The 71,324-nt window shown below is 51.2% G+C and overlaps 1 long non-coding RNA gene and 1 pseudogene across 1 annotated transcript; one reads left to right on the top strand and one right to left on the bottom strand.

Annotated features, from left to right (window-relative positions):
• Positions 1–9,523: 9,523 nt before the first annotated feature.
• On the top strand, positions 9,524–25,050 carry LOC114112877 (uncharacterized). Its single transcript, XR_003588028.3, has 4 exons — positions 9,524–10,166; positions 16,166–16,305; positions 17,024–21,020; positions 22,926–25,050. It is a non-coding gene; the product is annotated as an uncharacterized LOC114112877 (long non-coding RNA).
• A 10,992-nt stretch (positions 25,051–36,042) lies between these two features.
• Positions 36,043–38,835, bottom strand: LOC101119541 (T-complex protein 1 subunit zeta-like; annotated as a pseudogene).
• Between the last annotated feature and the right edge of the window lie 32,489 nt (positions 38,836–71,324).

The raw sequence follows: 71,324 nt of genomic DNA on the forward strand, positions 1-71,324 counted from the left end.
TTTTTTTTAACTTCAGGAAATGTACTAGCTCAGTGTTGACCTGCTCTGATGTAAGTATCCTGAAAGTCTCCAGGATCTCCCAAGCCTGGGTCATCCTGGGTTAAGGGAAGGTTAGTAAGTTTCTTCCCTGCAGGACTTGTCAGAGCCTTCATTGTATTATGTCCTCTGAGTGCTTTCAAGACAGGAGTGACACACTGTGTTTCCCCACTCAGCTGGACTAGGGGACTGTGTTAGCCTTGTGGAATCTCCATGGCCCAGAGATGCCCATGTCTCACCTTGGGAAATACTAGCCTTATGGCAGGTCCTGGGCTCAAACCCTTACCTTCTAGCCTGGGAGAAGCCGTACTGGGGCAAGGATCAGCTCTGTCATCAGGAGAAGATCTAATGGCTTGGAAAAGAGCAAGGAGTCAACAGAGTTTCCAACCAGGCATCAACACTGGGGAAAGACCAGTTTATAGGGGAAAAGGCGGAAAGAGCAGAAGGGTGCCACTTGCGAGAGTGTAAGCACACACGCACACACATGCGCACACACGGAGCTCTGTGTTTCCTGTGGACACACGTTCACATATAGAAAGAATGATGATAACCAACAAGGACCTACTGTGTAGCGCAGGGAACTCTACTCAATATCTTATACTAGCCTGTATGGGAAGTGAATCTGAAAAAGTATATATATGTACTTATAATGGGATCACTTTGCTGTACACCTAAAACTAACACAACATTGTAAATTAACTGTATTTCAAGAAAACTTTTTAAAAATAAAAAGAAAGGTTTAAAAAAAGAGTGAAAGAAGTCTGAATGACTCCACTTCCAATGCCTACAATTCTATCTGGGGCTAGGAGTTGAAGGGGCTCAGATGCGTTTGCTGTCTAAGGGGGTTATCTATGTCTAGTATGTAATCACAAGGAATGGACTCATAAATTTACTTGCAAAACATATAACTACAACGTAAAAAATATTAAAGAAAAAGGAAAGTTTCCAGAGTCTGGCAGGCAGAACCACTGCAATGACACATCAACCCCCGCCTTTAGGTCTAGAACATACAAACCCTTCCTGGGATCTGGTCCCTGCTAAGCCTGTGCCTAGCAAAACCTGGATAGTCCCAGGGCAGCAGAGGAGTTCTTCATGCAAATAGAGACTTTTCCTTTGATATGGGGGGAAAAACTGACTGCCCAGGGGAGGGGGAGGGGATGGCCAAGCCTGTTGGGGTGGTGGGAGGCATGGTTAAGGTTGGGAGGGAGAGTATCTAGTAATATATGGCTTTAGAGGAAACAGTGCTTGGGCCAGGTCCTGAAAGGTGAGCTGGAGTTATCCAGGTGAAGGAACAAAATTCTGAGTAGAGAGAACAGCAGAGACAAAGGCTTAGGAATGTTAATAATAATAAAAATAATAGCAAGTGCATATAGTGCTTACAAATGTCAGTCTCTGCTCCAAACTCTTTAAATAAACTTCAGAGCAGTATAATGTGGTAGGTCCTTTAGTGTCCCAATTTACGTATGAGAAAGCTGAAGCACAGAGAGGTTAGGCACTTTGCTGAAGGTCACACAGCAGGCAGTAAGATCTGAGTTCTTAATCACTGTGCTTCTTGTAAATAGTGGGACTTGTGTGAGAAGGTATGAGAGAGGTGCAGTTAGAATAGTGACAAAGGGCCCCAGCTGGGGCCAGAGGAGGGGACAGGCCCTCTAGCCCTGGAAGGGGAGATGTCCTTTCTCTGTGGGGGCTGTGTGTGCCCTATCTACAGGTACATTGTTCCCAGCTCAAAGTAGCCGGCAGGAGAGAGGGCCAGAAATGAGGGAGGTGTCAGAGGGGTGGGGGGAAGTAAAGCCTCCTGAAGTGGCATGTGAAGCAGCAGGAAGCAGAGTTCCCAGAAGACACCTGTGAGTCTGCGGGCCACGTGGGGCCATGAAGCAGAGAAAGGCCCAACTTGCCCAGTCAGAGCCCCCCGGATAGGGGGAAGCAGCCTCCTGGCACAGAGAGTATGGCAGTCTCGTGACCTTGCGTCCTACTGGGCTGGCATCATTGCCCAGGGCCAGGATGTCAAAGCAGAAAGCCCAGGGTCCTTCAGGCCCCCCAGGTGCCTGCTGGGAGAGGGAGGCAAATGTGGGTGGGCCCAGGCTTATTTGCTCACCTGTGAAAGGGGAAGAAAAACCTCCAGCAAATCCTCGTGCAGGGCTGCTGTGTAGCCAGCAGGGGCATGCCAGTGGCTGTGACCACACTTGGGAGCACAGGAGAGCCGGGATCCCTGCTCTCAGAGGCAGGGATCTGGGGCAGACAGACCCTGGGGCCCCCACAGGATGGGCAGTGGGGAGGCCCCTGCTTAGAAATCCTGTGCAGCTCTTCCACCGAGGTCAGGAGACAGCCAGCTCTGCACACTCGTCATGCTGTCCCACTGAATCCCCATAGCAACCCTACCAAAGTGGCCTTCTTGTCCGAAGCACTGAGGGGGTGTGACTTGCCTGTAGTCATCAGGCTTGGCGACTGGGCTTGGATCCTGGGGCTGGGAGACCACAGTGCCCCACGGGGGATGTCCCCTGGACTCCCCGGGAGGGATGGGGACGTCTCGGGGACATCCCACTCCTGTCCAGGAACTTCCTGGAAGTAGGACCCACCCACATTCCTGAGACTGAGGATGGGCTTGGGCTGATGTCCTTGTACTTTGGATGGCGTCATTCTCTTTGGCTGGGAGCTGGTTCCCCACCTAAGATGCCTACCCTCCAGGACCAACTATGGCAAGCTGAGAATTTGGACAGTGTGAGTGCCTGGGCCACTGCTTTGGGGGCATCTTCTCCTAAAGGGGATGTCCCTCAATGGTCCCCTCCCTGACTCAGCTCCCCGAGAAGAAATCACCCCCAAGTCCCTGGGCCCCTTGGGGAGTTGACAAGGTGGGGCTGCCCAGAGCCTGAGCAGGAGGCTGCACTGGCTGGCTGCCCACCCAGCCCCATCACCTCTGCGGATAACCCCTTATCACTGTTGTGTCTTGCTGTTGACCAGGGGCTTCTCTGCCTCCCACTGCTGCTGGGCACATGTCGGACATGACTAAAGCGACTTAGCACACACCTGCACAGGACCCTACAAAGTCTGGCTCACTGGTTGGGCCAGAGCTGTGAGGGGCAAGCAGGCCCCACAGGATGCTCCGCCCCCTCCCTGCCACCCTCCCCCCACCCCAGCTCAGGAGAGTCTGGCAGCTCCAGCCCTGCCCACACCCTCAGCAGTGCCTCCTGAGTATGTGGGGTGGATGTGCCACTCTGCGGACCTCCTCCCACTGCCCCCCATCCCCATCCTGCCCATGTGGTCCATGACCTTCTGCATCTGCATCCCTGCCCAGCCCAGTCCCCGGCCCCAGGAGTGGAGAACCCCTTGCATGAGCCCAGCCTTGGTGTTTGTTTGGCTCCAGCTGCCTTGAGAGTGGATGGGAAGAACCAAGTGTGGGGTGGGGGGCGGGGAGAGATGGGGGGCAGGAGTCCTTCACTCACTCTTCCCATACCCCACTTCACACCCCTCCATCCGCCTCCTCTCTTGCTGCAAGTGGGGAAGGGTCCGTCCTCTCCCAGTCAACCCCTCCTCTTGGATGCCAGGCCCCAGCTCCTCCTGCCTTTCAGGGAGCTTCATGCTTACATCGTCCCTCTCTTCTGGCCTATCCATCCCAGGACGTGATCTAGAAACCTCTAGCCAGGGCACTCCCCTCCTCTGTGCCACATCAAGGCCAAACTTTTCCACATGGACCCACATCCTCTCAAACCTGACTTTTGACCCCAGTTCCTCCACCCTCTCCATTAAGTCAGATGTCCCGCTGCAAGACTGCCAAGTCCAGCGGCTTCTTCTTTGTCCTCATCTTGCTACATGTCACTCCTCTGTGGCTCCTGTTCCCTTTTTCTAGCCTCCTCCAGGCAGGGTGGGCCCTGACCCTGGCCTTGGCATATAGGCAAGCAGCCTCCCGCAGCCCCACAACCCCTCCTCGCTGTCTCCCAGGCACCAAAACGCAACAGGAACCACACAGGTTTCTCCTTTGCCCCTCGACCTAGTCTTCCCTATCAATATTCCCCACCCCCTGCCTCCGCTGTCACTTGTGCCAAGAACCTGTGCCTCCCCTTGGCTCCCTTTGCCACCTGCCCCACACTTGGCCCACCAGCCAGGTCCACGGTTTCTGCCTCCAACCCCTGTCATGTCTGTGCTTGTCTGCTTCCCCCGGCTCCAGCTGGCACCTCGTTATGGCTACTGTCCTCAGTCCCTGGGGCCCCCTCACTGGGCTCCCTCGTTTCCTGGTCCCCTCCAGCCAGTGCTCCTCCCTGTGAATAGAGGGAAGCTGTAAACTGATGACTGAATCACAGCACTCAGCCTTCAGGGGCTCCCATCCAGCCAGACGCTGCCCCCTAGTCCCATCTGGTCACCCCAGACGGCTGATGTTCACTTCCTTCTGGCCCCAGGACCTTGGTGCCTGCCACTCCGTGCTCTCCACAGGGCACCTGGGGTTCTCCTGGCTGGCCTAACCTCACTTTTACTCTCTCATGTCTTAGAGTAGGGGTCCTCAAACTCTGGGATCTAATGCCTGATGATCTGATGTAATAATAAGAGAAATAAAGTGCACAATAAATGTAATGTGCTTGAATCATCCCGAAACCATCCCCCCATCCACCCTGGTCCGTGGAAAAACTGTCTTCCATGAAACCAGTCCTTGGTGCCAAACAGACTGGGGATTATTGGCTTACAGGGTCAGCTTCACCCCATTTATAGGCAGGACAACGGAGCCCCTGTGGCCAGAGAGAGCCTGTTCTTGTGTCCCTGTGGGGCTCCAGAGCCTGGGACAGCAGGGGTCATTCCACCGGGCAGAGCCAGAGGGCTCTGTGTTGAGCTGGGTGGTTTCCTTCAGCCTGTTTTCCTCACGGTCTCACTCTGCAGGGTAAATATCAAGACCACCCTCATTTGCTTTGGTTTGTCTCTGACTCTGCTGTCTCTGGCTGGGGACTCTTGTCCACTTACTCAAGCTCTCTGAACCTCAGTTTCCTTGTCTGTAGGATGGGCTCATAACTACTCACATGCAGGACTGTAAGGGTTAAGCAAGTCAGTTTTGTAAAGTACCTGACTCACAGTAGGCAGCAATAAACGATCATTTTCATTATGACTGTGGAGCCCTACGTCTGAGGAAACCAAGGCTCAGAGAGCTTAAGTGACTTGCCCCAGGTCATGAAGCTGCCCTCAGTTGTATACTCCAGATTAGAATCTGGAAAGCAACAGAAATGTGAGCAGATTTTCCAGCTGGGGAGGAGCATGAAGAAAGCAGCCTGAGGTGGGCAGAGGTGAGGGGGAAGATGGGCTGCAGGTGAGGGTTTGGAGAGCCTGCATGGGCTAAAGGGAAGGGATGGATGGAGGGTGTGGGAGTGGGGGAGAAGCCTGGCTTCTGCACCCCCTGAGGGTCAAGAAACTCTGACTGCTTGGCTTTCGGCACCACCAGCCCCAGCTGCATGTCCTGGGGCTCTGCTATTCCCTCCCCGCTCTCCTGCTCCCTGCTTGAAGCTGGGAGGTGCTGGGCTGCTCCTCGGGGCCCCAGGCTGCCTTCTGGCCCAGGCCCAGGGAATAAGGCCCAGGGCTGTGCACTGGTCTCCAGGCCTCCCACTTCTCAGCCTTTCTGGGGTGTGTGTCTGTCCTGCCATGGGCTGCGTGCAGCTGCATCCCCACCAAGGGGCCCCAGGAGACATCCACGTCTCAGGCAGTCCCCAAGTTCCCCACCAAGCTTGTCCCAGGGGTGCCTTCTGCCCTAGGAAGACCTGCGGTTTATTGAGCTTCGCCTAGGAGCTGGTTTGTAAACAGCATGGCCACGCAGGGCTGGTGGCTGCCCTGCCCCATCCAGACACAACACTGAATCTTCAAAGCACACGGGCACAAGGATGATGGCGTATGTACACCAGGAGGAAGGCTAGCATTTCAGAGCAGAGGCCAGGCCCAGGATCCCCGCTGACTTGGCAGCCCTGGGCATGGGGCAGCAAGGAGCTAGGGAGGGCAGGTACCCTCAAGTTTCCACCAGTGAAGCCACCAGTGAAACAAACAAGGCTGGATATGTCCAGCCTTGAGCCGGAGCCTCCCTGAGAAGCCACTAGGGATGCATATGGACACTTCGATGTCAAGGCTGGGAGAAGAAGGCACCCAAGGAGACATCTGTGGGGAGAACCTGCTGCCGGATATGTTCATATTTGCTACAGATGCTCACTGCGGGAAGCAGCCATTCATTCATTCCAGGAACTTTTACTAAGCACTGACTATATACCAGCGCATGCCCAGCTCTAGTGTTTCAGAGATAAAAAGTTGGAAGGAAAAAAGCTCATTTCTTGATCTTCCTGCTCTGCACGGAACACGAGCCTTCATTACTGCTCCTCACTAGCCCCGTGTCCTCATCCCTGCGCCTTGGCTCTGACTTTCCAGCCCGAGGCCTCACCTCTGGGCAGCTTCCTTGCACACCGCACTGAGGATTAAGTGTCTTGTTCTACATCCAGTCCCGAGGCTGGGGCCAGTCACAGGGAAGACCACTAGGGAAAGATGAGCTGATAAGGAAACAGGTTCAGAGAGGTTGTGTAAGTTGCCCAGGGAAACTGACAGGTAAGTGGCCGAGTCTGGGTTTATACCTGGCCTGGGAGATACTGAAGCCCCAGCAAACCAGAGCCCCACCCAGCTGACTCTCCATCTATTGCCTTGGCCTGTTTGGCCAAGCAGGCCGGCATGACTCTTGGGGGGCTATGCCCTGCAGCACCCCTGGGTTGACCCATCTCAGGACCCCGCAGGCTTCCCAGGGTGCCCTGACCCTAGCTGGGTGTGGGCCCCTCCTGTCTGGGTGCCAGGAGCACCCTCCAATGCTCACTCAGGGAGAGCCATTCCTTCTGCCTTCCCGTCGCACCCTGGTTTGCTCCCACGGCTGGCAGCTGGGTTTAACGGTAATGTTTGTTTTGAACTTGACTGTGTTTGTTAGAGGAAAACGCTTCAAGGAGAAGGGCAGGTGAGGCAGCAAGGCAGGGAGAGGGGTAGCCCGCCCAGCCCCACCTGCTTGCTCAACAGCCCCTGCAGGGCTCTCTCTGCCTGGTGAGCCCCCCACACCCCCTCCCCAGCCATGCACAGATCCTCAGCTGCAGGCACGGGAACAGGTGTCAGAAGCACCTGGCAGGTGAACAAACCCAGGAGGCAGGGAAGACTATTGGGGTATCAGCCAGTTTCACTCTTTACTTCCTGGGCAGTCTTAGGGGTGAATCTCTTCCTCTCTAGTCCTCAGCCTTAAACATTAAAACACATGTCAAGTGCTTGTCATTGAGGTTGACCAACAGGCCCTTTTTGCCTAGGACGATCTCAGGTTTAGTTCTGAAAGTGCTGCACGCCCCCACCCCAGCGCCCCCAGAGAAACTCCTTATTCCTGGACAAACCGGGACAGCCAAGTGTGTTACAAGTCTCCTGTGTATTATCCCCTAGGGCCTCAGGGTGCCATCAGGTGGATGAAGTCATGACTTCACAGGTGTGGAAGGCAAGCTGGGCAGAACTTCAGTTTTAGAGGGCAAGACATCCTGGTGCTGCTGCCCTAAGACAAAGTGCTTGACAAGCCAGGCCAGGTGCTGTGCTGGTCCCATCCTGGGGCCACCTGTGGCAGAAGCAGGGACCCGGGAATGAGAGCTGACCCCCAGCCGGCTGTGGAGGTAGACTCTGGGGACGCACCTCCAGCACCTAGGGCCTGCCCGGCCCAGCAAGTCCCTGAGAATGAGAGACAGCTTCCATTCCGGTTCTGGGAGGTGGGGGTGGGGGTGATGAGAAGGGCGCTTGAACTGAGATCCGAAGGACGAGCAGGGAGCTGCCGGAAGCCCTATGGGGTTGGCACTACGCTGGTCGCTTCTTAGCTGTGTCCTCAGGTAAATCACTTGGCCTCTCTGAGCCTTGGGTGCTGTCCTTGGAGATGGCACACATCTCCCAGTTGACTGGAGGCTTCAGTGAGTCCTGGAGAAGCAGCTAGCTGAGGCAGGCTCTTCCTTGGAGGAGAAGCTACATTGAATTGTTGACTTGTGTGCCTGGCTTGGGAAGCAGGGTGGAAGAGACCTGGTTGGGACTCTCCCAACCCAGGATTCTGCCCGAGTGACTTCCACCCCAGAAGAGGCACCTGGCATCACTCCAGCCAACAACTGGGGCCTAGGGACAATTACATTCCAGAGAGATAACCCTCAACAATTAACACACAATTATTAGAGCACAGCAATTAGGGAATCGGATGGACTTAATTGTGTCCTCCTGCTTCGGGGCCCACAGGGAGCTCCCCAAAGCCATCCCCTCTGAGTCCTAGAGCCCATGTTTCACTCCTCCTGCCAACGGGGCTGTATGTGAATTTTTTAAATTTCAAGCTCTGCGCAGTGCACTGTGATTCTCAAAGTGTAGACCCCAGGTCAGCAGCATCACCTACTTGAGGACTTTCACAAAAGCAGATCCTTGTGCAGTGGGGGTGGGGAGCCGTCCGGGTGATGCCGACGCTCGTGTAGGTTTGAGAACCGCGGGACTCTAAGGCCTCAGACGTTCAAATCTCCATTCAATCCGTATTACCAGTAACAGTCATAGTAACAGCAGGAGTCCATGTGTAGAGTCTCCCATGTGCCACCTGGTTCTAAGCACCCTACACGCACTGTTTCATAACAGCTCATGAGACTGACGTGGTCATTACACATTTCACAAGTGACCACACTGGAATTTGGCAGGTCACACAGCTGGCAGAGTTTGACCCAGCCATTGGGTTCTGGGTTCACAGCTTGAACCCCCAGGCCACCCTGAGGCCAGAGTCATAGCTTGAGCCATCGGGACCTGGAGGTCACCATTCACCTCACATTTCGGCCAAGGGCAAATGACTTCACTGGCCTCACTTTTCCCATTTGTAGAATGGGGACAAGAGCACCCCCTTCATGATAATGTTGTGAGGATTCCATGGGGGTGTCCAAGGACACAGCTGGTACTCAGGAGGTATACAGGGAACCAGGGACTCCTCTTGCTTGGAGCTTGCAGAGGAAGAGGTAACTAGTGCATGCCTCAGTTTACCCATTAGCACCAAGGGAAGGGAGCCCTCTAAACCAGGGGCTCTCTCCCCACAGGATGGGTGAAATGGGTGTTCTTGACCTTGATGCAGTGGGGTAGGTGGAGTGGACAGGTCCTGAAGCCAAGAGACTGGGCTTGTACATGACTCTGCTAGTCATGCTGTGTAGCCCTTGGCAGGCCGCTAAACCTCTCTGGGCTCGGTGTCCACATCAGTCTAAAAGGGCTGAGCCTAGGTCTCCCAACAAGGCTTGAGAGCCAGCAGGCATGTGGACCAGTTAGACAGGGCTTTAAGCCTCACCTGTGTCACCTGCCCCAGCCACCCCCACACTCCCCTCCAACAGCCAAGAATCTTCCAGGCATGAAACAACCTCTCGACTTCTGCCTCCTCATCCAAAAAATGAGCAGTATCATTGGATCTGGAATGTAGGCGAGCCTTGTGCAACGCCAGCCTCTGTCATGCCCTCGGCCTGAGGGGTCAGAAGGGCGGTCCCCTGGGACTTTCCAGGGCTGTCTCCGGAAATGGTGCTGCGTTCCCAGAGCCCTTCCAGGTCCTTCACCAGCCCTGACTGGAAGATGACAAGATAGCTTGTAGAGACGACTCTCGCCTCGAAGACACAACAGAGGGCCCAGGAAGCCTGGGCTGAGGTGAGGCTTGAGGAAGCCACACTGACCTCACCATGTCTGCTGACTGATAAGGTGGCCGAGGCTCAGCAAGAATGTCTCTGCCTGCCCCGCACTCCCCACAGAGCAGCTGGCCTTGGCGCGGGGCAGTGAGAGGGATCCTCCGATAGGAACGTGGATCTGTGCCTCTCCTTCTCTTGGGGCCTTGGGGTGGGGCGGGGGGCTCTCCACTGACCTGCGTTCAAGTCCAGGCTGCCGCCTCCCAGTTGTGAACTGCATCAGCTCTCTGCCTGGGGATTTTTCATGTGTAAAGTGGGGATGGGCCTGGAGGACCACTGCCCCGCAGGATGCCCTGCAGGAATGGACACTCAGCCACGGCAGGGTTGCAGGGGTTGGACCAGCGGGACTCATCCTCAGACTCTGACCCTGCCCTGGGCCGTCGGCCGTCCCACAGCCAGCCACTCTAGGGCACTGTTTGAGGTGGCCAGCCCGTTTATGCTCCTGTAAGTCTTCCTTGATGTCTGGGTTCCGCTGTCTGTCCACCCTGGGGGTCTGGGGCCTGTTTCCTGGGGGTTGCCAGGCCTCCTGATGGGGAGTCTGGCCTTGCAGTTCCCCCCCACTCCTAGCCCTGGGGAAAGACTGGGGCCAGGAGGGCTCAGACCAGGGGAGGAAGCCACATAGTCAAGGCCTCAGCTTCCTAGGCCTCCACCAAATTGTGTGCAGGGGGTTGCGGCCCCTGGGCCATGGAGGGAGTGTCTGGTAGGACCCCAGCAGGCCCATCTTCCCACCTGGGGACTAGCCCTGCCAGTGGGGGGGGGGGGTCAGCAAAGCTGACTTGGTACTGTGGGGTTTGGGGCCGTGTGGAGAGGGTGTGACCTTCTGCAGGGGAACAAGGCTTAGAACCTGGCACGTGGGCAGTAAGTGCAGGTTTTGGAAGGAGGCCTGAACCACGGTTCCCCAAGGAAGACCCCCTTTCCCCACCCAAATCGTTTTGCCAAGTCCGCAGGGCAAGGAACCGCTCTGAGATTCGTGAAGTATTTCCGGCTCTGGGATGGGGCTTCCAGAGCCACTGGAAAATGTCAACTGGGAACCGCAGATGCTCGATCTGGGAGGAGCGGCTGGGCTGGGCTGGGGGCGGTGGGGGAAGAGAGTGAAGTCCTGGCGGAGAGAATGCAAATTGGTGTCATGAATTATGCATCAGCCCGAGCTTCTCACACATTGGGGCTGAATGAAATCATGTTTGCCTGGAGAAGGGGGAGGGGAAGATAGGACAAAGATGAGCAGGGCCTGGCCCTGAGCAGTTGTCTTGCTAGGCTTCAGGAAGAGCCTTGAAAAGGTGCCTGACCAGGGGTTGGGAGCATCTCCCTGAGGTCTGTGTTTTTGCTGTGTGACCTCAGGCCAATGTCTTAACCTTTCTGATCAGTGCATTTCCTCATGGACATAATCTGGTTGAGAACTTCTGCTCTGTCTCACTGTGATTGTGAGACCCAGTTCATTTGTAAATACAATTGAGAGTGATCTAGGGGAGAATTGTTATTATTTTACAGAAGTAAAAATGATGATCACTATGTGATTATTATTTATTTATTAGTATTTATCGATGGATGCAAAGCTAAAAAAGGCTTTGCACTTATTTTTCACATGATCCTCACAACCATCTTTGTACCCAGGGGCTATTATTCTCCACATTTTACAAATGAGAGAAACAGGGCTCAGAGAAGTGAAGTCATTGCCTAAGGTCACACAGCTGGGTAAGGGGCAGGGCCAGCACTGGATTCCGTCCTTCTGGCTGCCAGGTTGCTATGTCGTGGTCCAGAGCAAGAGAGTGGTTTCCTGGCCTGCATCAGGTCAGTCTGGCTTCAGAGAAGTGGCCTCTCTTCTTCTGAGTGGTGAGAATCGGGTGGCTGGCTGGGGCCTTGTTGGGGTTAATCAGTGTTGTTCCCAGAATGTCTATGATGACGCTAAGCCTAGAAAAACCGCTCAGTTAGCACTCCCTGAAATGTGTGATGATTTCAACTAAACAGAAAGGAAACCAATGTTCATTGAGCAACTACTATATTCTCGGCCCTGTTTCAGGTGCTCCACAAAGGCTAATAGACCACCATACTCTGGAGGGGGGCAGTGGTGGAGTGCGTGACCCCTCTGTAAGATGCAAAAGTTGTTTTCTTTCTCTCCACTCCTTCTAAATCAGACTCATATTGTGGAGATTCTCCGCAGAACAGACAGCTCTGCTCTGTTATCAAGTCGAAGTCCTGGACATAATAAAAGAAAATAGGGTTTCCCTGATAGCTCATTTGGTAAAGAATCTGCCCACAATGCAGGAGACCCTGGTTCAATTCCTGGGTTGGGAAGATCCGCTGGAGAAGGGACAGGCTACCCATTCCAGTATTCTTGGGCTTCCCTTATGGCTCAGCTGGTAAAGAACCTGCCTGCAATGCAGAAGACGTAGGTTCATCCCTGGATTGGGAAGATCCCCTGGAGAAAGGAAAGGCTACCTAGCCACTCCAGTATTTTGAGCTGGAGAATTCCATGGACTGTATTAGTCCATGGGGTTGCAAAGAATCGGACACAACTGAGCGACTTTCACAGAGGTGGAGGTAAGGAGAAGTACTGTTTCATTCCCAGATTGCAACTGGATGAAGCATTTGAACTTTGTAACCAAAACAGTGATGGTCAAATTAGTGGAAAACACTGACTGGATGATACTTAAGTAACTGTATTCATGGGAAAACATACTGTATTTCTGGTTTGTTTCAAAATGTTTTGGGAGATCTGAGTGGTCACTTACTGCATCCAAAGCACATCACCCGATTGTTCCATCCACCCACCCATCCGCACACCCATTCACTTATTCACCCATCTACCAACTCATTCACTCTATCGGTCCATCCATCTCTACACCCACCCACCTACCCACCCACCCACCCACCCATGTACTCCCTTCCCCGTCCATCCATCCATCCATCCATCCATCCATCCCAGCACCCGTCTGTCCAATAACTGGGTGGGCTGGATGGGACCGGAGAGCTAGCTATTACCTTTACGTGTGGTCTTTCGGTAGGCTTCCCTGACAGCTCAGTTGGTAAAGAATCTGCCTGCAATGCAGGAGACCTCATTTTGATTCTTGGGTCGGGAAGACCCACTGGAAAAGGGATAGGCTACCTACTCCAGTATTCTTGGGCTTCTCTTGTGGCTCAACTGATAAAGAATCCACCTGCAATGCGGGAGACCCTGGTTTGATTCCTGGGTTGGGACGATCCCCTGGAGAAGGGAAAAGAAACCCACTCCAATATTCTGGCCTGGAATTCCATGGGCTTATAGTCCATGGGGTCGCAAAGAGTCAGACAGACTGAGCGAGTTTTACTTTTACTTTCATTGGTAGGATGCAGCGGAACCCTCTTTTCAGTAGTTACTAAACTGCTATAAGCTAGTTTGGGATTTTGAAATAGTTCAATTTCCTTTTATCATTAGGATTCCATCCACCCATCCATGCACCTATCTGGGATGCATGCCTGTCTATCTTCCCAGGTGTCCATAGGAATTTATGACAACAAAGTCAGAGCAAGAGATCCTTCAAGCCCTGGAGGACCAGCGCTCTGAAGAGATGCCTTAGTGACTTGAAAGACAAAACCCGTGTGTCCTTGGAAGTGCCCGTCCTGCCTTTGCCGGGCTATGAAGTCCTCAAGGGGTGGGGCCGGGTCTCTGCCGCCGGGGGGCTGGGCCCAGCTGCGTGCCTCAGAACCGGATGGCCTGCCCCGCCGCTGAGTCCTTATCACTTCTCTTTGGTGTTCCTAGTTATCTCCTCCGTGGGAGGGCCTTTCTCGCCTTGCCAGCTTCCACTCCCTTCGCGCCTGCCTCCTGCCCTCCCGCTGCCCCCATGGCCACTGCCAAGGTCACTGATGACCTGCTAATTGCCAGCTCTGACAGGCACTTGGAGGCTCTTATCGCGGTTGCCCTCTCCGCGGCATTTGCCGGGGTGACCCCGCCCGCCCGCCTCCTCCGTGCTGGCTCCCGCTCCCGTCTGTGCTCCTGACCTGCTCTGCTCCCCGTCCCCGCAGCTCGCCTCCGCAGGCATCTGCAATGTTCCTGGCACTCTGACTGCAGGCTTTCCTGGGGGTGCACACTCCCACAGCCCCTCCCCACCCTGCAACCAGTTTCACTAGTTCCATTTTACACTAAGTGAGGTTCTGAGAATTAAAGTACTTGCCTAAAGAAAGTGGTCCAGTGGGGATGCAGACTCAGGCCTGTGGACATGGGGACCCACCCAAATCCTGAGACCACCTCCTTGAGGGAGAAAGGACAACGGACGCTATATAAACACACACAAAATCTGAAAAGTCCTTGTACTCAGACGTCTGGCTGGTGATTAGGATTTTATGTCTCCATTTCACAGTTGAGGAGACAGAGGCTGGGTGAGTTAAAGGACTTGCCCAAGGTGATGAGACAGTCAGGATTCAGAGCAGAAGGCTTCAGAGTCTGGACTCTGGGGCCAGGGGCGTTACTGGATATCCTGGCTCTGACACTTCCGAGCTGTGTGACCGTGGGTAAGTTAATTACCCTCTCTGTGCTTCAGTTGTCTCTCAGGAATAAGGCTGACTTAAATCCTCAAATGAGGATCAGGTTTGCGTGTCTTTCTCGGTCATTGTGAGGATTAAATGAGCTTAATCACTTAGAAGAGCCCCGGCCCGTGGTGATATTCAGTGTCAGCGGTTGTTGTTCTGGACTTCCTGCCACCCTGAAGGAGTTATGCTTTTTACTTGGTGGTGTTCTTCCTCCTGCTGCTCTCTTTACCTGGAATGTTCTTCCTGCCTTATTCTTCTGGCAAATTCATGCTCATCTTTGAAAACTCTGCCCAAATATCTTTTCCCCCAGGCAGAAAAGTGGTCCTTTGATGATAACCCCATCAGACCACATCAGGGGGGTGTCAGCAGCTGCAAAGCACAGAAGCCCCAACCCCCCAACCCCCCCCCCCCTGCTTAGTGGGCTTATGCAGTGGGGTGCTCTGGGCCTCCCAGAATGACAGGTCTGGGAGCACAGGGCTCCGTGGGAGACTTAGAGTCTGGTCTCCACAGTTCCCTCAGCTCTGCCTCCTTGTGTGCTGGCAGCCCCTCTGGGCAGGAGTGAGACTTCCAAGTGGCTCTGGGCTCCCTTCTCTGCAGGACAGTGGCTGGAAGAGGATGAGGGTCCCTTCTTTCTGGAAGAGAAAGGAGAAAGAGAAAGGAGCCAAATGAGCCCTTCCCTGAAACCTCCGTTCCAGCCTTCTCATGCCACATCTGGACTGATAACCAGCAAGGAGGGGTGCCATCACTCCTGGGGCATCAGTCAGCTGCCGCCCGCCCCTGCTGGCCTGCTTGCAAGAAGGAAGACAGGAGTGGCTGCTGGGTGGTGGAATGTGGGTGCAGAGTCAGGGCACTGGTGGAAGGGAGGATGGGACCAACAAGTGAGGAACAGGTGTAAGGTCTGCTATTGAATCTCTTTCTAATTTCTGGTGGGTGTGTCTTCCTCCCTCATAGAATTCCTTGGACCCTTCGCCCAGGGACAGTGGGTAAGGCTGGTTCTTTTCCTCTCTGACTCCCCACCCTGCACAGTGCTTGTCCACACAGGCACCCTCTTACTAAGTACTTGTGGGGGAGATCAATAGTGATCTTCTAGCCCATGGCTGTCAAACATTCATTCATTCATGTATTCACAGCTGGGAGGCTTTTCTTTGAATGAAATACTTTTTAGGAGCCAAATACGAGGAGCACACTTGTTGGAGCAGTTTGAGGCCCCTGCTTGACACCTCTGGAGACATTGACACAGATTATTCATTTCACAGGAGGAGGGCTCATGCTCTAGAATTCTTGGTGGCTCTTGCTTGCTCTGTCTGGCATCAGCTAAGAGCACTGTGCCCCCAGAGATGGCCACAGGAATCTGGCAGAAAAAGTGGGCTCCACTGGGTGTCTGGTCAATAACCACTGGACAAAAAATGGAGCAAGCTTTGCTTTTCCTTGGGCTGGGGCATGGGCACCCTCTGGGAGCTGCCACTTGGCTCTGACTCCTGTAGGTTTGCCTGGATGCTGATGCTGAGGCTGTGGTACCCAGGCCATTCTGTGCCCTGGTCTGGGTCCAGCCCCTTGGCTAAATGAAGGCAAATCACTCTTAGGCAGGAAGTCATCCTGGGGGCCTGTGTGTCTGGGCCAGACCTGAGGGGACTCATCTGCATCATATATTTTATCACCTTCTTCTGACATTAGCATTTCCCAACGTTTATTTTTCTCTTTGGAAAAGACCAAATTAACTGATTGGAAAAGACCCTGATGCTGGGAAAGATTGAAGGCAGGAGGAGAAGGGAATGATAGAGGATGATATGGTTGGATGGCATCACCAACTCGATGGATGTGAGTTTGAGCAAGCTCTGGGAGTTGGTGATGGACAGGGAAGCCTGGCGTGCTGCAGTCCATGGGGTCACAAAGAGTCAGACATGACTGAATGACTGAACTGAACTGATTTTTCCCTTTAGGGTCCTTGGAGGTCCTTTCTGGAGCCAGCGAGACTTGTGAGAGAGATGTGGTGCAGCTGAGCCTGGCCCAGGTCTGGGGGTGGGGAGCAGAGAGGATTTGTCCCCACATGGCATGGCACCACCACTGTGACTTCCTGCAGGTGATGTCCAGATATGAGGCCGCCCTGCTTAGGGCTGGGGTCTCCGCCCAAGCTTTTCAGCCTGGGGTGGTGGGTGCTGTGGGGAGACTTGCTATGTGGGGGAGACCTCTCTGTGGGTGATTCAAGGACTGCCCTGAGTCCACAGGCTCAATTGGTGGGGTGGCAACTGATCATTCTTTGGGTACATGGATGTTTATTGTAACAAATGCACATATGCATTTAATACGCACATGCATTTAATACACACTTTTGTATGCATAATATAATTTCACAAATAAAGTAATGGAAAAAAAATGATTTACTGCTCTCTAAACAGTCCTCAAGGCAATGGCACCCCCGCCAGTACTCTTGCCTGGAAAATCCCATGGACGGAGGACCCTGGTAGGCTGCACTCCATGGGGTCGCCAAGAGTCGGACACAACTGAATGACTTCACTTTGACTTTTCACTTTCATGCACTGGAGAAGGAAATGGCAACCCACTCCAGTGTTCTTGCCTAGAGAATCCCAGGAACAGGGGAGCCTGGTGGGCTGCCGTCTATGGGGTCGCATAGGGTCAGACACGACTGAAGCAACTTATCAAACAGTCCTCAGGCCTTTAGGTAAAATGCCAAGAAGGAGAGTGGCTTAACTCCTCCCTTCCCCTCTACCCCTCTTCCCTTTGCCGATGCTGCTATTCTCATACTCAGTATTCATTCTCTATATCTTTTTTTCTGATAGAATCCTGATTTGTTCCGGATGGCCAAGTTCCCAGCTCAAGGAGCACATCTCCTGTCCCCCTGTATAGCTAGTGTTGACTAAGAAGACACGAGAAGATTTGCTGGGGCCACTCAGCTGGAAGGCATACTCTTTAGCATACTGCCTTTTCTGTCTACCCCAATTCTGCTTCTTGCCTGGAATAAAGATTGATGGCTGAACTCCAATAACTGTCTTGGGACACAAGGCAACCTTACATTGAGGCGGCAGAGCAGATACTGGGAGAAGTCAAGAATCCCCGAAGATTTTGAGGAGCTGCCCTGACACTTCTGGATAGCCAGCTCAGGACTTCTTTCGATGACAGCAAGACAAACATCTATCTTGTTTAAGTCATCTCCATGTGCTTTCTGTTTGTGTAGAATGAATATGAAAATGGCTGTCTTATCCACTCCTTTCCACAATGTGATGCATCCTTCCAATTCCTGCCTCAGAGGTGGAGCTGGCTTCCTCACCCTTGGAATCTGAGTAGGGCTTGTGGCTTGCTTCGGTCAACAGTATGTGACAGGGGAACCATGAAACAGTTGTGAGTTTAGGTCTCGAGGTCTTACAAGCTTCTGCTCACCTTCTTGAAACCCTGCCTAGCTGGTTTTCTGGGGGATGAGAGACACTTGGCTCTGTCCCCATCGTTTTCCTAGCTGACCACCACCAGTCCCCAGATGACCCATCGCTGATACCTAACCACCTGGCCAGGACCAGCCTACAACCTGTAAAGACCAGAGGATCTCCCCACTAAGTCCAACCCACATTACTGACCTGCATGACCTTGGGCTAAATAAGTGGTTGTTATTTTAAGCCTCTGGGTTGTGGGGTGATTTGTTATACATCATTAGTCAAATGGTGCAGTCATACCCACCAACTTTAACCATCGAAGATACAGTGAGATGTCCAAAAGCAGCTTTGCCGCCTTTCTGTCACCTCTAAGCCTCCAGGCTACATCTCCCCCTGCTCCATTCCTCCTTTCCTTCTCGTCCGTATCTGTTCTTCTCTGCCTCTCATCTACTCATAGCATCACAGAATCTCAGTGCTGAGATGCCCCATCTCATTTAGTTTGAGTTTATGTTTGCCCACAAGAGGGAACATCCCTAGCACGTGTGATCACACGCTTTTGCACGTCTTCTACAACTGGAGGCCTATTGCAGGGCCAGGAACCTTGGGGAAGAGTTGGAAAGAGGTCTGCTCACCTGAGAGCCTCCCACCATCTGTGAGCTGGAAGGCATATGACCAGTAAGATCTAGCAAGATCCACTAGGATTGGGAAGATGAGCAGAGAAGCTGGAGGTGGGCAATGGCTTCTCCATTGTGGATGGCTATTATGCACCTACAGCAGGTAAACACCTTGGAGGACCGGGAGATTCTCAACAGTCACCTAATTCTGAAATGTCAGCAACCAGGATGACTTTTTAAACGTTATTTGTGGACTACAGTATATCGGCCAAAGCAAAGCTGCCTAAGCCTTTAGGTCCTAAGTGCATGACTCTGATCCAGCATCTGATCAGCCTCAACCTCCCCAAAAGTACAAGCACCCCAGCCCCAGTGGCTCAATGGCCCTGACGGCTGACTTCAGTGCCCAAGCCCAGGACCCTGGGCTGAAAGGACTATAGACCCTCTAGGGGGCCCACGCACAGGCCTGGCACTTCTCTGTGACCTGCCTTGATTAGAGCAGAACTTGTGAAGAGGTGTCCCTGGCCATCCACTGCCTCCGTGTTGTCTTCCCTGGTTTCCTCTTGGGATGTGACCTGGACTACAGAGCATCTTACGTCTCCCTTCAGAGCCCATATGAAACCTCCCCAAACCCAGAGCACCCAAAGTTGTGAAGTCAGATGGACCTGGGTTCCATCTCCAACTCTGGGTCACCTCAGGATGTTGTGTAACCATGGGGATTGAAATGCAATTAGGGTGGTGAGCTAGTGTGTCCAGCTGGAGGTGGGGACCCTTGAGCATTTGCTGAGTGGATGGTAGCTGTCTGGAGAGGTTCAGAAGTTGGGTGTCGGGTGCCTGTCTGGTCACCTGTCCCAGTCCATGGGCATCTCCTGGGTTTGTTCATCAGAACCCTCTCCCACATCCCAGCCTGCAGACCCTTGCATCTTCATGGAGTCAATTTCATCACAGGCACCTGTGTGTGTGTGTGTCTGTGTCTGTGTATGTGTCTCTGTGTGTGTGTGTGTGTATGTGTATATGTCTGTGTGTATATCTGTATGTGCCTGTGTCTCTGTGTGTGTATAGGTCTGTGTGTGTGTCTGTGTATCTGTGTGTGTGTCTGTATCTCTGTGTGTGTGTGTATGTGTGTATATGTCTCTATGTGTGTGTCTGTGTGTCTGTATGTGTCTGTGTCTCTGTGTGTGTGTATGTCTCTGCATGTGTCTACGTGTGTGTGTCTGTGTATCTGTGTATTTATCTGTGTGTGTCTGTGTGTGTTTATATGTGTGCATATGTCTGTGTGTGTATCCATGTTTGTGTCTGCGTCTCTTTGTGCGTGTATGTGTTTATATGTCTGTGTCTGTGTCTGTGTGTATGACTATCTCTGTGTGTGTGTGTGTTATCTGTGTATGTGTGTGTGTGTGTGTATATGTGTGTGTGTGTCTGTGAGTCTGGTGTGTGTGCCTGTGTGCCTGAATGTATGTGTGTGCACATCTGGCAACAACACAGCTCTGTCCAGCTTTAGGTCTTACTGCTTTAGACAGCTTCAGGACTGCCACAACAGAACTAAAAATCTAGACACTGTGTTCAGGGTGGCCACCACAGTCCCAGAGTGAAGCTCCTTTCTCTTTCTCCTTTGGGCTCCCTCACGGCCTTCTGGAGCCTCTGTTTCACTGAGGCCTGGTCTCCGGTTTGATGGGAAGACCCAAGTCAGCTGGGCTGACATGCTGGTGCGGCCACTTCTCACCTGGGGCCTGAGTGCCTCCCCCTACCTTCCTGAGTCTGAGTTTTCTTATTGCAACCGCAAGGGTGGTGAATGAAGAATCACTGCCCATCTTGCAGGGTAGTTGGGAGGATATAAGGGAAGGTGTATGGAAATCACTGTGGGGTCACTGTTGGGCTCCCCCCATCCTGATCTCAGCAGGGGCTTGGGAAGCCCCTGACAGGCAGGCTGAAGGGGGAGGGATGCTTCTGGGGGACAGGCCTCTTCCGGAAGCCTTCAAACCATCCTCCAGAGCCAGCTGCCTGTGCAGAAGGCTGCCACGGAGGCTGAGCCAAGAGCGGGGGGCTCTGAGTGAGCTCCAGAGACTCAGGCACCCACCCACCCACCCGCCCGCTCACTCACACACGCATGCACGCAGGGCACTTGGGGAGCACCGGTGGAGGATGGGGCTGTGTGTGCACATGGCTGTGAGTGTGTGTGTGTGTGTGAGTAGATGGGCATGCTTGAGAATGAGGATTGAATGTTAAGTGACTTGCCTGAGTTCATCCTGCGGTCGGCGCTGGTGCTAACACAAACCTGACTCCAAGGGATTCACTGGAATGCAGGGCAGCTCCCCTTTCCTATGCTTCATTCTAGCATCTCTGGGGTGACTCTGCCCACCATGGGGCACCAATGAGAGACCAGGGCTCACTGTCCAGCAAGGCTATGGACCATCCTATCCAGCTGCTTTTTCTCTCCCAGGGAGTCAGCGATGGGCAGGCGCTGGTTGTCTGGGAGGCCGGAAGCTCTGAAGGTGCTTTCAGCTCTGACACTGGCCTTGTGATGACTTCAGCCTCAGTTTCCCCACCTGTCAAATGGGGATGATGGTCCAGGCTTCTTACCTGGCAGGACAGTTGTGAGAGACAGATTGGTCCCGCCCATGGAGATGCCCACAAAAGATGCTCCTGGGATGTAGAGATGGAAGAAATCTTGCCCCCACCCCTACCTCTGCCCTGGCTGGGTCAGGGGAGATGGAGGTGACCTTGGGAATAGCCTCCTCTCCTGGTCCTGCGGCAGGCTGAAAGCTGACCCTACAGCCACAGATGAGGCCTCGGCCATGCAGGTACTTGGCGCTGAACCCTATGGGCAGGCTGGAAGCTGTCCCAGGTGACCTGAGGGGAAGGCCAGGGGCTGTGGGTGGGCTTCCCACAGGGCAAGGCTTCCCCTTGCCTCAGAGGGTTATGGCAGAAAGGGGTGCAGGTGCTCTTAAACACTGCCTGGCTCTGTGGGCATAACTCACACAGAAACCTGGACAGCACTTTCACTGATTTACTCTTCAGACACGCCTTGGCCCCAAGAAGGATGTGAGGAAGGTTATCTGAACAGGAACTCACCCATTGCTGGGCAATTCAACAAGTCCTCACTGAGATCTCTCTCCTGGGTCCCCAGTTTTGGAGGGACACGATATTTACTGCTTCATTTGGGGATGGAGTCATCACCTGTGAGTTTATTTCTACCACAAAGGCATCAGTGATAGCCAACCTTGCTGAGCTGGTCACACTCCCTGGAGCCCCCTGGGGGCCTCTTTCCTGTGTACACCCTACTCTCTGTGGCTGCTGCTGGCAGAGAGCCCATGGGGAGACTGCTCTGTGGATCCTTAGGGTCTGCACAGGTCAGTTCCCAGTTCAGAGCCTGGCTTAAGCTGGCAAGCAGCAAGGGGTAGGGACAGTGTGTCACGTGGGTTGTGGACTCAAGGACAGGTGCGAGGGTGCAGGTAGGCTCAACCAGCTTCACTGAAGCTGACTGCCAGGCACGAGAGCTGTTCATAACTAACTAAAGTGTGAAGGACTTACTATTTCCTTCAGCCCAATGGGCTTGCAGCACAAAGCGCAAAACTGAATTTGACAAGAACCTGGGATGCAGGTGTATGACACACTCTGAGTTCCAGGTGTACCAGCATCTCAGATGGTGGGATGTTCCCAAAAAGCAAGAGGACCCACCTTCCCCAAGACTTTCCAAGAGGAAAAGCAAGCCAAGGTGGAGAAAAGTCCACATGTAAAATTATGTCCTTGCTCTGTTCCGTCCTGCCTGAGTGATTTTGGACAAGCCACCTAACCTCTCTGAGCCTTGCTTTCCCATCTGTAAAGTAGGGGCCAGAGAAGTACCCACCCCTTAGTTTGCTGTGAAGTTGAAATGAGATGATACAGGAAAAGCAGTCAGACCGTACCCAGTGTGCTGCTGCCGCTGCTGCTGTCGCTTCAGTCGCGTCCGACTCTGTGCGACCCCATAGACGGCAGCCCATCAGGCTCCCCTGTCCCTGGCATTCTCCAGGCAAGAACACTGGAGTGGGTTGCCATTTCCTTCTCCAATGCATGAAAGTGAAGTCGCTCAGTCAGGTCTGACTCTTCGTGACCCCATGGACTGCAGCCCACCAGGGTCCTCTGTCCATGGGATTTTCCAGGCAAGAGCACTGGAGTGGGCTGCCACTGCCTCCTCTGACCCAGTGTGCAGTCAGTGAAAACTAGCAGCTTCTATCACTCATTCTTTCACTCCGTTAATATAGAGCCCTGACGATGTGGTAGGCCCTGGGAAGTAGCTGAAAATAAGATCCTCCACCCCATGGAGGCTACAGACTCCACCACGAGATATGGACTGCACAGCTGCTCTGAGTGTTAATAATGATGAGACTCCCGAGAGACTGGATGGGAAGCAGGCCCCCTTCTCCCTGGGTTGCCTCCCAGCAGCTGGCCAAGAGACAGACTCCACGTGGGAGGCAGGAGGCAGAAGCCCGTCTGTTGGGGCCACAGGTCCCCTGAAAGCAGAGTAAATCAATATGGCCAGGGAGGGTGTGGGTGCAGGCTGTGGGGGCGTTTGGGTTGTGAGAACAGAGATGCAGCCAGTTGGGGAAAACGGGTGATTGTGCTCACATGCAGCTGGGCCACTGATGGGAGGCCATGTTCACGCCCCAGTATTTTTCCTCTGGGTCTGGGGCCACCATTCTGGAGATGTCTTTCTCTTTCTCTACAAGGCTCCCACATCCTCCCTCTGCGTATGGGGACTCTGGATGGCAACTCAAGGCCTTTTCCGCCGGCTGCTGCAGGCCCAGCCCTTGGAGTGGATCTGTCCAGCCTTTCTTCCAGGGGCTCTCGGACTCTGCCATCTGCAGGCTGCTGTCCTTCCCGCTGGACTGCAGCAGGGCCCCCTTCAGCCAAGCATGAACCCCACCCCCCAACAGCTCCTCACCTCCCCTGCCCCGCAGGCCAGCTCCCGGAGGCAAGTCCAGGATAGAACCGGCCATGGTCTACAACTTCAACTCATTAAATCCTCCCAACCTCCCAGCATCTTCCCCACCCTGGGACCAGGGCACAGTGAAATATCCTTCTCCTCCTTACTCAGTGATAGTGGCATGCTGTGGGTACACAGAGCCCCTGGACACCACCCTGGCCCTGCCTTAGGGAGCTTGGGGTCTCCCAAGAGGCTCAGAGGCCCTGAATGATGACCCAAGTTTTGAGCAGAGTTGGACTCTGTGACCTGGGAGGTGGGGCCAGCCTGGGGCCCTGGCAGCACAGTCCACCTGGCCCTAGGGGTGGGAGCCGAGCCAGCCCCTCCTGGAGTCCCTGCTCTCCCAGGCTGGGTCTAGGAGCAAGATCTGGGAAGCACTGTTTGGCCTGGTGTTTTTAAAAAGGAAACAATGGGATGCCTGAGGGAGGGCTCACCACAACGCCAGCCAGGGAACGAACCCTGGGAGCTCTTGGCTTTCGTGCTGGGCTTTCATGTCCCCGACTAAGCAATCTTTCTCGCCCCCGCCCTTAGGTGAGGTCACATCTCCCCAGAGGCCTTGCCACCCGTCCTCACTGCCAGCCACATCCTGGATCAGAGGATCCTCCAGGAGAAGTGAAACTGAACTTGCTTCTCCAGCCCCAGCTGGCAGCGCCCCTCAGAGCTGAGTGTTCCCAGCTGTGCGTTCTGCTGGGCGAGCGGTTTAGGTGGTAACTGAAAGAGCCACTGACAGCTCAGGGAAACTTGTGGAAAGGCATTGCACCAAAGGATGACACAGGGTTATCATTTGGGGGCCATATCATGAGTCTTCTGAATGTTATTGTGATGACCTGGCAGTGGAGGCTTTACTCCAATCTTCTCTAAATGACCAAGACAACAAGCCAGTCAGGGTGACATGCATTCTTTCATTCACTGGAAAATATCTGTTGCCTACTTACCATGTGTCAGGCTCTGTGCAGGGCCCCGGAGGCCGCAGCCCCGAGGCTGGGGACAAACCCTCCCCCCGCTGCTGCGGTCAGATGACGGTGTCAGACGCAGGTGGGCAGGCCTGTGGGACTTTGAAGGCTGACCATCCCCACAGAAAATAGGACAAGAGGACAGAGGTCCCTACCTGCCTGCTGTGTCCGGGGAAGTGTCACTCCTGGACACTGCAGGCCAAGGAGGAAGGGATTTGGCCAGGAGTTAGCAGTGGGGGTCAGCAATGGGGTGAGGTCATCAGAGGTGTGTGTGCTGCAAGCCTGACCCTTCCAGGTCTGTCTGGGGAGGGAGAAGACTCAGGGGAAGAGAAAGAAATTCAAATGGCAGGGCCAGTTCAAATACCCTTCCTTTAGCTGGCCTCCGTCACCTACTGGATGGGGAGAGGTGGCAGGGGGCTCAGCAGGCCCCCAAATGGAGCTGTTTTTTCCTCCACAAGTGGGCTTTCCAGTTAACATATGAACATTACTATATATAAAATAGATAACAAACAAGAACCTAGTATATAGCACAGGAAAAGTGAAAGTGTTGGTTGCTCAGTTGTGTCTGACTCTGCCACCCCGTGGACTTAGCTGGCCAGGCTCCTCTGTCCATGGAATTCTCCAGGCAAGAATACCAGAGTGGGTAACCTTTCCCTTCTCCAGGGGATCTTCCCCACCAGGGATCGAACCTGGGTCTCCTACATTGTAGGCAGATTCTTTACCATCTGAGCCACCAGGGAAATCTACTCAACATTCTTTGATAACCTGTATGGGAACAGAACAGGAAAAAAGAATGCATATGTGTATACATATAACTGAGTCGCTGCGCTGTACACGTGAAGCCAACACGACATTGTAAATCAACTAGACACAAATAAAATTTGTGAAAATAAAGAGTGAAAACTAAGCAAAACACAATTGAGCTTCCCATCCTGTCTCCCTAAATACAAATAGGGCAAAATGCATTGAGTTCTTCATTTATGCATAAATGGATAGTTGTTCCTCATCTGTGCATTGAGCCTGGGTGCCGGGCACTGGGGATCCGGCAGGGAAGGTGGACAGAGTTCCTGCCCTCCTGAAATTCACGTTTTGATGGGTGGGTGGGTAGGTGGGTGGGTGCGGGCAGGATTAGCAGAGATGAAGCCCAGATAAATCCGCGTGTGGTGGGTCAACAGCAGGGAGGGGAAGGAAGAGGGAGATGGCCAGCTCCAGCACCAGCGCTCTGACCTCCTCTGTGGCCCCAGCATCCAGGTTCCTTACTCCAATAAGATGCAGGCCTCTCTCCTCTCCTGTGCGACAGTCCTTGTCCACGCGTCCCCTTCCGCCTCCATCCAGGTTTCCCATGTTGCCCTCTGGACGAAAAGCCATTCTCCTGAAGGCTCACATTCAACTCCCTGGGCCTTCCTCCTGTGATGTAGAGGAAGTGGGCAATGCCTGCACAGTTTATAGCTCCCAGAAGGGGTTTGGGATATGGGGATCTCCTCTCTGCTCTTCTCTGCCAGTGATGGGGAGCCATGGTAGGCTGAAGCGGGAGGGGTGTCACCTGAACTGCGCTGGGCGAGTCTTGGGGGCAGGGCAGCTCAAAGGCCCGGTGATTGCTCAGGGAGGCAGGGGGAGGTGCAAGCCACAGGTATGAGCGCCCTCCGCTGCAAGAGGAAGCCCAGAGCGAGAGAGATGGACACACCCCTGAGCTTTCCAGTGGGCGCCCAGACAAGGCTGGGGCTGAGCCGTGGTGCCCTGTGGGGTCTGGGGAGGAGGAAGGCTGGTGGCAGATCTGGGGAGAAGTGGGCAGGTTTAGGGTAGCAGAGGTGGGGACCATCACAGTGAAGGGCATGTCCGGCTGTGGGGAACTCGGGTCAGGCCTCGGGAGAGAGGTCAAGGCATTTTGGAAAGATAAGGTCAGGTTTGGGTTATGTGTTGCCTCTGGGCTGGTACATCAGATGGGCTTATGTCCAAAGATGGCAGAAACTTAGTGACTTTGCCGTGGGAGGGTGTGGATGGGGTGGCAGAACCAGGCAGAGTCAGGATCTGGGTGTTAGAAGCATCACCCCTTGGGCCCCCCAGGACCTGATAGACCCAAGGCTCCTGGCGTGGGACAGATTCAGGGGCTGTGTCCTTGGCTCATGGAGCTCAACATCTGCCGGGAAGGCAGTCATGTGAACACAGGATTACCATGAAAATACAGGAAGGCTCCAGAATGTGGGGTGGTCCACAGGGGGCAGAGTCAAGGAGGGCCTTTTGGAGGAGGTGATGCTTGAGTCATATCTTGCCAATTTCTGGAATTTCCTATACCAGTATTTATGTAATATCTTTCTTTAGATTAATATACTAAAAAAAAAAAAAAAGCCCAAACCAGAAAACCAATTTATTTAAAGATTTTTTTTTAATGTGGACCATTTTTAAAGTCGTTATTGAATTGGTTACAATATTGTTTCTATTTTTCTTTATGTTTTGTTTTTTGGCTGGGAGGCATGTGGGGTCTTAGGCCCCCAACCAGGGAATGAACCCACATCCCTTTCATTGGAAGGTGAAGTCTTAACCCCTAGACTGCCAGGGAAGTCCCAAACCAATTTATTTGCGAAGGAAACAGTTCCACACCACTGCCGTCAATAGAAAACCCTATCACCGGCCATTTGTAGGAGACAATACAACCATACTAATAAAGAAGTCCATTAAACTTCATCTAGACGTGCCTACCTGCAGGACCACTCTGAACTTGAGGTCTGGTGAATGAGTGTTGGAAAGATGTTCAAGTTGCCTGCCCCAAGTTCCCTGATAGACTGAGCAGCTGTTGAAAAAGAGCTTACTTAAGAGAAAGCAGTTTTCTTCTGGGGGCATTGGCCTTGACAGAGCTACCAGCCTCACATCCTGGGCCACAGTGTCTGATAGAGCAGGTTGAAATCTGCTAGCCTGCGTGCGAGTGTGCGTGTATGTAACGGTGTGTGCACAGTGGCGAGTGTGAGTCTGTCAGTGCGTGTGTGAGGGTAGGGGCACAGATCACAGAGCTGAGACGGCCCCTGCGTGTGTTGAGGGAATGGGGCTCCCTGGAGGGATGTTTAGAGAGGATGCTGTGGCTTGTGACTGGGATGAGGCAGCACGTGGGACTGGACCCTCAAGTGCACTGTCCCGGGAAGCCCTGTGCGTTGCGGGGGGTCAGCTGACAAGCTGACCAAGATGGCCTCATGGGCTGGAGGCATAGGGGGCCTTGGGCAGGGCTGTGTGAAAAGGACTCTCTCTGGCCCACCCCTTCCTCTAGAGGCCTCATCTGAAGGATGTATGCTTGTGTATGTGTGTGCGTGTGTGTGTGTGCATCTCAGTGCCTGCCTTTGGGAGTGTGTGTACTTGCCTTTTTGCCCTCATATACCCCTGCCTCCACACACATGTGTGTGTACCCCTCGCACAGGGTGGTCTCACACCAGCTTACACAGCTGAGCGCCATGGGGAGGGGCCCTTTCCCTCTCAGGAAGCTTTCTGACTCACTGGCCTCTCTGTGTCCACACTTGCAGAGGTTGTGTGACCTGCTCCAGGTCACGTGGTATAGATGCCATGTCTTCTCTAGGAGGTTTACTTGAAACTTTCTGGAATTTCAGGAATTTGGGGGGTTGCCTTCTGGTCAAAGGCAGAAAGGGCAAGGAGATAGGGAAATTAACTTGAGACAGAGACATTCCTTCCAAGTGACAGCCTCCCCAGGAGTGGGGTGGTGGGGATGGGATGTGATGGGGTTGGCGGTAAGGATCCCCCAGGTGCTGGCTCCTTCCCACGCCAGACCCAGGAAAAGCACACAGGGTTATTAGACTCCTGAGTATGGGACCCAGGCTTGGATGGAGCGTGGTGACTCCAACTTTGAAGGGACAAAATCTTTTAAGCTCCCCAGTGCTCCAGTCCTCCGTCTATTAAATGAGATGTGGTAGAAGAGTCTGTCCCCGAAGCTGGCGAGGATTGGCTGGAATTAAGCGTGAAGAGACTTAACACAGTGCCTGGCATCTCGTCAATCATGGATGAAAACATAGCCCAGAGAGGTTTAGAAATCTGGCCAGGGTCACCTTGCCCCGGAGTGAGAGCTGGACCTCAGTGTTAGCTTATCCCAGCTCCCCTCTGCCCCCTAGTCCACACGTCATGGTGCTGGGGCAGGGGGTGATCTGAGAAGCACCTGCAGGGTGTGTTCTGGACTTCCTATGGCCTCAGCCCCAGCTGCTGGACCACAACAGAGAGCACTCAGAGGGCCTCAGAGGGAGGGTCTGACTGCATGGGCCACTGCCCAGGGGCTTTCTGGGGGAAACCTGGGGGCCAACCACACTGCCTCTGGTATCCGGCTTGCCTTCTGGGGAAAAAGGGCTCTTGGCAGCCATCAGATGCTCTGGGCAAGTGGGGCAGCTATTAACACACCCAGGCCAGTGTCCACTCACAGCTAGGCCAGCAGACCCCACTGATCCCGCTTTCCATCTTCTGGCCTGTCACACACCTCCACTGCCCAGGCGGACTTTCTGAGGCCAGAAGTTACCAGTGGCTCCCACTGCCCACTGGATGAAGCCTTCACAGCATTCTCCGAGGTCTCTCTGTCCCCATCCCCTTGGCCTTTGCACTCCTTCATGGCAAATAGATGGGGAAAACAACCACAGATTTTATTTTTGGGGGCTCCAAAATCACTGTGGATGGTGATTGTAGCCATGAAATTAAAGATGCTTCCTTCTTGAGAAAAGAGCTATGGCAAACCTAAGAGAGCGTATTAAAAAGCAGAGATATTACTTTGCCCACAAAGGTCCATATAGTCAAAGCTATGGTTTTTCCAGTAATCATGTAAGGAAATGAGTTCAGTTCAGTTCAGTTGTGTCTGACTGTTTGTGACCCCATGGACTGCAGCATGCCAGGCTTCCTTGTCCATCACCAACTCCTGGAGCTTACTCAGTCTCATGTCCATTGAGTCGGTGATGCCATCCAACCATTTCTTCCTCTGTCATCCCCTTCTCCTCCCACCTTCAATCATTCTCAGTGTCAGGGTCTTTTCCAAGAAGCCAGTTCTTTGCATCAGGTGGCCAAAGTATTTGAGTTTCAGCTTCAGCATCAGTCCTTGCAATGAATATTCAGGACTGATTTCCTTTAGGGTGGACTGGTTGGATACAAGAGTTGGACCATAAAAAAGGCTGAGTGTCAAAAAATTGGTGCTTTTCAATTGTGGTGCTAGAGAGGTCCCTAGAGAATCCCTTGGACTGCAAGGAGATCAAGCCAGTCAATCCTAAAGGAAATCAACCCTGAATGTTCATTGGAAGGACTGCTGCTGAAGCTGAAGCTCCAATACTGTGGCCATCTGATGCAAACAGCCAACTCATTGTAAAAGACCCTGATGTTGGGAAAGATTGAGGGCAGGAGAAGGGGATGACAGAGGATGAGATGGTTGGATGGCATCATCGGCTCAATGAACATGAATTTAAGCAAACTCCGGGAGATAGATGAAGAAGGAAATGGCAACCCACTCCGGTACGCTTGCCTAGAGAATCCCATGGATGGAGGAGCCTGGTAGGCTGTAGTCCATGGGGTCGCTAAGACGGACACGACTGAGCAACTTCACTTTCAGTTTTCACTTTCATGCTTTGGAGAAGGAAATGGCAACCCACTCCAGTATTCTTGCCTGGAGAATCCCAGGGACAGAGGAGCCTGGTGGGCTGCCATCTGTGGGGTCACAGAGAGTCAGACAGGACTGAAGCGATACAGCAGCAGCAGCAGCTGGGAGATAGAGAAGGACAGGGAAGACTGCTGTGCTGCAGTCCATGGGGTCACAAAGAGTCAGACATGACTGAGCGACTGAACAACAGAGAACTAGCTGGCATAGGCTAATACTCCAGGAGGTTCGCACCTCTGCACCTTCACCAAGCTGCTGCCACTGCCGGGATGCCTTCTCCTGGTCACTGGCAAAAACTTTCTTAGGTCTCAAGACACAACTTGCCTGCCATCTCTGTTCTGTAGATTTTTTCTGAAGCCCCCTCCCAACCCCTAGGTCCCCCAATACCCAGACACTTCAGGGTAGATCTTCATGGGGCATCTGCAGCTTCCAGACCCTGGCAGCCATCTCCTTGGTGACCAGGGCGACCCCTGGCACATGGCAGGTGCCTGGGCCATATGTGTAGCTCTTGGCTTGGCCAGCGGTGGGGCGGGCTGTGGTGTGCCAGGTCTGGTGGGGCACCTGTGTCAGGGACCAGCCTGTTTGTACCTGTTCTCACCTCTGGGTCACTGAGCCAGGCCAACCTGAGGGCCCCCACTTCTGTCCTCTCTGGCACAAAGCCTTGCAACGATTCTCCACCCTCTCAGAAAACAGAGAGCTCCATTAAACACAGAAGACAAAACAACCCAAAGCAGCACACACCCGCTGGAGTGGGGCCATTCAGGGAGTGTGTTGCCAGGGGCACACCCCTCTTTGAACCTCCCATCCACCTGTCTTCTGGGCTGCCCAGAGAGAAGGCTGCTCACCAGCATGGGTGTCCTGGGTCCATGAAGGGGTGCTTGGGAGCTGTCCTCACCCATCATTGCCCTCAGAGTTCCATCTCTACCTACCAGGCCAAACACCTGGGTACTTGTGTCTGGCTTCCAAGGCACCAGCCCATGGCCAGGGGAGCCCTGGTCCCTTCTTCCCTTTATCATTCCTGTGGAGGGGGTGGGGCTGCAGGTGGAGGTTGGGGAGGGGACTGGGATGGGCAGCTGGGCTTGTGAGGTGCGGTGTGGACCCAGACAACGTGGACCATCATTAATGCTCTCATCCCTCTTCCTGGAACATTCTTCTCAGCTCTTCTCTGCTGGTTCCTCTTACTCATTGCCCAGCACTCCTCCACTCAAGTGACTTCTTCCCTGGGAAGCTCTCCTCGGGCTGGGTTAGTCACCCTCGAGGCTGGAGTCTGGGCAGCCACACCTGGCCCGCAGGCTGTTTGCTCAGCATCCTGTTTCAGAAACATGTGAATTAGTTGTTAATGTTTCAAAAATGTGTGGCTTCTCCAGAAAAATTGGGCATTGGGGTAGCTCAAGGCTTACATTCCCAAACACTAGCAAGGGCGAGGGTGAACCTTCTAGAGACAGCAAGTCGTGCAATCCACAGCTGCTGACGGATTTCTCCTACCTGCTCGGACCCTGTTTGCATTAGACGTGGCCATCCGGGTTTCAGAATCCTCCGGGGAAGGGCCTGGGGTCCCATCCATCTCTGAATCTGGGGTCAAGTACAAGCATAGCTCATGGGGATGCCCACTAAATATTTGCAGGATGTGTCTGAAGAATACTTGCCAAACACAGAGGAGGAACTGTTTTTATGAGAAAGGGAGGTTGAACTGGGTCCTGCAGGAGTGGCAGAAATAGGACCATCTGGAGAAATGCCTTCCAATGAGAAGGAGTGGCCTGGGCCGAGGCTCAGAGGTGGGAGCTGGAGGTGGCAAGGCTTGGCTGCAGTCCAGGTGTCAGTGGTGATGTGGCGGTGGATGAGGTCGAAAGCACCAGAGCTGGATCTTGAAGGTATTTATGAGGAGTTAGATAAGCCTCAAGGGAGAATTTTGGGGGGAGGAGTCCCAGAGTGCAAACACAGTGAGAGAAAAGTGTCCCTCGGGGTTGTTCAAGGCAGGGAGTTCACAGTGACAGAGGGCAGGGGTGTGTGTCAGGGATGGGGTGGATGGAGAGAGATGAATCTTATGTAGGAGGTAAGTCAGGCCTGGGAAGAGGGTGATTACAGAAGGCCAGCTGAGGATTGCCCTTTTTCCTCTTTCTTATCCAAAAGCACTGGGAATGATGCAGTTAGATTTCTGTTTGCTTTAGTAACCAACAACTGGAGTTGTCAGTGTCAACACGCACTTCTCAGAAACTGGTTGATTAAGGGGACTTAAACGGATATAGAAAAATTGATAGGCACCGTTAATAGACTCAAATTTCTATGAGTGTATAAATGTTGCCCAAGCAGAGAATGTGAAGTTTATCCAAACACACATGGAGCAGTCACAAAAGTCGTCCTTGTGCTAGCCTCACAGAAAGCCTCCATGTACTCAGCCAGCTTGACACCCACTCTGTTCTCTGACTACCACGCGATAGAGTAAATCAAGGGCCATAGGATCAACACGAACATTCCGTGTGTCTGGGGATTACACAGCATCCTAGTCAATTACACCTGGCTCAAAGAGGAAATCACCTGGGGAAACCACAAAATGCTTAGACCTGAATGGCCTTAAAGGTGCTCTATACTCAAATTTTAAGACATAGCTAAAAAAAAAGTACTCACAGGAAAATATATAGAATTAAATACATTTATTGGAAACAAGAAATAATGAAACAAATGAGCTAAGGAGTCAACTCAAGAAGTTACAGCAAAACATAAGAAAAGAGGGATGAATTAATGACACTAAAAATAGGGGACTAAAGAAATAAGGGACTTCCCTGGTGGCCCAGTGGTTAAGACTTTGCCTTCCAATGCAGGGGGTGTGGGTTCAATCCCAGGTCAGGGAGCTAAGATCGCACATGCCTCAAAACACCAAAACATAAAAAACAGAAGCAATGCTATAACAAATTCAATAAAAGACTTAAAAAAATCAGAGAAACAGAGCTAAAAAGGATGGGCTTACTGAGTGCCAACAGTTGCTTCTTTGAATAAATTAATATGACTAATCAAGGAAAATAGAATAAATATGCAAATATGATATATAATAAAAAAGGAAAAGCTCAAAAATAATAGTCTGTGGATATAAAAAGAAGAAGAATCACCACAGGATATTAAATTGGTGTGCGTGTGTTCAGTTGCTTCAGTCGTGTCTGACGCTTTGCAACGCTATGGACTACTCCAGGCAAGAATACTGGAATGGGTTGCCATGCCCTCCTCCAGGGGATCTTCTCAACCCAGGGATCAAACCAATGTCTCTTATGTCTCCTGCATTGGCAGGTAGGTTCTTTACCACTAGCGCCACCTGGGAAGCCCAGTAAATTAATAAACCTGAGCAAAATGAATAAATTCCTAGAAAACACAAAGCAATGAATAAATTCAAGAAGAAATACTTGAATAGATCAATAGTTGTTTTAAAAATTGAAGTGATAATCATGATCTTTTTATAAAAAATTCTAGGGTCATACAGTCTTATAGGTGAGTTTTGCCAAACTTTTAGGAAATAGGTGAGTGTTCTCTTACAACATTTGTTCCAGAATTAGACAAAGCAAGGAAGATACCAACCCATTTAATAAGGCTGGTTAGCATAACCTGGATTCTGAAACATGATCAGGACAGTACAGGAAACTGTAGATTTATTTCACTTATGAGTGTAGTGGACATAGGATTTATTTAAGAATGCAAGGATAATTGAGCATCAGAAAAATCTATCAGTGTAATTCTTCCCAAATGAAAGAACAAAATCATTTCATTATTTCAGTAGCACTCAAGAAATTCCAACATCTACTTCTGATTAAAAACTTCTTAGAAAATCAAGAATAGAAGGGAATTTCTTTAACTTGATAAAAGCTGTATGCCAAAATCCTACAGCAAAATCAAAATTAATGGAGAAACTTGCGACTCATTTTCATTGAGATTTAGAACAAAGAAACTCTACTCATACTATCAGCACAATTTTTTTTGTAAACATAGTATTACAGGCTGAAGCTATAAGACAAGGAAAGGGATAAGAGGTGTAAGAATTTAGATGGAACAGATAAAACTGTCATTTGTGGATGCACTGACCAACTGCATGGAAACCTCAAGGAAATCAACAAGAAAATACTAGAATTGGTAAGAAAACCATCAGCTTTCAAGATGAAAGACCAGCTTAGAAAAATCAGCAGAATTTCCTTATAGTAGTTGGTATTTTCCTTTCCTTTTCTCTCTACTTCTTTTCTTTTCATTTTCTTTCCTTCAACAACTCTTTAAATGCATGAAAAAAGTTTTAGCTCATGGGTCACACAAAAACAAACCATAATCTGAATTTTACCTACAGACCACAGCTTGCTGTTCCTTACTAAGTAACTGCAGTTCTAGCCAGACAGAGAATCAAAATAAGATGCTATTCACAATATCATAGAAACTATGAATTATCTGATCTTAACAAAAATAAACAAAAAATGAACAAGACTTTCTTGTCTTAAGAACAGCCTCTCTACCAAAGGAAATTTTTAAAAAATTTAAAAAATGAAGAAATGTTCTACATTCATAAATGTTAATAGCATCCAAAGCAATCTATAAATTAAGAATTAACCTCAATAAAAAGAGGTTAGGTTTCTCAAAGAAATCAACACATTCATTCCAAAGCTTATTTAGGATAATAAAGGTTTATGGATGATAAGTCTGTTTTGGGAAAGAATAGCAAAAAAAAAATTGTTTTTATTTTGTTGTTGTTGTTCATTAGCTCAGTTGAGTCCAACTCTTTGTGACCCCATGAGCTGCAGCACACCAGGCTTCTCTGCCTTTTGTTGATTTCGACCATTTTTTAAAAAGGTTTTATTGAATTTGTTACAATATTGCTTATGTTTTGATTTTTTGGCCACAAGCCATGTGGACCAGGTATTGAACCCACAGTCCCTGCACTGGAGGGTAGAATCTTAACCACTGTACCACTGGGGAAGCCCCAAAATTGAGTGTGAGGCAGACACTGCTTGCTGGACCTTCCAGGTTTTTGCTATGCCTTTTTCTTTTAGTAGAGAACTCTCAGATTTTGGTCCAGCACACGGTGGCCCGGAGACACCATATTTCCCAGCATCTGTTGTAGCCAGGTGTGGCTTGTCGCAGTTCAGGATGTGAGCAGAGGTGTGAGCAGCTTCGGGGCTGTGTCCTTAACAGGATATCACTGCTAGAACAGTGAGTCTACCTGCCTCTGGCAGATGAGGATCACATCCAAGGGAAGAGAGGGGCACCAGAACTGATGGGGCCTGGGAATTTGGGTGATGTGCAGCAGAACTGCCTACCAGCTCGGACATTTACACAAAAGAGAACTGACTTACATCTTGCTAACCCTCTTGCCAACCCTCTTGCCATTTGATCTCTGTTAATACAGCCAGATCAATATTCTAATTCATACACTGGGGTATTTGCTCTGTCAGATAACAAACCTACTACAGGTTATAGTAGTAAAAGGGGGTGCTGAAGCAGGAGCACACACACAAAGACAATAGATCAGTGCATAGAGCCCAGGAATAGTCCCATGAACATATAGGGACCAGATGGATTGGTAAAGATGGCGATGTCGGATGATCGGGGAAGATTGTATTGTGACAACCAGATCTCCCTATGGAGAAAGATCAAGTTGTATTGCTACCCCAAACCACATACAAAGGTGGATTCCAGATAAACTGACAATCTAAATATGGATGGTAAATTTGTAAGATTAATTAATGAAAATGTACGAAAATATTTTTTGTGTGTCAGCCAGCATGGGAAGACACTACTGTATTTTTTAAAAAATGTTATACATACACAAAAGATGATGAGAACAGTATAGTGAACTCCCCTGTACTCAAGACATTATATTCAATAGTCAGAAACATTTTCCCGATCGTACTTCTGCTTCTCACGCAAAGAAGAGGAAAATGTAATTTATATTCATGTACCCCTAGCTTATATTCAACCGGTATGTCCTGGTTAGTAAATTACTTTCATCTAGGTTGGTAAAGGGTTGCTATTCTAAGATCTCTGAACAATTTTGTTTCATCCACTTTGTTTTGTTGTTGTATTTTTTTTGTTGTTTTTCAAGGAATATTTAATAACAAGGTAGATAACATATGCTTATCTAATACTTTTATATCACTGAGGGTAAAGCAAAATGTCCTGTTTACTGGGTAAGTATGACTAGCTGTGTGTGGACACTGCAGTGCAATTAAAAAATACTGTTAATTATAATTTCAGAGCTTCAGAATCTGAATAGGTGCCAGCGTTCTCTCCTTTTTTAATATGAGAAAAGAAAATCCTCTGAAGATCATTTGAAGCTTGGACCAAAATTCCAAAGCTATATTATTAGGATCACTCTGTAGTCTTCAGGATTCAGCTACAAGGGAAGCTTCAGTTCGACCTTTTAGAGAAGACATTCCAGCTCTCGTGATCTCATCAACCAGGAGAATGTTGGTGGCAATCACAGTGCAGGAGTGAAGAAGCTGTTTCTTTACACAGTAGTTGTCCTATATGCCTGCTTCTGCTGCTACCATTGGTTCAACAGTGTTCAAGTCCACACCCACAAGCTGACTGGATTCTGAATGTTCTGCTTGAATTTTAACTAGTGTTTCCTGAAGGTCAAAACCAGAGTTCTGAACAAGAACCTTGGAAATGATGAGCAACGCATCAGCAAATGCTTGAACTCTAAGCTGGGCCGTGTCCTTTACACTGGGCTTGTATTTAACCAGGGCTTCTGCCATTGACACTTCCACTGCGCCAGCACCTGGGACTACACGGCCATCATCAATAGCATTTTTAACAGCCCTCAAGCCATCTCTTATTGCATCTTTGATTTGAGTAAGTGTGTGCTTATTTGGTCCTTTGATCAATAACGTGATGGAGCGAGGATTGTTACATTTCTCAATAAAGGTGAACTTCTCCTCTCCCAATGTATATTCATAGACAAGTCCTGCACGTCCAAACAATCAGGATTTAGGTCATCAAGAGAATTTAGGGCTATCCCACCACAAGCAAGAGTCAGCCTTTCCATGTTTCTCCTTTTAGCTCTGCGAAGAGCTATTATGCCTACTTTGGCAAGAGCATCTAAGGAAAAGGGATCAATTCCCTTTTGACTAATAACAACAAATCCTCTATCTGAATCACCACAGACTTTCTTTTTCAGGTTGATTATTTTTTTTAACTCTGTCTTTGATGAATTTCCTTTCAGCTTTCACTAATTTCTCTCTCTCCTCCGTACTCTTGTAAAAAAAAAGCCAGAATTCACTTCTGTTTTTTCATATTCTAATGACACGTCGCAGGTGAGGCTGTATGCATCTTCTACTCTCTTCTTCATATCAGGATGCCGTGCTCCATGGTCCATAACAAGACCTCTGATTAAGCCTGTATCTGTTTCAGATTTATGTTTCATCTCCATGATCTCAATCACAAAGACGTCAATAGGTTCATCTTGTTTTTTAATGGCCAAAATGGAGTCCACTACGGTCTCTGTTAAGACATCAGCAAATTCAGCATGAACTTTAGTACGTAGAGATGTTCTGCCACATCTATAGGTGTTTCCGTGTGATCAGATTGACTAGTTTTCTGTGATTATGGTTTCAATGTGTCTGCCCTCTGATGCCCTCTCGCAACACCTACCATCTTACTTGGGTTTCTCTTACCTTGGACTTACCTTCTCTTACCTTGGGGTATCTCTTCATGGCTGCTCCAGCAAAGCGCAGCCACTGCTTTTTACCTTGGACAAAGGGTATCTCCTCACGGCCGCCCCTCCTGACCTTGAACATGGAGTAGCTCCTCTCGGCCCTCCTGTGCCTGTGAAGCCGCCGCTTCTTGGACATGGGGTAGCTCCTCTCAGCTGCCACCCCTGACCTTGGGCGTGGGGTAGCTCCTCTTGGCCACACTTCTGCACAGTTGGCAGAAAGTGAAGAGGAACTAAAAAGCCTCTTGATGAAAGTGAAAGAGGAGAGTGAAAAAGTTAGTTTAAAGCTCAACATTCAGAAAACTAAGACCATGGCATCTTGTCCCATCACTTCATGGGAAATAGATGGGGAAACAGTATAAGACTTTATTTTTTGGGGCTCCAAAATCACTGTAGATGGTGATTGCAGCCATAAATTAAAAGATGCTTACTCCTTGGAAGAAAAGTTATGACCAACCTAGATAGTATATTCAAAAGCAGAGGCATTACTTTGCCAACAAAGGTCTGTCTAGTCAAGACTATGGTTTTCCAGTGGTCATGTATGGATGTGAGAGTTGGACTGTGAAGAAAGCTGAGCGCTAAAGAATTGATGCTCTTGAACTGCGGTGTTGGAGAAGACTCTTGAGAGTCCCTTGGACTGCAAGGAGATCCAACCAGTCCATTCTGAAGGAGATCAGCCCTGGGTGTTCTTTGGAAGGACTGATGCTAAAGCTGAAACTCCAATACTATGCCACCTCGTGCGAAGAGTTGACTCATTGGAAAAGACTCTGATGCTGGGAGGGATTGGGGGCAGGAGGAAAAGGGGATGACAGAGGATGAGATGGCTGGATGGCATCACCGACTCAATGGACATGCATCTGAGTAAACTCCGAGAGTTGGTGATGGACAGGAAAGCCTGGCATGCTGTGATTCATGGGGTCACAAACAGCTGAACACGACTGAGCGACTGAACTGAGCTGAACTGATACGTGTTTCCCTGTCCATCTCTTTGCTTACTTTGACTTGTTCGCAAAACTGAAGTGCCTTTTCCTTTGCAGCTTCAAATCCTTCTGTAATTATTCTGGGATAAAGACCTTCAGAAATGGAGAGATCCACCAGCTTCAACAGCTCTCCAATGATGAGCACCCTGGAAGTGGTCCCACACCAGTTCTGTCATCCTGGGCTGTTGCTACTTTGGCTACTAAGGAGGCTGCTGGATGTTGAATTTACATTTCATGAAGCAGCACATTTCCATCTTTAGTGAGTTTGATGTCTCCAGCACCAGAAACAAGCATCTTCATGGTGCCCTTAGGCCCCAAGTTGGTCCTCAGCATGTCCTGCAGCCCTGGGCAGTGCTGATGTTGACCGCCAACGCTGCCCGGGCTCGAGCCACCTTGGCCTTGGGGTTCAGCATCTTCACGGCCGCCATAGCTGACCCAGCAGAGGAAGGTAAGGGGATGCGACATGGTGAAAAGCCCTGAGCCAGTTCAGCATGGCTGGGAGTTGTTGTATTTTAAAGCAAACCCAAGACATCATATTATTTCATCCATAAAGAAAGTGAAAATCCTTGTCGCTTAGTTGTGTCTGACTCTAAGCATCCCCACAGACTGTACACTGCCAGGGTCTTCTGTCCATGGAACTCTCCAGGCAAGAATACTGGAGTGGGTTGACATTCCCTTCTCCAGGGGATCTTTCTGACACAGGCATTATTCTTTACTATCTGAGCCTGCAGGGAAGCCCTTTCACCCATATAAGTACTTAAATATTCACCACTAACATATAGACTTAAAAAATTATAATCACAGTACCAGGGTCACACTGAACAAAATTCATAATTGTTTCTTAATAATTTTATGTCATATTTAGTTTGTGTTCAAATGATAAAGACTTTTAAAAACTAGACCTAAAAAGCACAAACCACAAGGCCAAAGAGAGAAGATGACAATATCAAAATTAAAGATTTATATTCACAAAGAATATCAAAGGTACACAGTAGGTTAGGAAAATCAACATGGACTTCATATCTAGAGTTGCTCTGTTCAAAGTGTGTGCTGGTCTGTAAGTGATGAACTTGCATCAGAATATCAATCAATTATGATTACTAATCATAGTGCTTAGGTTAGCTGAGATGTTTCTGTTTTATAGCAAGAATTTCTTTTAAAAATTTTTTATTGAATTTTAGTTGATTTACAGTGTATTAATTTCCGTCGCATAGCAAAGTGACTTAGTTATGCATACATACGTACGTGTATGCATATATTATTTTTCATATTCTTTTCCATTGTTTTATCACAGGATATTGAATACAGTTCCCTGTGCTATACAATAGGACCTTGTTTATCCATCTTATATATAATATTATAGTTTGTATTTGTTAATCCCAATCTCCCAATCCTTCCCTCCCTCACCCCCCTCCCCCTTGGCGACCACAACTCTGTTCTCTAGGTCTCGAGTCTGTTTCTGTTTTGTTTTGTTTTGTAGACAGGCTCATTTGGGTTCCTAGATTCCACATATAGTGACAACATATGGCGTTTGCCTTTCTCTGACTTACTTCACTGAGTATGACAATCTCCAGGTCCATCCATGTTGCTGCAAATGGCGTTATTTCTTTTTATGGCTGAGTAATATTCTGTTGTACATTTTTACCGCACTCTCCTTACCCATTAGTCTGTCAATGGACATTTAGGCTGCTCCCATACCTTGCCTATAGTAAACAGTGTATAGCAAGAATTTTTTGATGGAAGAAGAGAAGTGCTTTGATTTCACCAACATTTCATAGGTAGGCAGTGGGTCCCCATTTTGAGTGGTGCTGATTGAGACTATTCAAATAATTCCAAATCAACAAGATAAAGAGAGAAAATCCAACAGAAAAATGGGCGAGGGCTATGAATAGGCAATCCTCAGAAGAGAATTCTCAGATGACTGAAGCAGATGTGGAGAGATGCTCCTGCTCACCGGTAATGGGTGAGATGAAAAGCAACACAAGGAGTCATCGGAATGGCAGGTTAGAGGTGTGGGTAACGAATGCCAGGTGGGGACAGGTGTGTAGGGAGAGAAAGACTCTGTGTGCTGCTGAGTGCAGGATGTTAACAGGTACAGCTGGTCTGGAAAATAGTCTTTATTTTAGTTAAATAGGCGCATGCTTTTTGGCTCAGGATTCCACTCCTGGGTTTGTATCCCAGAAGATGCTTCAAACAGGACCCTGAAGGAGAGTGTTCACAGAGGTATTGGTTATGGAGGCTAGAAGTCGCCAGTGACCCAGGTGCATTCTGAGGGCCTGGGTACCATGCAAATGAGTGTTTTCTTCAGAGTAATGGATAAAGTGTATTTACAGAACAAGGAGGAGCCTTGAGTCATATGCCAAGCCCAAAAGAGCAGAGAGAGAAGGAAATTGATCACACTATTCTAGCAATTCTCAAACTTTCATCTTGGATTCTCTTAAAAAGTTTTGAAGATTCCAAAGTTTTTGTCTATATGTGTTATATCTACCTACATTTATCATATAGAAACTTAAAATTTAAAACAATGTGTGGAGTCATTAAAAAAACAAATGCCAATGTATATAAATATTTTATGAAAAACAGTTTTATTTTCCAAAGTAAAAAACACAGTGAGAAGTGGTGTTGTTTAACATTTTTGTAAATCTTTTGAACATCCACCTGTATAAAAGACAGCTGGATTCTCATATCTGCTTCTGGATTCATTCTGTTGTGATATAACACATCCTGTAAGCTCTGGAGAACTCCAGTGTACATTCAGGAGAGAGCAAGATGAAAAAAGCCAAGAGTATCTGAGTATTGTCATGAAATGTATGTCAACCTGAGCCACACTTCGAGAATTTCTGTATTACAACATCCGTGTCTATGAACAACACATACAGACCCAGATAATTTCACTACACATTTTACTTTTTAGGCACATTCAAGGCTGTACATCAAATCTATTGGGTCAATGCTTGTGGGGTACAAGAGGGGAATGAGAGGGGCTTGGGGAAAAGGGGAAAAATAAGACAAAATGAAGCACATCTATATGTGCTGAAGATTGAAATTAAACTCAGGTCTCCATGCCTGCACATGAAGAATAAAAATGAAAAACAAAATGAAATAAGAAGACAGTCTGATGTAGCTGCTGAGTAGAGCCTGACTGTCCAGGGCTCTGTGAGGAGGCAGGGAGGCTGGTGTGTGAGTGTGTGTGTGTGTATGTATGCACGCATAGGGGTTAGAAGTGATGAGGTCTAATGGGAGCAGAGCCATGAATTAATCTGGACCCAAATCCAGGATATTCAGGGGCAAGAGGGAGGAGATGCAGCTTCCGCCACATCCCTCTCCTTCTCTCCCTAACACCCTCCAAGCTCCAGGTAAGGACCCTTCTCCGCTTAGACAAAGTCCGCTTCCTGGTTTGAGGCTGAGCCAGTATGGAGAGGTCTACAGTCGTGCCCACAGCCCACTGCTACAGCACTACTGACCCGACTGCAGGGCTGAGGGGAGATGCTCTGGGTGACCCCAAAGGCCCTTCCAGACCTCTAGGCCTTGACATCAGGATCATTCTGTGGCCACAGCTCTGAGCTACACAGCTCCTAACTCCTCCCTCCTGACTTCTGCCCTGCCAGGTACAGCTCTGCAGGTGATGGCACCTTATACCACGGTGTCAGCTGGGAGCAGTGCCCTCCCCGAAGGACCTTCTCGCTTGCCTCAAAGCAGGGCCACAGGCTGCCTCCAGTCCTATTGAGGACATCCAGCCTCCCCTTCCCCTGCTAGGCACTCAGGAGTAGGAAGAATTCACCTGGAAGTCTCTGGCCAATGCCAACCACAGCTGGCTTGCTAGCTCACAGGTGGCTGGCTCTGCCTGCCCACCCTCTTTAAGACGGTAGGTGTCCTGGGGAGAGTTTCTGGGGACACCCCCTTGTGTTCTATTCAGCCTTTGCCCTATCTTCACCAATTCCCCTGTGGGCTCTTTGTCACTTCGTCCAGGTGTCCGCCCACAGATGTATCCCCTGACTGCACTGTAAGTGATTGAGATCAGGGACATTCTTCCTTCCTTCCTGTGTTCCCAGGGCTGGGCACTCAGGAGGGACTTGGCATTTGAGAAAAGAACGAGAAGTAAAGTCCTGTGCAGGAGTGTGGCTGCCAGAGGCCCGGGGTGAGGGACGGGGTGGTTAGGAAGGAGGATGGCTACTTCTGGTCATTCCCCCTTCCACCATGGCCAGGGGCTCTGCCTGCCTCTCCTCCTCTCCTGTGGTGCTCAGCACCCTTCCTGCCTGCGTCCTTTAATCAGAGGTATGTTGCTGTTGTGTTAGTCGCTCAGTCATGTCTGACTCTTTGCGATCCCATGGACTATAGATGACCACGCTCCTCTGTCCATGGAATTCTCCAGGCAAGAATTCTGGAGTGGGTAGCCTTTCCCTTCTCCAGGGGATATTCCCAACCCAGGGATCAGACCTGGGTTTTTGCTGCACTGCAGGCCAATTCTTTACCACTGAGCCAGCAGGGACGCTCTAAGCATGAAGCATTCCAAACAGGCAGAAAAGTCAACAGTTGTCATGAATATAATTAACACTCATGGACCCCAGGCTTGTATTCAGCTGAGATGGCCCTGTCGTTAAAATATATTCATACAGGTTGGGAAATGAGGTGTTCTCCTAAGTTCTCAAACTTGCTCCTTCCACCCCCCTCCCAAGACATCTCTGCCACCAGCAATTAAAGGGTTAATGTGGGCCCAGTCCAGGGGTGGGGTATGCAGAGCTGGGTGCCAGGATCTTAGCAGTTCTTACAGATCCCCAGCATCTCCCTGGAGGATCCACTTCTCAGCTTTGTCACAGGCAAACATATTTTCTTATTTATTTCAGATTTTCTTTAAAGAAATAAAACAACAGGGAATCTGGAAGCTCCTGGTGGACCCCTCCCCCTCCCATCTCCAACATAATGAATTTGTTGCTTTTCATTCCCTTGCATGTGGTCGTATTTTCGCTATAGAGATAAAGTATCCGTCAACAAAATATTGTACTGTTTTGCACAACTTCGAGCTTTATATAAATGCTACCAAGCTGTCCACACCCTTCTGCAACATGCTTTTGCGCCCAGCATTGTTTTGAGAGGGTCCGCGTCGGCACACGCAGCTCTCTGCCTTCTTCCTCACTGCTGAAGTGCAGTCGTGCCGTTGGATGGCTAGACTGTGATTTGGAAAACCTACTTTTTTCTTATGAGGATTTGGGTTGTTTCCAATGGTTTGCTTTTGGCAAACTGTGGCAGAATAAACATCCTCACGCATATCTTTTGGTGCACACGTGCATAAATTTCCGTTGGATATGGTTCCAGTTATCTGTGGCTGCAAAACAAACCCCCAAATGTAGTGGCTTTACACTAACAACCATTTCATCAGATGCAGTGTGTCAGGAATTTGGGGCAGGGCTCTGTGGGGGCTTCTGTTGCCCTTGCACTGATGGGGGTCACCCCATGGGACCCCTCTGTGCTGGCCTGAATGGTGGTTTGGCAGGGGACAGCTGGACGACTGAGCATCTCTCTGGTCTCTCCAGCGTGGAGGTCTTAGGGTCTTCAGAATACTTACCTAGGGGCTCAGATTTAGGGCAGAAGCCGTGTGGCCTCTTGTGTCACCTAGCCTCACCTCCACTGAACTCATTGACTGCCGTGGCCCCAGAGCCACCAAGACTTCAGGGGATGGAACCTACCTGTGGGTAAGAGGCATGGCAAGCAATTTTCAGCCATTCTTAAAAACCATGTCACATACCCAGGGGCAGAGCTTTATGCTGGGTGTCTGTGTGCCTTCACCTAACTGCACTGGGCTTTGCCAAGCTACCCTCCCAGGTGAGGGCACAGCCTAGTGTGGGAGTTCCTAGTTCTCTGCATGCTCGTCAAGACTTCCTAGTGTCAGACTTTTTATTTTTTGAGACATGGTACCATACTATGGTTGCAGTTGATTTCTTTAACTGTAATCATAAGATAGCATGATTAGTAACGACACTGAATACTTCTTCACACGATTATTAGCCACTCAGGTTTTCTTTTCTCCAAAATGCCTGTTCCTGTCACTTGCGTGTTTTTTTGCTTGGGTAGTCTGTTTTCCTCCAGTGTATTTTTAGGCATTCTTTTTGGGGAGCTGTACCACACAGCACGTGGAACTTCCCTGACCAAGGGTAGAACCCGTGTCCCCTGCACTGGAAGCACAGAGTCTTAACCACTGGACCACCAGGGAAGTCCTTGTAAGCATTCCTGACAGTACTTAGATACTAATCCTTCGGCAGACATAGGCATACATATCTCTCTGCTTGTGGCTTATCTGCTCGCTTTTAAAAATGTCACTTTTTTGATAGACAACTTTTTCATTTTAACGTAGTTAGATTGGTCGTTCTTTTTCTTTACAGCCTGTGCTTGTGTGTCTCAACAAGCCAGGCATACCCTGTGCTTAGACCTCAATTGCCTGAGCTCGGTGGCCGGGCTGGATTCTGCCTCTCCCTCCACCAAGCCTGTCTGGCCCGCACGTCTTCCTTCCTGTGTCCCCAGCATGTGGGGATGCCTCTCTTCTTGCTACCAACCAGGGTTCCTGGCCTTCCTTAATCAACAGAAACTGATCAGAGACAAGGAAAGAAACTCAGGCAAGGCTTTACTGGGGGTAGTGAGAACAAGTAACAGGTTCCCTTGCTTGCTCGCTGAGGGAGGGTGAGCTGGTTCCTCATATGGCGTGAGAAGAGGAGTGTGTCCAAGGGTCGGGCCAAAGGAGTGGCCTAGGGAGTTTGCCCATCCCTTGGGCTGGTGTTGAATGCAAGGGGCATGCTCATAGGCAGTAACCTGCTTTTTACTCCTGACCCCCTGTTTTTGCTTCTGGATCCTCAGAGTAGCAGTTGCGTTTTGTTTTTTGCTTTATGTTTTGGCCTTTTTGTATCCTTTTGTCCATTATTTGCCTGAACTGTGCACAGGCACACAGCTACCTTTAGTCCATCATAGTTTTCTTTGTATTTTGTTGCTGGAGGAGACTTGTGTTCAGGTACAAGCACTGAAGCAAAGGGTCCCAGATCCCAGGTCCCAGTCTGTCTCACTCCAAGTAGGCCATGAGTACCCCACCTGCCCTTGAAAGTCTCCCCAGGCCCTGTCCCTCTCAGCGTTTCCCCAGGGGCTTCCTCTGTCCCTCCTTCCTTGCTCTACTCCAGGCCCCCTGGTGCCTATTTTAGTTTCTTTTTATTTCCTGCAGCTCTGCACTGATCTGCATTTGTAAGCCTGGAGTTTTACAGGAAAGGTAGTTCCCAAGTTTGGCTGCAGAGGCCTAGCGTTCTATGTTCCAGAAGTAACATCAACAGAAACATCAAAATTTTAACAAGGTTCACAAAACACACTATTAGAACAATAAAAAAAATTATATCACACAATATTAAAATAATAGCATAATTTATTAGTAATCACCCTGAGACACACCAACAAGAAAGGAAACAGTGCAAAGCAATGCTTAAATAAAAACACCAAATCACAGTCAGTCTCCTCTGACACTGAACTCTGGGATGATTAACTGAAACTTGGCGTTTCTTCTCATTTAGAGGGAGACCATGCCCCTTTGAGCCTCTGGGGCCAATGCCGGGGCCCTTCTTCACAGCTTCCCGCTGCGGGGAAGCTCCGGACATTTTTGGCCATGCCAGGAGCAGCTGGCGCCCTGGGCACAGATACAGCATCGCGCTCTCGCATGATCAGTCACTCCTACCCTGTTCCGGGCACTTAGCCACACCTGGATCCACACTTTCTTGAGCACTGCACCAAGTCCACATCATCTTCACGGGGAGATGGTGGCAGCAGAAGGTGAGCTCTCTGCTGACCTCTCCTTGGAGGCTGGGGGTCAGGAGTGAGGGATAGGGTAGACGCCACTGGGCAGGGATATGGGGGCGGAAAGTGGAGAGTGTTCTCAGAGGTCCACAGAATATCCAGGGGTCAGGGAGAAGCAGACGTTGGTGCTGCTAGGCAGGAAGGGCAGGAGGAGAGAAGCAAGGATGAAGGAGATTCAACTGGCCCTGCAGGAGGACTTCGAGGAGGGCTGGGCAGGCTGTCAGTGCGCAGAAAGAGGTCTGTCCTCCCCACGTCCAGGCTCTGGTCCTTTTGTGCCCATGACGCCTCACCTAAAAACCAGAAGGAAAATGTGACTTCTTCCTTAGGTTTTATGAAAAGTAATCTCGTTTTACTTAAATATAAGAGTGATTAGAACAATGACCAGCAATTTAAGTGAGTTTTTTTTTCCCCCATGAAAAACAAATACCAATTACTCGAGAGAGATAGATGGGCAGGTTATGTTTCTTATTTGATAGACGGGGAAATTGAGCCCCAGGGACTAGAGGGTACCCTTCAGGGAGATTGGAAGCCGTTCTCGGGGCTGGCCTGGAGAACTTTCCCACGAGGCAGAGTGGGAAAGCATTCTTGCCTGAAGTAGATGCCAAGCAGGGGTGAGCTTCCATGTGACTCCTGCCGTGATAACACAGTGTGACACCCGTCTTCTGGCAGCAGAAAAGCTGAGAGCAGAGGGAGGGGCTGCAAGCCAGTTGGTTCCCAGCAAGGCTGGCTGTTTCCATTCCCCAGTCTCCACCGGGAGGATGAGGCTGGCCTTGAAACGGCAGAGCTGGGGAGGAGAGACACCCACATCCTCCCAGCTCAAGGGGCTTTCCCTGACACCCCCTTCCCATTGCTACCTTCGCCCTGCAGGGGAGTGGGGGGTCATCTGATGCAGTCACTCCCACAGGCTACTCAGATGGCAGAGAGGCCCTTCCCACGGGATCTGAGATTTAAAAGTGGGTTGGATGAGGGCAGTGCTTACCCTGAAGAAATGAACTGGGAACTGTGGAATTTCAGGCAGCAGCAGGAGGCCTAAAGGGCAGGGGGTGAGGTGGGATTGGGGATGGGTTTCTGGTTACCTGTCAACATCATTCAAATTCCCGATTCCTGCCCTCCTGGCAGACACCAGGGGGAAAATGAGCTATTATTAATAGCTTCAGGCATCAGCCCATTTTCTGCAGCCACCTATTCAAACACATTTCAATAAACTGAAATAAATTGAATTTATTAGTTTTTTCATTCTGCATCCATCCATCCATCCACTTATCTGTCTCTTCAATTCATGTTCATCAAGGGGCAGCCTGTGTTTGCAATCCCCAAGTCCCGCACTCACAGCTTGGTTGCCCTTGTGAGATCACTTCACTTCTGTGTCCTCAGTTTCTAGAAGTGTACACAGGAATGACAATTGTACCTACTTCATAGAACCTTCTGTGAGACTCAGGTGAAATACATACCCAGCACACGCACACATTATTTTACGTGATAGCATTTTTTAAAAAAATTGTTTTTCAGTCTACAAGCAATAAATGCTGAAGAGGGTGTGGAGAAAAGGGAACCCTCTTACACTGTTGGTGGGAATGCAAACTAGTACAGCCACTATGGAGAACAGTGTGGTGATTCCCTAAAAAACTCGAAATAGAACTGCCTTATGACCCAGCAATCCCACTGCTGGGCATACACACCGAGGAAACCAGAACTGAAAGAGACACGTGTACCCCAATGTTCATCGCAGCACTGTTTATAATAGCCAGGACATGGAAGCAACCTAGATGCCCATCAGCAGATGAATGGATAAGAAAGCTGTGGTACATATACACTATGGAGTATTACTCAGCCATTAAAAAGAATACATTTGAATCAGTTCTAATGAGGTGGATGAAACTGGAGCCGATTATACAGAGTGAAGTAAGCCAGAAAGAAAAACACCAATACAGTATACTAACACATATATATGGAATTTAGAAAGATGGTAATGATAACCCTGTATGTGAGACAGCAAAAGAGACACAGATGTATAGAACAGACTTTTGGACTCTGTGGGAGAGGGAGAGGGTGGGATGATTTGGGAGAATGGCATTGAAACATGTATACTATCATGTAAGAAACGAATTGCCAGTCTAGATTCAATGCAGGATACAGGATGCTTGGGGCTGGTGCACTGGAATGACCCAGAGAGATGATATGGGGAGAGAGGTGGAAGGGGGGGTTCAGGATTGGGAACTCATGTACACCGTGGCGGATTCATGTCAATGTATGGCAAAACCAATACAGTATTGTAAAGTAAAATAAAAAATTTTTAAAAAGAAAAAATAAAGAGCAATGGGAAAAAATTGTTTTTCAATTCACTCATTTATTCAATTTCTCTATTTACTCATTCATTTATTCACAATCACTGCCCTAGTCCCAGGAAATGAACTTGATTTTCTTCTTAGTTTTTCTTTTTCATAGCTTCTCATCTCTGCCCTTTGGTTGGAAGATGGGGGCTCTTCCTAGAAAATTGATCCTAGAAGCTGATCCTGGACACCAGGTGTTTTTTTGTTTTTAATTTATCAACTGATTCACAATGTTGTGTTAATTTCTTCTGTACAACTGAGTGATTCAGTTAGTACACATATATACATTCTTTTTCATATTCTTTTCCATTAACGATATTCCATGTACTATACAGTAAGACCTTGTTGCTTATCCATCCTATATATTGGATATTGGAAGTCATATTTTAAGATAGACCAGAAGAGGGGAGGACCCTCCCAGCAAACTCCCAGAATCCTTCCCACCAGGCTTACTTGCTGATCAGCTTGAGGCTTCTCTTGGGTTCCTGGGCTCCATGGACCCACCTTGTCCTGTCCTTTCCAATGGAAAGAGATCTGAAAGCAAGAAGGACCAGAGAGGGAGAACCAGCCCCTTCTCTTTTTCTAGACTTCCTCTGATTTAATATTCCTTATAGCCTTTAGAAGTATAGGACTAGTTCCATTTTGTGATAAGAAAACTGAAGTTCAGAGAGGCGAAGAGACTTGCCCCAGGTTGCACAGCAAACAAATCGCAGAGTTAGGATGCACACTTGGGCTTAGTAGGTTCCAAATCTCAATGCCCTCCCCTAACTGCAAAGCCCTGAATTCTCTGGTTGGAGGAGAGGTGCTCAGAGTTGAGTGTCTTGGCTGTGGCTCCTCTGTTTTCACCCTGTCAACCCCTCAGTTCCCTCGCTGCTGAGTCTATACATCCCCCCTCGACCCGCCCTCGCCTGAAGTCCCCAGAGCTGCTGGGAATCTGCAACAGTTTCAACTGCAGTGGGAGGGCGCCCGACTCTGGACTCTCCTGGGCGAGCAAAGGCACTGCGGTTCTCACCAGGGGGGTGAGGGCGGCCAGCTAGACTGAGACGCCAGCTCAAGGTCTAGGGATGTGGTCTCCTTGTTTCCCCTGCCAGTCCAAGGTGTGAGGACCTTCTCCCAACCTCCCGAGTGTAGCAAAAACAGGCACACAGTCTGCCCTGTCCTTGCCAGGCTGAAACCTGGCCTCAGGCCCAGGCAGATCCAGGACTCTGGGAGCTTGGGAGTCACTCTCTCTCATCATCTTCCAGCCTGGGGCAGCATCCCTGTGTCAGCTCAATTCAGTTCCACCCATTCCACTTGTATTTCTGGAGCTCCATTCACACGCCAGCCCTGTGCCAGGTACAGATGTCATCTGGCCCTCGGGGGATTGACTTCATCCCTGTGCCCACAGGAGGCCCCAGCTTATCCACTGTGTGGTCAAGAGCAGGGCTGTCCAAGGGGTGGCAGTCCAGAGAGGTCCAGGGAGCACCAAGTGGCACATCCAGGATGAGGTTGGGTTTGCCTCATTCATTGCACAGGGCATTTCCGTGCCCACAACTGCAAGGTGACAGGCTGGGGGCTGCAGTGGGGTTGGGGCTCTGCATCCAGGCTGGAAAAATGAAATTTGTGTCATAGACAACTCCATGGCAATGACTAAAAAGCCGCCCTAACACACACACACACACACACACACACACACACACACACACACACACACACACTTGCCTCTGCATGCATCTTGCTTCTAAAATAATCTGCTTCAGTGTGACAACAAATATGGTGCCAACACCCCAAATACCCATCACTAGGAGACTGAGTGGTACCATGCACACGATGAAATACTACAAAGCAGTCAAAAAGAACAAACTACTGTTACACAGAACAACAGGAGGGAATCTCACAGCCATCACTGTGGGCCACGGCCCAGATACATGTACCCGCTGTCCTGATTCTATCTGTACATATTCGAGAACATATAACCAGGATGTGATGATAGAGGTGGGAAGCGTGGGCATCTTTGAGGGGGATGTCTGAACTGGGAAGGCACATGACAGGGAACTTTCTGGCTACTTGGGTGTAATTGCATGAAAAAACACTGTTTACTTCTTAGTATGCACTTTAATGAATGCTGCTGCTCTTCAGCCATCAGGTCATGTCCAGCTCTTTGTGACCCCATGGACGGCAGCATGCAGTCCTTCACCATCTCCTGGAGTTTGCTCAAACTCATGTCCACTGAATCAATGATGCCATCCAACCATCTCTTCCTCTGTTGCCCCTTTCTCCTCCTGCTCTCAATCTTTCCAAGCATTAGGGTCTTTTCCAATGAATTGGCTCTTCCCATCAGGTGGCCAAAGTATTGGAGCTTCAGCTTCAGCATCAGTCCTTCCAATGGATATTCAGGATTGATTTCCTTTAGGATTGGCTGGTTTGATCTCCTAGGTAACGTATGCTATTATATCTTAATTAAAAACCAAAAACACCCCCCTCCACCCCTGCCAAGCAACCTAGTAGAAAGTGACAGTGGACCTTTGCTGTGTTTCAGCTTCTCAGAATCCCTGTTCTAGTCACCAGGCCTGCAATTTTCTTTGGGGTATACCTACCCCACCCCCACCCCCAGTGGACACAACCTCGGGGCAGCCGTGTGACTCTATGTTTCCAACTGGACACTCCTTCTTGGAATCTGCATTTGGGGCAGAGGAAAGAGAAAGACCCCAAATGGTAGGAGTTCACTGGCTGCAGAGGCTGTCTGTCAGTTGGTCCTGCTCTTGGACACCCATGGAGGCTGCAGGTGGGTCTGCTGGACCCCCAGCCTTCTCTCCATCCTGGGGTCCCCATGATCTTACAACCAACTGGAGGTCAGTTTTAGAGAACTGCCCCAGTGGTGCCTGCACCAACTTTACACAAGCACCAAGCCTTGGGGAGTCTGGGATAAAGATGGGGGCCCCAACTCAATTCTGTAGCCTTTGGGTCACTGTTCATTGAGGAAGGAAATCAGTGCCCTTCTGAGATGCTCACCCAGGATCTCACCTAACCTTCAAGGGTCTACAGCATGGTGAGAAAGAAGCCTTTGAATTGAAAATGACCCTGTGCGGCCCTGGGCATGGAAGCCTTTCTGTATCCCAGTTTCTTATTTATAAGGAACAGACTCCAGACTCCATGACATTCCCTGAGTCCCAGTGGGCAGATTAAGACAGTTACTAATCAGGGAAGGGATGCAGGGACAAGGGAAGAACAGCCAAGAAGTGAGAGTGCAACCTTGGGACTGGGTCCTGGTTCCCCCTCAAGGAATACTCTTGACAACAACTTTGAGCTCTCTTACAAAGCTAAAACCCCTGACAAAAGAAAGATGTTAGCATTCTCCATTCCAGAGAGAAGGTCACAGTTTGAGAGCCTCAAGAACCAGGGAAGCTTATATATCAGGAGATCACATGAGGTCTCCAGGTGAAAGGAGTGCAGGCCCTGCACACACCCTGATCCTTATCAGCACCTCCGCCCTTGAATCATTTCTATAAAACTCCTCACCAAATCCTCCCAGGGTTGGATATACTTTTTGAGGGTACAAGTCCACTTTGCCTGGCAAAGCAATAAAGGTCTTCTTTTCTACTTCACCCCAAACTCTGTCTCTGAGATTCAATTTGGCACTGATGCACAGAGGCCAAGTTTTCGGCATCACTGTTACAAGCATCTTAGATCTGTGGGTGGTTTGCTACATGGCTGGTCTGATTGTACCAACAGCCACAACTTGGAATCTCCAGTCCAGACCTCTTTTCTGGACCCCATGGCAATTCCCAAAAGAGCGTCTCCATGTTGAGGCCCTCCTGCTCTCTTCCTTTTGCCTGAACTTCAAGCACTGCTCAGCCATCCAGGTGAAGGACACATAGCCATCCCTCCCTTTTAAGCCGAATCCTTGCACCATCCTCACACCTCCAACCTCCTTAATCCTGCCGTCCGTCCCCTCCCTCCTAAGGCAATGTGGGTCCTGAGCAGCCCTGGCCCCTTTCCCTCTCAATCCTCACTATCCGGCCCCCTTATACCTACCGTCTCTCATTTCAGTGGCTACCACTTCTCTCGGCTCAGTTCATTGCCCACATCCGCACTCTCCCTCTCAGTCAGAGCAGGCTTTGGAAAGTTAAAATCTAATTGCGTCCCTGCCTGTCTAGTTCCCCTCAGTGGGCACCCTTTGCTTCCAAGGCCCCCTTTGCTCATGCAGGTGTCTCCAGCCACCCTCTGGCCACATGGGTCCTCTTTTGGTTCTGTCTCCTGGCCCAGGAGCACCCATATGAACTGTGTCATTTATATTTGGATGCGTTGAAATCTGGGGCCTTGCCAGCCCTAGAAGGACTGCCCCTCTCAGGATAATTCCTAAGGATGGTAAACAAAAGCGAGTGTGCTTTTCAAATACAAGCCAACAATCTTATATGGGCCACTGTTCTCCTGCCTTGATCACCCCAGGGCCAGGTACCAGGTAACCAGGGCCAGCCCCTGTGCCCGGAGCCCACTGAAAGCATTCACACTAGCCAGTCCTAAGTCTGTTGACCCTGCCTCATCCATTCCATTGCATGGAAACCACAGTCAAGATTCTTGTTCACATTCTACCCTGTTCTTTCTGTGTCCTGACCAGAATCAGCGCTCCTGGGATACAAGGTGCCCACTGCCTTGGGATCTCTGAGTATAACCTGTTGTTTTCAATATACTGGCCTTCCCACACTGAAATCATAATAAAAACCTATCCAAAACAGTATCCTTGCCCCTCTGCCCTGGGCAGCTCCTTCACATCCTCCAGCCTATCTTAGGTGTCCTGCCTCTGCTGGCCTCTCCTGCTCTCTCCTCTGAGGCCTCCTATTCCATCACACTGTACTATCATTGGTGGTTTCTTCTTCTTCTCTAAAAATATTCATTTATTTGGCCATGTTGGGTCTTAGTTGCAACACATGGGATCTTCAGTTTTCATTGCAGCATGCAGGATCTTTAATTGTAGTATGCAGATGCTTAGTTGGGTCGTGTGGGATCTACTTCCCTGACCAGGGATTGAACCTGGGCTCCTTGCATTGGGAGTGCAGAGTCTTAGCCACTGGATCATGAGGGAAGTTCCCCTTTGGTGTTTTCAAAGCTCTGTCTTCCCAGAGTGGATCTAACCTTCTGTGGAACAGCAATGACTGTCTTCTAGCTCACTTTTGTATTCTTGGCATATAGTAGAAGAAGTGAAGTGAAGTTGCTCAGTCGTGTCCGACTCTTTGCAACCCCATGAACTGTAGCCCACCAGGCTCCTCAGTCCATGGAATTTTCCAGGCAAGAATACTGGAGTGGGTTGCCATTTCCTTCTCCAGGGGATCTTCCCGACCCAGGGATCGAACCCTGGTCTTCCACATTGTGGGCAGATGCTTTACCATCTGAGCCAATATAGTAAGTGCTCAATAAATATTAGCTTTTGAATGACTGAATGAACAAGCAGGTGCTACCCATAAGCCCCCTTATCACAGAGCTCAACTACCCCTCCAGCCAAGAAGGGACAGGAATAAAACTGTCTGCAAAGTCTTTGCCACTTTCCTCATTGAGAACATGGGTCAATTTCCCTTTCCCTTGGATATGGTCTACCTTTGACCCACGGAAGGTACCGGAAGTGACATTGCAGCTTCTGAGCCCAGTCTTGGTCCCTAAGAGGTCTGCCACTTCTTCTCCATATTGAAACATTCCTCCTTGGAACCCAGCAGCCATATGGAGCATCCTGTAAGCACAAATGACATGCTCAGCTTACAGCGCAAGCTGGGTTCCCCAAGGAACCTGCCTGCCATGTGAGTGAAACCACAGAGGAGGCTGTGGGGCTCCTGGGCATGAAAGCCTTTTGACCCCCCATTTCTTTTAGGTGAGACCCCAGCCTCCATGACCTTCCCAGAGTTCCAAAGGGCAGATGTGAACAGTTGCTAATCAAGGGAGAAGCACCCAAGAAACCACCTGAAGCAAGACTAAAGGGACCAGAGAAGCTCACCAAGATTAGGAAACTGACCACCTGAGACCCTTTGTTGCTGTTGCCAAGTTGTGTCCAACTCTGCCACCCCATGGGCTGCAGCATGCCAGGTTTCTCTGTCTTCCATCATCTCCCAGAGTTTGCTCAAACTCATGTCCATTGAGTCAATGATGCCATCCAACCATCTCATCCTCTGTTGCCCCCTTCTTCTCCTACCCTCAATCTTTCCCAGCATCAGGGTCTTTTCCAATGAGTCGAATTTTCACATCAGGTGGCCAAAGTATTGGAGCTTCATCTTCAGCATCAGTCCTTCCAATGAATATTCATGGTTGATTTCCTTTAGGATTGACTGGTTTGATCTTCTTGCAGTCCAAGGGACTCTCAAGAGTCTTCTCCAACACCACAGTTTGAAAGCATCAGTTCTTCAGGGCTCAGCGTTCTTTATGGTCCAACTCTCCCATCCATACATGACTACTAGAAAAACCATAGCTTGGATTATACAGACCTGAGACTCTGCTCATACCCTAATCTTGTCAGCAATCCCACCCTTGAAGTACTGTTATAAAAGTGAAAGTGTTGCTCAGTACTGTCTGACTCTTTGCAACCCCACATACTGTAGACTGCCAGGCTCCTCTGTTCATGGAATTTTCCAGGAAAGAATATTGGAGTGTTCTCCGCATTCCCTTTTCTAGGGGATCTTCTTGACCCAGGGATTGAACCTGGGTCTCCTGCACTGCAGGCAGATTCTTTACTGTCTGAGCCACCAAGGAAGCCCCAACTGTTATAAAACTCCTCATCAAATCCTCCTGGGTTGGGACACAGAGTTTTCGAAGGCAGAAGCCAGCTGTGTCCCCCTTTGCCTGGCAAAGCAATCAAGCTATTCTTTTCTACTTCACCCAAAACTGAGATTCGATTTGGCACCGGTGTACAGAGAAGCTGAGCCTTTGGCATCATGAGTGGGGCCATTCCGGACCTTTCAGCTCAGAAATCAGCTAAAGCAGGTGCACATCCCTCCCCGTATGCTGCAAGGAGCAGGACTTCTTATCAAGCTCTGCCAAAGTTCCTAGTCCACATACATCATGAGCAAATAAAATGGCTGCTGTTTCAGCCGCTCAGCTCTGTGGTAGAGGGTTAGGCGCTGATAGCCCCAGGTGGGGCGAGGGGAAGATCAAGCTGCATGTCAGGTCATGGTCTCAAACCATTTACGAAGCTCAGAATAACCCTGCCAGGAAGATACGATCCCCATTGTACAGAAGGAGACCGAGGACCAGGGATGAGATCATTTGCCAATGTCACAAAGGTAGAGAAAGTGACGGAATGATTTTGTCTGGCTCCAGACCCTTCTTCCTTCCATCCACCCCCCTCCATGTGGAAGAGAAATGAGACTCGATGGATGGACCTAGGGGTGGGCTTAGGGCTAGAACCCAAGAACCTCCATGGTGGGCAGAGGAGGGGAGACGGTGCTGGGGAGATACCCCATGACCAGCCAGCCCCACATGGCCCCAACACTGGATGGCATGAATGCCTGGCTGCGGGCCTGGTGTGAAATCACATTTTCTCCACCAGGCCAATGCTTGGTTGCAGGGTACCCCTGGCTTCACATTGCCTTGCTGGCCTCAGCTTTGCCTGGGAACAGATGCTGTCAGCAGTGAGGGGACACCCCGAGGCCTGGCTATGCTTGTCGGGAGGCATTAGAGGGAAGCTTTGAAGTGGGGACCTGCAGGCCTCGTTCACAGTCTCTTTGCAGGAGTTTCCTGATCCCTTTCTTCCCACGGGAGTGGGGGCCATCCAGGGCCAGCGTGGGCACTCTCGGCTCTGAGGTTTTCCTCTTGGGCACTTGGCCGCCTGGCTCCCTCAGTCCTGGTAGGGTGTTGGAGGGCTTGGCTGGGCATCACCACCATAGGCTGCAGGCCAGCACCACTGTCTCCTCCACCTCTGACCACAACAACAGTAATAGGTGCGGACTGTCAGACGCGGCCCCAACGGAGAAGACAGAAAAGCTGGACAATGAATTATGGTGTGGAGCTGGGATCTGAACTCAGATAGGGAGGATGCTGTACTAGCTCAGGTCATTACTGTGTTAAACACACACCTGGTACCTACTTTCAAGTTAAAGACCAGAGGGATTATAGAATTTATAGTTGTATATCTCTTTCCTTTTCGCCTCCCTTTTTGCCATCACTGACTGTCATTATTGAAACAAACCAACCCTTGTAAGCATACCTGAAGCTTCTAGAATAACACAGAATGTGCAAAGGAAAAAACTGCTGATTCATAGATTGGATTCCAGCCTTCAGAGAGGTTAGTTAAGCTGCCCAGGATCACACAGCATAAAGAGCAGAACTAGAGTCTGCAACCTGTAGTCTTGCCCCTTGCCTTGAAGTGAAGTGAAGTTACTCAGTCGTGTCCGACTCTCAGTCCATGGAATTTTCCAGGCAAGAATACTGGAGTGGGTTGCCATTTCCTTCTCCAGGGGATCTTCCCAACCCAGGGATCGAACCCTGGTGTTCCACAATGTGGGCAGATGCTTTACCATCTGAGCCACCAGGGAAGCCCCTTGCCCTAGGCATTCACAGAGCAATCTGCTTTGGATCAACCCCTCCCTCCAGGCTTCTCATCTGCCTCAATGGCCCCTGTTATCTTCCCTCCTGGGGTGTGTCTAACTCACCTTTGAACTCACAGAGCACGGTGCAGCACTTGCTGGGCACTCAGCACTACTTTCTGAAATGAACGGAGCCCATGGAGGATGGGCAGCAGAGGCGCAGAGAGGCCAGTGACTCACTTCAGGTTGTCACAGCAGAGGGACCAGATCCCATGACTCCAGGATAGGACCCTGGAGGCCAGCTCAACACACTTACACCTTGGATATAATCCGGGGGAGGGGTCAATGTTTTGGTCAACAAAGGCCTTGTGTGTTCAGAGAGCACCAGCTGGGAAGGGCTCTGGCACGGAGATGGGTGGGGAGGCTGGCACTGGAGGCCTGGAAATAGAGGGACTTTCGGAGCCCAGGAAGAGGGCAGGGAGAATGGAATGGCCCCTTTTTTTCCTCTTTTTTTATTCCACCTGGCCTTGATGCTAAGGTTGGCAGATAACATACAGAGCACCCAGTTAAATCTGAATTTCAAACAAGCAATGAATCATTTTTAGTATATATATCCCAAATATTACATGGAATAGGATTATACTAAAAAAATGTCTTCATTGCTTACCTGCAGTTCAGATTAAACTGGGTGTCTTATATTTTTATTTGCTAAACCCGGCAACCCTACCAGCAGCTGGCTGCCCAGGCTGGTGAATGGGCATCTGGGCGGGGCAGGGCCTGGTTTGTCCACCGGCCATGGGGTCCTACTTCCTTGGCAATGTGACCTCAGGTAGATCCTCTCCCTGAATCCTCACTGCACAAGAGAAGTCTGACCCAGACCCTGTCCTGGGCTCCAGCCCCTTCCTTCCTACACTCACCTGACTTGCTTTCCTTCACCCTTCAAGGCCAGCATCATCCTTTGCAGTCAGCTGTGTCTATTTCATCGTGCTGTTTTACTGCCCTCCCCGCCCCCACCCCCGATTGAAAGCACCATGAAGACAGGGCTTAGATTTTTATCTGTGCATCTTTCACTCATCTGTGTACATGTGTGCCCTCAGAGCACATAGTAGGGCTCATATGCACTGTCAATGGAAGCAACGAGGAAAGAGAGACAAGCAGAGGTGCTTGTCTGAATCCGCAGTCAGCAAACAAACACCGAAGCTGGGGGTGTTGGAGCCCTGGGGACTCATGCTGATGATTTAAACTGCTTGAAGATTTCCACGTCTGATGCTGGAGGAGAGAGCTTCCCGTCTCAGTGGCGAGGTGGGGGTGGGGGGTGGGGGAAGGCCCAGCAGGATGCTCTTCAGTCCCTCCCAACTCCCCACTCTGGGAGCAGCTGCAACGGATTGGCCGGCCTATGGCTGACCCCCAACCTCCTAGATGGTGCGAAGGCAGAGGGGAGCTGAGGGGCTTTGCGGGAGACCTGCCTGGGGCTGTCTAGACAGCAGCCGTCTATGTGGTTGGGGCAGTGGCGGCAGTGGGAGAGCCAGGCGGCCCTGCCAGGGAAACAGCCTCCGTGGGGCTGTCACCCCAAGACTGATGGCAGGAAGGTGAGTCAGCATATTGCCAAAGCCTGTCTTCTTCCCTCCTCCCAGGTCCCCTGGGGCACCCCTGGAGGTCCAGTGGGTGATGAACTGCACTCCTCAACCCTGGGAGGAAGCGCTGGCCTGAGCACACCCATCATGCAGCATCCCCATCTTGAGGTGCAGGGGGTGAGAGGGGGCTGCTTGGCCTGGGCTGTGGATCTGCCAGCATGCCGCACTCAGACCAGCTACAGAAAAAGGGAACCATTTCCTGCTGGTTGGTACATAGTCTACACAACGATCCCTTGAGTCACTGAGCAGCCTTGTCAGCGGCCACTGCTGACAGTCATAGACCTGGAGGGCTCTGCGGCTGCCAAGGGGGCTGAGGGTCAGGCTGGCTTGCAGGGATGTGGGCTCTCCTAGTGGAGACGGCGGGAGGTTGGGCAGCCTGAATGCTGGGTCATCTGCTAGGCCCAGGGCAGGCTCTCCAGGGTCCAGGTGTGCTGGCCAGCTGGTCTCTGATGACTCTTGGCCTGATGAACACGGTGGTAGAGGCTTCAGACATGGGCTTCAGAGTCAGACTGGGGCTCAGATCTGGGCGCTGTTTGTCTGGCGATAGCTGCAGTCAAACCAAGACTGGGCAGCCGGCGAAGGGAACAGCAGATGGTGGGGAGCGATCTGGTTGTAAGTTGCATCACTTGGGAAGCACTCTAGCTAGTAAGTAGAGTGCACGTGGCAGATAAAAGGGAAAATACTTTAAAACCTTACGTGGATATTTTCACTTAACAGCCCCAGGTGTTACATACCCTCACTATCACAACTGCCCTGACTTGGCTTTTCGGTGGAGGCTGTGGGCAGTGTGAGTACAGACCAGCCTGGGGGCAGGCAGGTCCCCGCTCTGGCACATCCCTGACCCTCAGCAGTAGCTCAAGATGCCTCTGGGAGTCCAGGAGTGAACTGTGGACCCCAGTTGCCAGCATCGGGTTCTGGCAGAGAGGAGCTAGCAGGGCCTGGACCCTCCTTGACCCCAAATCCTCTAATGGGGGCCTGGCTCCTGTCCCATCTGTGTCCCATGTGCAGGAGGGGACAATGGCCAGTCTGAGCTGCCTGGCTGACAGCCCCCTCCCTGGATTGCTATCCTGGTGATTTCCTGGCCCCACCCCTCATGCCCCAGCTCCCAGCTTGAGAAGAGGCAGCTCTGAGGTATAGTCTTGGGGCTCAGGTTCATGACCTTAGGAAAGTGACAATGTTTTGGAGCCTTGGTTTCCCCACATGAAAAGGAGACAGATCCAAACCACAGAAACAGCCTCTCAGGATGGTTTTAGGATCAGAGCTAAAGCTGACTCTGAGCAAGAGCTCCATCAGAGCACACAGCTGTGTCCAAGGTCCCCTCTGCGGGTCTTGACGTGACTTCTTCCCTCCTTAGGGTGCAGTCTCAGGCCCCAAGGTGGTCTGCATGGCCCTGCCTCACATACCCAGTAGCCCCTCCACTCTCTTCTCTCCAGGTTCCCTCATGTTAGCTCTGCTCCGGCCACCCAGGTCCCCTCCTTGCTGGTCTTCAAACCCACTACTCATCTGCATCAGGACCTTTGCACATGTTCTTCCCTCTGCCTGGAACTCCCACTTCCCAGATTCCCCATTCCCCCCTACCCTCTTCAGGCCTCTGCCCTCCTGATGCTAAGCGCCCACCCCCTCATGCCCTCCCCCTTAACTGTGTGTGGTTCCCTGTGCTCACTTGCCTCTGGGGCGTGTGTCTTCCTCACCTGTCCTCCAGGAAGGGGGAGCCACAAGCACTCAGCAGATGTGAGGGACAGAGAGGCTCACCCACGCAGCAGGAGGAGGTGGCAGCCCCAGGGTCCCTGGGGCAAGCTGGGCAGGCCTGCACCCCAGTGTGAAGCCTGCTGAGGAAGCCAGTGCTCTGACCCAGGGCTCTGGAAGTAAGTGGTAGGCTGTGAATCCAGAACCCTCAGTCACTGCCAAGTGCAACAGGCCAGGCATCGGTACTCCGCATGCTGCCCAGCGGTGCCCGGAGCCTGGGGACAGGGTAGGGGCCGCGACGGGGGAGTAGAGACCAGCAATGGGAAAGCATGGGATACAGGACTGGGGCAGGGCTTCCTTGCCCTGCAGGCTGCCCTTCCAGCCTGCTGCCTGCCCTGGGGCATCTGGCCTGCAGCACCGCCACCTTCATCCATCTGTGGCTGCCAGCAGGACCAAAGGCCCTGAGCACTGCTCGCCAAGGTCATTGCCTTCTGTGGTCACTGTGACCTGGGCCCCATGGCCCAGCTTTCCCTGCCCATCACCCTCCCCACTGCCATCAGCTCAAGGACCAAATAACATGTGGGTGTGGGGGGGAGGTTAGGGGGTGGGTGAGGAGCAGATTTGAAAATTTTGTGGAGATACAAAAACTGCCTAGAAAACATGAGCCTGGGGTAGTCAGGTGCACGCTGTTGTCCAGAGCATATTGGCCTGGGGAGGAGGGGATCCAAGGTGGCACTTGTGCCCCTGAGCCCCAGGTAAGGGGGCAAACACACACTCCCTGGGGAGAATTCCGCTCTCTGGGCCTGAGGGTGGTCCCCACGCAACATCTAGTGAGAAGCAGAGCTGAGACCCCTGCCTCAGGATGGGGGCTGGGAGAGTCTCCCTTGTATCTGGATCCCACCCTGGACAGAACACTTTTCTGTCACAGTGGTCTTGGGGGTTCAGGCTTGGAGGGAGAAAGAACCCACGGTCCTCAGCAGCAGGGTTGGATAGGACCTGGGTCTGTGCCAAACCCAAGCTACATCCAGGCTCCTTCAGGGCCTCCTTGAAGCTGGTCAAGCCCTCATCCCTCACCACACAGAGCATGAAACAGAGGTCCAGAGGCCCAAGTCACCTGCTCAGGGCTGCTGCCAAGGAGAGATGAGGCAGCCTGATTACCGCAGCTCCTGTCTCGGGGACATCACAGGGAGAGGAGCCCAGACGCCTCTCTCTGCTCCCTTGCCAGCCCCTGCTGGACCATCTGGAGACCATACCTTTGAGGCTGTCAGGGAAGACCTGGTTATCACCTTCACCTTGCAGGTGAGGAAACTGAGGCCTCGAGAGGTAAAGTTACTCACGCAGGATCACACTGCAAGTCAGCTGCCTTGTGCCTGGGCCTCTTCTGCCTTGTGACTGTGGTTAAAAATAAGATCCTTGGACGGAAACCTGGGTTCTTAATCCTGACTCCGCTCTGTGCACTTGGGCAAGTTACTTAGACTCAGGCCTCTCTTTCCAGAATGGGAACAGCGATGCTAATGGCGGGTGCTGGGACCCTGTTCTGCATGGCGCTTAGAAGTGCCCCCAGGAACAATGGCCATTATTACTCCCTGAGGTGGCCGCCGGCTCTGTCTGACCCAGTTCTCCCCCAGCCCCGGAATCCAGGCCCCCTGAGTTCTGGCGCTTCCTATGCTGGGGAGGTGGGGGACAGTGCTCCTCCCCTCTCCCGGGAGCGGGAGCACAGAGTGTTGGGCCTCTTGGGGGCCTGCCTTTGTTTTCTTCCGCCCCAATCTGTTTTGAATAAACCACGTTTTCATCATCTTAAGCTGTAATCCCCAGCATCAGAGGAGTATTGTGAAATGTCAGCCCTTTCTGGAGGAATCTCAGCAACATGTTTTTTAATGTTCAGCATCACATATGGGGACAATAAATACCGAAAATATGTGGAACAGAACAAGGATGGGAGCGTGCTTGGCGCTCAGCTCTGCTTCCCGCTGCCCTGGAGCCTGATTTTTGCATCACAATAAATTAGCCCCAGAGGCTCCCCAGGGAGCCCCTGATCCTGGGAACCAAGTTTTGGGTCCCTAACCCTCTGCACCAGGTGCTCCTGGGACCACAATGGGTCCCTGGCTGGGCAGTGCCCTTTGAATCTCATCTGGGCCTATGCTGGACGCACTTGCTGAGCCAAAGCCATCTCCCCACCTAGTAGCCGAGGGCACTGACACAGAATGCAGACCCGGCTCACCCCAGGTCAGCCTTCTGGAGAGTCACCCCGGAGGGCTCCAGCCTGGCTTTGAAGACACTGTGTCACGTTCTTTCCATGTGAGGGTCACAGACCCCTGACTGTCAGAGCCGGGAGGCTACAAAGACAAAGTCACATTGCCTACTTGCCCTCTCCCAGAGACAAGGAGATGGTGGACTCTCGCCAGGGCACACAGCATGTCACACCCCCCTCCCACTTCCCTCTCCATCCACAGGGTCTGTCTTTGAATCAAGTTCAGACTCTTCTGAGATGTCTGACTTGTACAAGGCATTTAACCACTCTGAAACTCAGTGTCCTAATCTGTAAAATGGGGGTAGAGTACTTCCTCTTTGGAGAGACTGGGAGGATGAAGGGAATCACTCACAAGAGGCGTGTAGAACTGAGTCCAGCTCCAGGAAATACAGGTCCTTTCTATTTCTCCCCGGCACTCCTGTCTGTAACAGAGAGAGTGATGCTTACCTGGCTTGCCCCATTGGGAAGTGGAGCTCAGAGATGAACAGGCCTCATAAATCATCATACGTTGGTCTCTTATAATTGAACAGCAGCATTTTTATCAGCTCACTAGGCTGCCCAGTTTTGGACAATTGGACAGACCAGTGGTGAGCACAGATGGCCCCTGAGGGTGCCTAGCTCAGGTGGCTCTTTTTTCTGCTGACTGCAGCCTGCACTGGAGTCAGAATATCACTCTGGGAGCATCTACTCTTCTTCTGAAAGGCCAGGATGCTGAAGTTCAGAGTGAGAAAGATGCTTGTTGCTGGATGACCAGAGGGAATGCTATCTCCGACCAGAGCCCCCACCTTCAGAGGCCAGGTCTCCCGCCCCCTGGGGCCAACTGGCTACTCTCTGCTAGCTCAGCTCCTGCAGGTGTCCAGGGAGCTGCCCCACTTGCCCTCTTTCCTCCAAGCCTTGCTACCTGTGGACTGGCGTCTCCCGGGGGTCTCCCTAAAAGTGCACGTCTAGGTGACTCAGAGGAGCGGCCCCAGCAAAACAAGGACCTGAGTCGTCCTGGCCTCTGCCCTTTGCAGCTGGGAGACCTCAGGCAGTTACCTACTTCTGCGCCTCACTCCTGCAAAGTGAGGTTAAGCTCCTCCCCAGGGTCGCTGGGGACCAGGACTGGTTTAGTGGCACCTCTGGGTCCTGCTAAGAGCCATGGTAGATGCTCAGTAAGTGAGTCACTGCTGCCCTCTGGGACGAGTCCCCAGGCTCTTCTCCGTCCACTCCGGCCCCATCTGGGCAGGGCCCGTTTTGACCCTCTCCTGGCTCTCCAGCGTGACTGTGGCTCCCCGTCTCCGGCAGCCCCCTCTGCCCGGCTCCCCGCCAGCAGCATCTGGCTCACCAAGGCCGCACACACGAGTGAGTCATCTGTTTTGGTCTGGGTCCTGCCGGGAGCACAGCCGCTGTCAGCCCCAGGTCAAGTGATCTGAGTCTGCGCCAACAAATAAGGGAGCTGCTCACCACACCATCCCCACCCCCACGCCAGTCCCCCAGCCTCTTACCCACCATTCATCCTCAGCGCCAGTCTCTCAGTCCCCACTTACTCACATGGCCAACTCTTCATCCATTCAGTCCCTTTACTGCCCAGCACGGACCTAGCACACAGTAGGTACCCCCAAAACATTTGTGGACTGGTCAGGTTGCTCACTTATTCCTCTGCCCCCTCATTCAATCTTTCATTCCAAAAACTGAGCCTGCCTCTTGATCTCTTGGTGGACTTGCAGGGGGAGCCCTGTGTAAGAGGCAGAGAAGGATGGAAGAAGGGGTCCCAGAAACAAGGGACAGGTGGGACCTAATCCAAGGTGTTGGCTGGGATTCTGGGAGAAGGTTCAGCTGAACAGCAGGGTTAGGAAGAGCCTGGAGGAAATTGGGACCTGGCAGGGGCAGGTTAATTAGGGCTAGGGACCCCTGGACCTTGCTGGCTGGGGTAGGTAGAGCCACAGAGACTGGGAGATGAAAGGACAGAAGCAGAGGCTGGAAGATACTTGGGCAGGGGAGGCCTCGAGTTCTTGTGCCCACAAGGATGGAGACCCACCATGCTCTCTCCTGGAGCAGGGGTGCTGGTTGTAGGGGAGGCCTGCTGAATCCAAGGCTTGCCCAGTGGTTAAGGATGAAGTGACTTTGAGGGGGAGCCACCTGGTGGCACCGTACCCAAATTACTGACCAAGTCCTCAACCAAACCCAGGAAGCTAGACTTCCTCTGAAAGGCCAAAGGGGCCAGGCTTGCATGACTCTCTCAGGCTCTTATCCCTCTTGGTCCTGAGGATGTGAAGGGGCAAAGGGGGTGATGGCCAGAATCATGGGGTTCCAGGAGTGTCCCAATGAGCCTGTCTGGTGGCAAGTGTCTTCCCCACACTGCTGAATGATCATCACTCCGTCTCCCACTTATGGAGCTTCTGTGACCTGGGTGGGTTCAAGGGTGACCACTGGGTGAGTCCCCTATGAAGGACTGCCCTGCTCTCTACACTTGCAGGCAGCAAGGGGGTCAGCACCACGCCCTCTACCCTGTGCAAGGCAGGGTCTCGGCCAGCGCAGGGACCATGGGAGTCAGAACTGCCCAAACAAGTCGGGCTGCTGTCTACACTCTCCAGAAACAATGTGCCCTGTGGCTCCCTTCCCACTGGCTTGGTCCTGGTCTGGGTCTCTGGATGGGCCCTGGGGACAAGGAATGAACCACTCAGGCTGGAGAAGAATGAGACTTGGCAGTGCAGGCCAGGAAAATCCTCCTGGGGCCCCTCTCCCCACCCAGCCACCCCCACAGTCAGCCAGGGCAGAAGCCTCTCTGGGCTCATTCATCCCAGCTCAAAAATGATGTTAGTAATAATAACATCAACTCTGATCTCCTGGCTTCAAGACTCTGCTCTAAATCCTTCTCTATTCAGATTCATTTAATCCTACAACAACCCCATGAGGTTGGTGCTATCGTATGTCCCCTTTTACAGATGAAGAAATAGAGGCAGAAAGAAGTAATTTGCCCGAGGCCACATTATGTGAATAAGCCCTGAAACTCGGGATCTAGCCCTCTCCAACGTGCTGTAGCTGGGAATGCGGAGCGAAAGCCAGGACTGTCGTACCCCAATTTCATTTCCACAGATTCAGCTTCGTCAAAATCCTGTCAGGAAGCTGTTTTACAAGTGGCCAACTGTTGCCCAACCTGTGTCTGCCCCCACCCCTATCTGCTTCTGCTCATCCTGACCAAGTCTCTTGCCTGGAGACCTCTTGGGGTTCTCCCAGCTCCCAGACCTAAAGGCTCTCCTTCACGGTCCCCTTGCAGAATGATGAAGCAGATCCTTGCCATTCAATCCCCCCTGTGATCAGACCCCAACCATCACTCACAGTCCTTGCTTCCCACAGGGGACCAGCCCTGCACGTCTTCCACCCCATCTCCATGCCAGAGTCAATGCTGTTCCCACCACCCCAAAATTCTGCTCCATTCTCCACCTGGATTCACTGACGCCCTGCCCATCCCTGGAAACCCATTCCAAATGCCCCCTCCTCCATAAAGACTTTCCTGACCTCTCCTCCATGGCGGAGTTTGAACCCTGCTGGGCAGCATGTGCCTGGGTGGCAGATATGCGGTCTCACTGGAGGCAGTGGAACAAGCCTTCAGCTCCCAGTTCCACTGTCTTCTGGCTAAGTCATCGGGCACAGTATTCAACTTCTATGCATGTGTGCTGGCTTGCTAAGTCACTTCAGTCATGCCTGAATCTTTGCAGCCCTATGGTTTATGACCTGCCAGGTTCCTCTGCCCAAGGGATTCTCCAGGCAAGAATACTAGAGTGGGTTGCCATGCCCTTCTCATTCAACTTCTATAGTGGGGGGTCTAATAAATACTAAGTGAGGGACAGGATGGGTGTCTCGAACTGATGTTCTGCTAAAAGGTGCTGTGTGACCTGTTTGTGAGCTGAATGTCCCTCTTCTTCATCCTCTCCGGGGACTTACGTGGTATGTGGTTGGATGGGGGGGGGGGGAGAAACAGGGAGCACCTTGGGGCTCTCAGCTTTAGGGTCCTCGGACACATGTGTGGCTCCAGGGACTCGAGAAGGGAGTGGGCAAAGTCCCTCTCCCTACCCCACCACCCCAGTGGGTGAAAACCCAGAAGGCAGTTCTGCCCAAGTAGGGTGGTCCAAACAAGAGAGATATTGAAGGAGCCTAGTGCTCTGCAATCTTCCCAACAAGGCAGGAGACAGGGTGATGGGGAGGGGTGGGGTGGAGTGGAGCAGGCAGTGCCGCACCTCCTGCTTCCTGGAACCCTCTCCCCACAGGGTCACTGGTGAAGCCCATGTGGGTTTCAACTCTACCCTGTCCCATTGCTGTGGGAGGAAGTCCCACATCTGGCTGAGGTCTCTCTCTACCCCACTGCTCCTCCCTAGAGCTGCTCTGAGTCTTGAAGTGTGCAGAAGCGCCCAGAGCCCCATCCACAAGCTCCAGGCTCTGTAACTCCATCCCCAGCAACTTGGGCTGGAGAGTGGGAACTCAGTAGCTGTGGCTGTGAGCTGGCGGGACAGCAATCCCTCCCTGGAGCTAGGGCTCAGTGATTACTCTTGCTTTTTCCTCCCAGTGCTGCTCTGAAGAACACAGAGGGGGTTGACAGAACAGGAAGACTAACAAAAAGCAGCAAGGGATTGTCCAGAAAGGGACCATGGCTCCCTGAGGGGTGAACTGAGTGCTCTGAGGTTGTAACTTGAAGCCACCTTCCCACTGGCTCTTGTGCCATTCTTGCTCACCCTAATAGCTTTGACCGCTGCTTATTTTCTTCCTATAGAATTGGATTCCCTCCTCCAGTCCTGCTTCCCTTCCTCACCTGTCTCCATCCCAGGCAGGCCTGCATTATACCCACCCATGCTCTGTCCTGCCTGGGTGGAGGTGGGGATGGAAAGTGACATGTACACAGGTGCATGTGGCTGACGTAACATTTTCTGTGTGTTGTATTGCAGTAGGAAGTGAGGGCAGGCTTCCTGGAGGAGGTTAGAGGGCTTCGTGGAAATGGCAGGCTGGAAGGATCAGGAAGGTTTCTCCAGGGAGCACAAAATGCAGAGTGAGCCAAGGGGGCCGGTTCCAGGTCTGGTCTCCTGAGAAGCACAGGAAGTCTTGAGGTTCTGATCTTCCCATGCTGGTGGGATCAAGTTGGCAGATTCATGTTCCCCTGACCTGGCTGTGCGTTGGGAGCCCACGAGGGGTGCCCAGGTGTGCTGCCCACATATAGAAATTTGCAATTGGGGGTCACACCATGGGAGTATCCGGTCAGTGCGAGTGACACAGGGGCAACCTGCTTCAAACATGGACACAGGAAGATACCCATAACCTCACCGATGGCAGCAGGGTGAAACCAGAAATACACACACACCGGTATGCACACACGCGTTCACCATTTACAGGCCCAGTCACCCTCATCCTTGCCTCACGGAAAGTGTGTGCACACAGGCTTTTGGCTGAGACTTTCAACAGTTACCATGAGCCTCACCCTCATGACACCCCCAGGGTTCTCTCCTGGGAACTCCGCCCTCTCACTAAGGGTGGCAGCCTTGGGGCCCCAGCCTTTATGCAAATGCCAACCACAGCTCCCGCTGTCTTTTCTCTCGTCTCTAATTGACTGTTTTCCCTCCTTGCTGGGGCTGCAGGAACCCCGATTCGACATTCAGGAGGGATCTCCCCCCGCATTGCCCGGCCTCTCCAACTGGGGCTCCCAGCGCTTTTAATCTGGTTACTTTTCCATCAACACACTGGGAAAAAGACACAGAGGGGCGTAATGATATCTGTGGCTGTTGACGTTCAATTAACCACATAACCTTTAGACCCGCTCTCTTTCTGTCTCCCAGACCCCCTCCCCCCAAGCCAGCTGCCCCTCTGAGCCTGACTCTGCCCCAGGGGCCCTCAAACATCACCCCCCACCCCTCGACCTGGTGCCTGGGGAGATACTGTAACTCTGGGGGGGAGACAAGCCGCCAACCTCAAATTCAGCCTCACTTCCCATCTGGCCCCTGCTGCCCTGGGCTTTGCTGGACCCTGAGGCCACCCCTAGGTCCACCCTCAGGCCAGGAGCGAGGGGGTGCCCCAGGGAGCCGGCACCCTGCGAAACTCCACTTTCTGGCCCTCGTCTGGGGCCAGCAGCTGTCATTTGCCGGGCGTTCCGCTTTCTCCACTGTACCATGCTAATTTTTCGAGGGACAATTTTTCGACAATGAGTCCTCCAGCCCGAACAGAAACCCTTTATGGGGCCGGCCCCAGGGAGGCCGCGGCGCTGCCAAGGCGAACAAAGGCGCATTGCTGCTGCGAACATGCCTGCGCCTTTCAGGCCCGAGAGCGCAGAGCAAGCCGCCTCCAGCCCCGCCGAGGTGACACCTGGTCCGCCGCCTCCTGGCGCCCGATCAAGTTATCCATCCCAGGGCGGGAGGAGGGGCAGCGCGGAAGACTCCAGAAGCGGCGTGTGCAGGTAGCCGGTCGGCCAGCGCTGCTTGGCAGGGAGCGCGGGGGTCGGAAGAGATTCAAATCCCAGAGCTGGAGCACTTAATTAGGCTGATATCATCCCGCACAAATGTTCCTCCGAGAGGAAGGCTTCTGGGCACCAAAATTATTTTGTGATTAGGTGTGAAAACGAAGAGAAATTATTCCGCCTTCTGAAGAACTTGGAGGGATGAGGGAGGCGGCAGTGGGGAAGCCCAGGGTGCCCGGACCCAGCCAGCCTCCCCACCCCAGCCCCGGCCCACCCCCAACTGGGACAGACAGGCTCAATTGTGCACCATCCCTTTTCACTTTCAGCCTTTCCTCACTGCCCAAGACCTATAAAGTTCAAAAGAGTGACTGGAAATGCCTGGATACCTTCCTAGGTTGGTTCTTTGATCTTTACGCCAAGCCTGAAAAGCAATACACCCTCTTATCACCCCATTTTGTAGATGACGAAATGAACTCAGAGCAGCATCTTGTCTAAAGCCCCACGGTAGCCCGTGGAGAATGCGGAATGGCATGGGGCCGTTCCTGCCAAACGCTGTCAGGAGTTGTGGCCCGACTGCCAAGCACACGCCCATCACCGTCTCTGCTCTGAAGATCACCTTACGATGAGGGCAAGCATCTCAGCTCTGGAGAGGAGGACCCTGTGGGCAGCAGCAGGCAGGAAGGGGCAGTGCTAGGTTTAGGACACACCTCCTTAGAGCCACAGTTCAGACCAATCCCAGGCCCTGAAAATCACTTGTCCCGCTGGCCCCACCCAGTACCTGCACAGGAGCCACAGGAAGGCAAGCCACTACTTGTGCGCCGGAAGTGTGTGCTGTGTGCTCCAAGAGGATCCCTCCGCGGGTCTGGTCTAGGGCCTGGTTCAGTCATTTTCTGGCTGTGTGACTGCCAGAGAGCAGCTTAACCTCTTAGTCTGGGTGTCCTCCCTAGGACATGGGACAGTGGCAGTACTTCCGACTTTCTGGTGCTCTTTGAGGATTGGAGTGACCTACCTGTGAAGCTCAGCTCAAGGCTGGCAGCAGCTGCGCTCAGAAAACACGTGCAGGGCTGCATCCGCCAGAATCTTTGCGGAGATGCTTTTGCAAAGTGATAAAGAGCTGTGCGTTTCGAGTGCCCCTCCCTCTGGCTATTTTGTCTTTCCCTCGGACTAGCCCGCAACCTCCCCAGGGTCTAGCACTATAAGGGCCTAACGGCGACCCCAGGACCTGATCCAACTCTGTGGAGATGTTCTCACTTATTGGTTGGTACTCATCTTGTTCAGTTCAGTTCAGTAGCTCAGTTGCGTCCGACTGTTTGCGACCTCATCAATAGCAGCACGCCAGGCCTCCCTGTCCATCACCAACTCCTGGAGTTTACCCAAACTCATGTCCATCGAGTTGGTGATACCATCCAGTGATTTCTTCCTCTGTCATCCCCTTCTCCTCCTGCCCCCAATTGCTCCCAGCATCAGGGTCTTTTCCAATGAGTCAACTCTTCGCTTGAGGTGGCCAAAGTATTGGGAGTTTCAGCTTCAGCATCAGTCCTTCCAATGAACACCCAGGACTGATCTCCTTTAGGATGGACTGGTTGGATCTCCTTGCAGTCCAACAGACTCTCAAGAGTCTTTTCCAACACCACAGTTCAAAAGCATCAGCTCTTTGGCGCTCAGCTTTCTTCACAGTTGAACTCTCACATCCATATACGACCACTGGAAAAACCATAGCCTTGACTAGACGGACCTTTGTTGGAAAAGTAATGTCTCTACTTTTTAATATGCTATCTAGGTTGGTCATAACTTTCCTTCCAAGGAGTAAGTGTCTTTTAATTTCATGGCTGCAATCACCATCTGCAGTGATTTTGGAGCCCCCAAAATAAAGTCTGACACTGTGTCCACTGTTTCCCCATCTATGTTTCATGAAGTGATGGGACCAGATGCCATGATCTTAGTTTTCTGAATGTTGAGCTTTAAGCCAACTTTTTCACTCTCCTCCTTCACTTTCCTCAAGAGGCTTTTTAGTTCCTCTTCACTTTCTGCCATAAGGGTGGTGTCATCTGCATATCTGAGGTTTTTTATATTTCTCCTGGCAATCTTGATTCCAGCTTGTGCTTCTTCCAGCCCAGTGTTTCTCATGATGTACTCTGCATAGACGTTAAATAAGCAGGGTGACAATATACAGCCTTGACGTACTCCTTTTCCTATTTGGAACCAGTCTGTTGTTCCATGTCCAGTTCTAACTGTTGCTTCCTGACCTGCATAGAGGTTTCTCAAAAGGCAGGTCAGGTGGTCTGTATTCCCATCTC

This window comes from Ovis aries, chromosome 2 (assembly GCF_016772045.2).
Source record: "Ovis aries strain OAR_USU_Benz2616 breed Rambouillet chromosome 2, ARS-UI_Ramb_v3.0, whole genome shotgun sequence".
In the NCBI taxonomy this organism is placed as follows: Eukaryota; Metazoa; Chordata; class Mammalia; order Artiodactyla; family Bovidae; genus Ovis; species Ovis aries.